The sequence below is a fragment of the Crinia signifera genome, chromosome 12 (genome assembly GCF_055691185.1).
Source record: "Crinia signifera chromosome 12, ASM5569118v1, whole genome shotgun sequence".
In the NCBI taxonomy this organism is placed as follows: Eukaryota; Metazoa; Chordata; class Amphibia; order Anura; family Myobatrachidae; genus Crinia; species Crinia signifera.
In genome coordinates, this window is record NC_139228.1 from 54133583 (window position 1) to 54205671 (window position 72089).

Sequence of the window (72089 nt, forward strand, 5' to 3'; positions counted from 1 at the left end):
ATATGTTCCCGCACGTGTCACGGTCTCCTGGCCCCATGAAGAGAAAATCGTCCAGGTAGTGCGCGACTCCTCTACAGCCTGTGTCGGTTTGGATGCACCAATGTAGGAAGGAACTGAATCTCTCAAAATAGGAGCAGGAGACCGAGCACCCCATGGGCAGGCACTTGTCTACGTATATCCCCCCGTCTAGCCGGAATCCCATGACCTAAATGACTGGGGGTGCAATGGGAGAAGGCGGAAAGCTGACTCTATGTCTAGCTTAGCCATAAGGGCACCCCTGCCGCAATCCCGGACCATGACGAGAACCTCATCGAATAATTGATATCGCACACTGCAATAGCATTCGGGGATGGCGTCGTTGATGGACGCCCCGTGGGGGTAAGACAAATGCTGAATTAGCCTGTATTTGCCGGGTGTTTTCTTGGGGACCACCCCCAAAGGGGAGAAACACATCCCCGGCAATGGCTCGGTCTGAAAAGGCCCCGCCATGCGGCCCAACTCTATTTCAGCTCTCACTTTAAGTCTTACCACCTCGGGGAAATCCCTCGCCGACTTGAGGTTCTTGTGGGACACTACTAACACTGACTCAGGGATAGGGAGGTGGAAACCGTGGGTAAAACCTAGGCCCAGGAACGATGCGTCGGCCCTGCTAGGATAATTGGCCAGGCGGCGCAACAGTTCCGGTACCACTATCGGGGAGGGGGCCTTATTTACTGCTAGTTCCAGCGTCTGCCTGGTGCCCGGGGGCTCGACAAGATTTGCCCGGGTGCCCTGCCCCACAATGACGGCATTCATGGCGGAAGCGGCATTTTGCGCCCCGCTCACATTTGCCGTCGTTGAAAGCAAAGCACTTCCCTTTGCCGCCAGGTTTAGCCCCGGGTTTAGCCCCTGGAAAGGACTTCTTTGAGGAGGACTCCGTGGAGGGCTGCCCCTTGCCTATCACCTCCAACCATATCTCAACATGTTTACACCCCATGGGCATGACTCTGGACCCGTCGTGATTAAGCCGAAACTTCTCGTCATATTCACGCCAGGCGTTAGCCTTGTAGGACATGAATGTCTCGTTAATTAAGAATAAGTAACGGATGACATTCATGTGCTCCTCGGGCCTGGTGCTGAGGTAACACGAGGCGAACACCAGGAACCCCTTCAGCCAATTGTGAAAACTCTTAAAGGCGAGCTCACCATTGCCTGAGGCCTTTTTGGCTTTGTCCAGGTCCTTCTTCATGTCCGTGGTGAGGTCAACGAACTTGCCCCTTTTTATCCTGTCCTTGACCCCCCTGCGTAGACCTCGCGACACGGCTGTGTTAGCGCAGTGCACCATGTCCCCGGAGGGAGGAGCCTCCGTTGCGGCGGTCTCCCTCCTGGGGCGCTTGGTGCCCTTGACCCTCTTTGCTACCGCGCGTGCTACTAATTTAGCCAGCTTACGCGGGCGCTTGGGGGAACCAGACCCATCACTACTGGCAGATGAGTGATAAGATGAAGAATCACACATAGAAAAACCAGTATGCTCACCACCCATGGATGTTTCGCCCTGTTCTACAGCGGCTGATGTTGAAGGTCCTGTGTCGACAGCCGCCGCTGACAGGCCCAATGCCTGGTGATCACTTGAAACAGAGCCGGCTGATTCCCTGCCTGTAGAGGCCGTTGGTGTGGGTGGTCGAGGTGGTGGGGCTGCTTGTCGGATAGACACGTTGACTGCATTGCGGGATGGCCCTCTAGGCACAGCGTCAGGACCAGCCCCTGCGTCATGCTCTGGAGACAAAGGTACAATATTACTGGCTGAGCCGTAACGGTAAACCTGCGCCTGGTCGTATCCCCCAAACTGCCCGCCCGAAACGCTACTAGCGGATGAAACATGGGGCTGGGTGGGTGCCACGTACTGTTGCTGCGTTTGGGGGTACCCTGCGCCCTGATGAGCTTGCTGATGGCCGGTCGGCCAGTGTGGAGTTGGATGTGGGGGGTACCCCTGCCAGGAGGGGCCTGAAACCCCGCTTCCCAAACCCCCTGTGCCCGGGAAATACGGGAAACCCGGGGAGGGGCCCCAGGTTGGCTGTTGCGCAAACTGCGGCGGGGCGGGCTGGTAGCCTTGGCTCACGCCCGCCATTGGGGTAGCTCCGGACCACACCTGGGAAAATTGTCCCGGGGTAGTGTGGTGTTGGAAATGACTAAACCCGTGGGGCCCTGAAGCGGGTGCCCCCTGCTGCATCTGATGGGGGCCCTGATAACCCGCGCCATAACCCGCCCCGGGGCCCATGCCGGGATACCAAGGCCGTTGCTGTGGGTATGTTGGTGCCGTGGGAGGGGCAGGGGCTGCGGCCTGTGCCCGCTCTGCGCCCCCTGGCTGCACCTGAATTACCATGGCCGCCATAGGGAAAACCCCCGGGGCTGTCCCCCTTCTGCCAGTGGCGGGGATCCCCCCACCCCTGGGAAATGAAATGACCTGACCAGCCCTGAGAGGAATAGGGCTGCTGGCTGGTCCGCCAGTGATGCGCTGGATGGGACTGCCCACAGGAGTGGATGCCCTCAGATTGCCTGGGAGGGAACCTGTGGGGGAGCCTGGCGTCTGGGTGGCGACTAGGCCCAGACCAGGTAAGCGGTGGCTGTATGGGCTGCCTAACGCTGGGGATGATGCTCCAGAGCCTCCGGCGGCGGGGGGGGTCCCCCACGCAGCCGCTGGGGTGGCGTCTGACGCCCTGCGTGTGCCACTGCTGCCCGCTCCATCGGCCGCGTGACTCGCGGCCTGGAGCAGGGACTCTGCGCCCGCGGTGTTGCTGCGACCGCCGGGTGACCCAGGCGCATATGGCGCGTCAGCACCCGGCGGCAGCTTGTAATCGCGTGCTGGTGACCTTGCGCTGGGTGCTACGGACACAGGCCCCGCCGAGTAGCGGGGACCTGCCGGCGTCCTCCCCCCGCCCCGCGACGCTGCGGAGGATAGCGGGCGGGCGGCGTCCGCAAGCCAGCGAGGTGGGGGCGCTGAGGGCGTGGGCGGCCAGACATGATTGCAAGATAATGAAAGGTACTTAGCTTCGCTTCAGGACTGTCTCCAGATGAATCCAGACTCAAAGAGGCTCACTTCCTGGCTGCAATCCCAGATATACCCCTCTCTAAGCTGACGCCCCCTTGCACCCTGATTGGTGGTTCCACCTGCTACTCTCTGTTATTACCCACGGCTATGCACTGCTGTTGTTGTTACACTACTTATGGACAACAAATTCCCAGTATCTTAAATTCCCTCTGACCTATGCGGCCCTCGCTCTATCTTATTTTCATGTATTGTGTGTTGGAAAATCTGTTCTGTGTATTCATTTATCATCAGCACCATGTACCCAAGGACGTTCTGGTTATCTGTATATTACATGTGCTTTACATTTACCACTTTAAAGGAGACTGTCATAATGTAAGGCATTAGCCGGTGCATCTCACCTTTATTTTACAGCGAGTCTATGAAACACTGCCATCTGCTTGCAGAGAGTGAAACTACATCTCTTTCTCACACATGCGCAAACACAGAAGTTAGCAGACTAGCTTTCAAAGTTTATGCTTTGCGTGGGCTTCCAGTGTGTGTGTGTGTGTGTGTGTGTGTGTGTGTGTGTGTGTGTGTGTGTGTGTGTGTGTGTGTGTGTGTGTGTGTGTGTGTGTGTGTGTGTGTGTGTGTGTGTGTGTGTATATATATATATAGAGAGAGAGAGAGAGACTAAAAGAGGGCTGCATGAGATTATTTTAGAGCCTTTGAATTTTGTGATTGGTTAATGAAAGGTATTGTTGCTAGGCAGATTACAGATTACAGATTACGCATGAGCCTTTGAGTTTGTGTTCTGAGGCATAGACAATAAGGTAGTTAAGGGGTGGTAGCTTTTGTCAGGGTATATGTTTGGAATTTAAATAATTGTACTTCATCTTGGGTCCTGGAAGGCCACACTTATCCTTGGGCATTTCTTTGGAAGTGTCCTCACCATGCCATAGAAGGAGCGGTGAGACTATCACAGCGCGGTTTATGCCTTTAGCTAGATAGGGCATTCGGTACTTGTTTCCTAGCACGGCCACAAATCTTGGCCATCGGGGGTAATTATAGTGGCCTGCGACGCGACCGCCGCGATGCCCCCGATTTTTCCATTGAAATGCATTGAAAACAGTGAAAAATCGGGTCGGTCGCGTCGTGTGCGCCTAAAAATGCTTAAATGGTCCACCCGCGATGGCCGCGATTTCCCCATAGGGAACAATGTTAAATGCCTCAATTTACCCGCAATTACCCCGATTTCCCATAGGAAACAATGTTAAATGGGTCAATTTACCCAAATCATCATAGGGAAGAATGGTAAATGGGCCAGAAAGCCCAAAAACCCCCCCTGACCAGTGAAATGTCCCCCCAAAAGTAGTTCACGCCACCCCGCGATGAACGTGAACCCGAAGCGTGGCGAGCGCAGCGAGTCCGCGAGGGGCGGCGGTACGCGTCCTCCGACCTTTTCATACCCCCACTATCCACTAGGGCGTGGAGTGAGAATAGAATAGTGTGGCGAGCGCAGCGAGCCACCGAGCCCGAAGCGTGGCGAGGGGACGCGGATACCTTCACAGGTAAACGCGTCCCTTCGCGGGCTTCACAGGTATCCGCGTCCCCTCGCGGGGCTCGCTGCGCTCGCCACACTATTCTATTCTCACTCCACGCCCTAGTGGATAGTAGGGGTATGAAAAGGTCGGAGGACGCGTACCGCCGCCCCTCGCGGGCTCGCTGCGCTCGCCACGCTTCGGGTTCACGTTGATCATGTGGTGGCGTAAACTACTTTTGGGGGGACATTTCAATGTTCAGGGGTGTTTTTGGCCCATTTACCATTGTTCCTATGATAATTTGGGTAAATTGAGCCATTTCACATTGTTTCCTATGGGAAATCGTGGTCATCGCGGGTAAATTGAGGCATTTAACATTGTTCTCTATGGGGAAATCGCGGGCATCGCGTCTGGCCCATCGCACCCGATTCTTTTGCGCATGCGATGCCCGCGATGGCCCCGATTTTACCCCCGATGACTGCGATTATGATCGTTGTGGCCGTGCTAGGAAACAAGTACCAGGCATTCATTGTCATCATGTTATACGTTGAAGTGTTTTAGTCACCACCATTGTTAACACCTGTTCGCTTGAGCTGGTTGTTTATGACAAATAGGGTCATGCCAATTAATAAATATTCTATGACCTTTTAATTTATGCAGTTGTTGTCCATGTGTTTATTTTTAGTGTTAAATTAGTGTCCGTATGATTTATATCTAGAGGTAATACACCATTAAGGTAGTGTTAAGAGTCAATCATAATAATTTAACAAGAGCCATACTGTATGTATGTATGTATATATATATATATATATATATATATATATATATATATATATATATATATATATATATATGTGTGTGTGTGTGTGTGTGTGGCAAGGGCAGCATCTTTACACATGAAAGTAATGTGGAGGGTCCGGTCCAGGTTTTAGAGGAGCAGCAGCAGGAAATCAGTTGTGATTTGGGTTGGGCTGATTAGCAGCACCTGTGTTCTCCTGATATAAGTGTTTCTTGGGCATAGTGCTCTTTGCTCTTGATGGTAGAATAGCTGCCCAGGTGACTGGCCGGAGTGTGGGCTATGTTAGGGATTACTGGAGCTTTCTGAAGAGTTTGTACTATGCTGTGACACCTGGATGCTGCAATGCTGTAACTATACCTGCCTATGATGGTTACCTGATATGCTGTTCACTGGCTACAAAATAAAGACAAGACTTCATCTTATCCAGTATATGAGATTCCTTGTCACAATATATATTATAGAAATATATATATATAGAGAGAGAGAGAGAGAGAGAGATGTGCTCATCCCTCTATGTTCTTATTCCGACAGAATCAAAGGACTTTCCTGTACAAATCCCCCATAAGTCCCTAAGGCATAGGCAGACCTAGGGGCCTGAGATTACTGTCTCTGTATGTATCTGTGATATAACGTGTCAGGGTGGAGAGGGGCCCGATAAGAACATACGTGTGTAAATGCAGACGTGTTGCTAGGAAAGGCGAGCATATTCTCTATGTATTATTACAGAAGCTGTGCACATGATCTCCCATCTAGCAGCACATTAATCTCAGCAGCAGCTGGAGCATTCCTGTATCACAAACACCTCTAAGATGTTCCAGCATTTATCAGCAATAAACAGCAGATACAGATTGGAGAAGACATAGCGTATTCCCCCAGAGGTGCTAAGCTGTACACAGGTAACTCAATAACCTTCGCTAACAGCGAGTCACCGTGTTCCCGGCCTTGTAGCCTGTCACATTCATTCTCTGCTCATCTCCCGATATGTTCCTTCTGCTGGGCTGGTTCCTTACAGGGAACACAGAGTCCTCGCCCAATTCTCTGCGCATTGTCTATCTACAGTACTGTGCATTTTATTGCAGCATTATCTACAGTATCTCTCTATTTATCTACCTATCTATTTATTATCTATCTATCTATCTATCTATCTATCTATCTATCTATCTATCTATCCATGTATCTATCTATCTATCTATCCAGTGTCGTACTGGGGCAGGAAGGGCCCACCGGGGGAATGTAGTGGTAGGGGCCCATGTTTAGGGGTGTGGCCAGCCCCGGGAGCAGCACTAGGTGATATACCAGATTAATAACTGTAATACACTGTAGAGAATACACAATAGTCATGTGCACTATTAGATAACATGTATAATTTAACTGCACTGGCTGTAACCTAATTCCTAGAGGATGAGTAGGGCCCCCAGGCAGTGGGGCCCACCGGAGATTTCCGCTGTGGGCCAGTCCAACCCTCTATCTATCTATTTATTATCTATCTATCATCTATCTATCTATCTATCTCTCATCTGTCGGTCCATCTGTCTATCTATCTCTCCCAGAATGGACGGGAAGCTCCCAAAAATCGGGTCTCCCAGAAAGGTGGACAACCCTCCCAGTAGCTGGCGCCCCCTTGATTCTCCCCAGCAACAGCATTAATTTCCTGTTATATGCAGCTTTTGGGGGGAGGAGGGGCTAAATATGCAAATTGCATCATTTAGCCCCGCCCCTCTTCGAAGACCAACAAATTGCAGGGTTTGCCGTACTGGTGGCATGGCTTGATGACATCTACATCAAGCCCCCCCCAAAGTGCTGCTCCCGGAGAGAAGACTTTAAATTTAGGCAACCCTGATCTAGCTATATATTTATCGTCTATCTATCTATCTATCTATCTATCTATCTATCTATCTATCTATCTGTCTATCATCTGTCTATCTATCTTATGTCTCCCTCATCTATGTCATATCTATCTATCTGTCTATCATCTGTCAGTCAGTCTGTCCGTCCATCTGTCTATCTATCTATCTAATGTAATAATCTAATACAGCTTTCTTTTCTTTTTCTGTCCCTAGACACACAGCAGTGGAAGACATTCTGTAACACCTATTTGTGTTCAGCTGTCATCACTATTAGCATGTGAGTTCTGATGTCATCAATAATAACTCAATAAGATTTGATGTCATCACTAGCAATCGGTGTGTCCTGATGTAATCAAACATAAATCTGCAAGTTCTGATGCCACCGCTAATAATCACTGAGTTCTGATGTCATCACCAATAATCAGAGACTTCTGATGTCATCTTTATTAACTACTCAGTTCTGATGTCATCACCAATAATTAGAGACTTCTGATGTCATCAATAATAATAACTGATGTTTGATGTCATCATCAATAATCTGAGACTTCTGATGGCATCATAATTAATCACAGAGTTTTGATGTAAGTTCTGACTTCATTGATATAAAATGGTGACTTCTGATGTAATCACAATTGACCAGTGAGTTATGATGTAATTATTGATCATCTGTGACTTCTGATGTCATCAATATTAACCAGTGACTTTGGTTATCATTGCCATTAATATGTGAGAGCTGATGTAGGGCATAGTAGACTCCCAGAAATAACAGAAATATCCCTCTCTCCCTCATTAGTCTAGCAATCTCCCTCATGTCACCTAGCCCACATTACTCTGTTACATTTTTGGGGAAAAAAGGAACGAGAGACAGATACAGTTACATTGAATCATCAGCACCATTTCCCAGCACTTTACCAAGTATAGTATCTCTTACTAACTGCTCTGGGGCTCATCTACATTTGTATATAATGTGGAGTACACACCAGGACGACCCACTCACGATGACACGGGGGGCACGACCCGCTCACGATGTGTACCGTGAGCAGGTCCGATCTGATGGCGACCCGCACCCGGGAGTATGGTCGTCCTTCAGATCCTACCTGCAGCAGGTGGGATCTGAGGAACGACTGACCGACCCGCGGGACCACGCATCGGATCGTTATCGGTCCACACTGGGACAGAAAAGGGCCCGATCACCACACAATCTACATCCATTCGGTCGGAATTGGATCTAGATTGATGGGATCGGGCCCTAGTTGTCCTGGTGTGTACCCAGCATGAGTCAATTTAAAAGATTCCTCTCAGATGTAGCAGTACACACCTAAGCTTCTAGGTGCTACATTTACAATCTCTTTTCACAATCTCTCCATATATGGAACTAGACACGCCCTTTGGGTGGAGCATGACAAGCATCCTCAATTTATAATCTAATTCTACTACCAACTATAATCTCCCTGAAACTAGTTTTCAAAAGTAGGCAAGTATGATGTAGGGCCAGATGCACTAAGCTTCAAAAGTGATAAAATGGAGAGTGATAAACAGCCAATCAGCTCCTACCTGCTACTGTATGTCACAGACTGTGTTTGAAAAATGTCAGGCAGGAGCTGATTGGTTGGTTGTTTATCACTCTACATTGTATCACTTTTGAAGCTTAGTGTATCTGGCCCGTAATCACTACTGGAAAGTCATTGGTGGCTATTGGTTACTAGAAACATAGAAACATAGAATTTGAAGGCAGATAAGAACCATTTGGCCCATCTAGTCTGCCCCTTTTTTATCCTTTAGGTAATCTCAACCCTTTTTAATCCTTATTTCTTGGTAAGGATATTCATATGCCTATCCTAAGCATGTTTAAATTGTTCTACTGTCTTAGCCTCTACCACCTCTGATGGGAGGCTATTCCACTTATCCACTACCCTGTCTGTGAAGTAATTCTTTCTAACATTTCCCCTGAACCTACCTCCCTCCAGTTTCAGTGCATGTCCTCGTGTTCTATTACTTCTTTTCCTTTGAAGAAAATTTCCCTCCTGAACTATGTTTAAACCCTTGATATATTTGAAGATTTCTATCATGTCCCCCCTTTCCCTTCTCTGCTCCAAACTATACATGTTAAGATATTTTAGTCTTTCCTGGTACGTTTTGTGATGTAGGCCATGCACCATTTTAGTTGCCCTTCTTTGTACACTCTCCAATGTATTTATAGCCTTCTGAAGATATGGTCAACAGTACTGGACACAATATTCCAGATGAAGCCGTTCCAATGACCTATAAAGTGGCATTATTACTTTTTGTCTGCTACTGATTCCTCTCCCTATGCAACCAAGCATCTGACTAGCCTTCCTCATTGCTTTGCTACATTGCTTTCCTGCCTTTAAGTCGGGTGCTGGACGGCTCCACGACAGTCGGGATTCCGACAGTCATTACTCCGATGTCGGAATCCCAACTGCTCCCTCGTGGGGGTCCACGACCCCCATAGAGGGAGAATAAAATAGGTGGCGAGCGCAGCGAGCCCGCAAGGGGCCTCATTGCGTTCCCCCCGCTGTGCAGTCAGGATTCCGAGATCTGAGTAATGACTGTCGGAATCCCGACTGTCGGTTAATTATACCACACCCCTTTAAATCACTTGAAATAGTGACTCCTAGATCTCTTACCTCCTCAGTAGTTTCCATTATAGTACCCTTGATACTATATTGAGCTTTTGGGTTTTTGAGTCCCAAGTGCATAATTTTGCTTTTTTAGCATTAAAATATAGTTGCAATGCTCTTGACCAATTCTCAAGTTTACTTAGATCATCAGTCATTGATTTACCCCTCCTGGTGTGTCTACTCTGTTGCATATCTTTGTATCATCTTCAAAAAGGCATACTTTCCCTTCAATACCATTTGCAATGTCACTAACACAGATATTAAAGATTACTGGTCCAAATACAGATCCCTGGGGTACTCCACTGGTAACATGTCCCTCCATAGAATGCACTCCATTTACTACAACTGTCTGTTTCCTATCCTGCAACCAGGTTCTTATCCATTTAATTGTTTTATAATCCAATCCCACACTTTCAAGTTTATTTAGCAGCCTGCGATGTGGGGCAGTATCAAATGCCTTACTAAAGTCTAGATATGCCACATCTACATCTATTAAACAGCAGGGAGGCATTATTCATTATCCTATTTATTAATATTAGTGTTTAGACTGCTGGAAGTTTGCGTGTTACCTACTGCAGGTATATATATATGTATGCATAGAGCCCCTGTTCAGCTGCAAAATGAAACACATTCAACTGTTAATCTTCGAAATGTACATACTCAAAGAAAAAAGATAATTTCTAAACCAATTTGAGAACCATTTCTATAATTATCTGCACACTAATTTGGGTGCCCTTTTCCCAGCTGAAATAAATATTTTTTTAATAAAATCTCATCCGTTGAATCTCTTAACTGGTGATGTCAACACGATCACGGACCCCCTGCCACTCTTCGGTGGGTCTGCGGGGTGGGTGAAGAGCCTCCTGAGAGTTGGGATAAGTGAGTGAGAAAGTGCCAGTCACCAGCTGTTTGCTGCCCTTGGGTTTAACAGTCAGACAGGGAACATGCGTCATGAAAGCAAGGCTTTGCGCCTGTGTATTGGCAGAGTGTGGTACAAGGTTGCAAGTTAGTGTCAAATCACATATAACTGCTCTGTGGATATACCTTCTTCATCAAGTGCACAGAGCAGAGTGGGGCTGCACTGTATCCAAAGGCAGCCAAAAGGTCTTGCTGGCAAAGTACTAACTGAAGGCAAAAATATAGCAACAAAAAGTTAGTTAATGGTTAATATCGGTGGTGATGGAGATCGCCCAGTGTGTACCCAGCATTACACTGTAGGAGGGCTGGTTTGGACTGCGGGAGGGCTCAGGTAGAAGGGTGAAACATTGTGTTAAAGGGGTGTGGCCTCATGGCATGGCCCCATCCTTGACATTTTGGAGCCATTGCCAGCAGCCCCTGGTTCCCCTCTACGCGCATGCACATGGCATCTTTTCAGTGATCATAGGCTCTCCCAACAGCCCCCACCCGCGGGACACTGCAGACATCGAGTCTGTCCTTCTACTTGTACACTGTACTCAGGACAGTTGGGAGGTATGCTGGAACCAAGGGTGCTGGATTAGCGGTGGTCTACCTTTAAAATATTAATTCAGATTATGGGCGAGATGTACTAAGGCCAAAGCTCATAATTACATATGTTTTCATACTGTAGCTTGGCCACATTTTCATATATACAGCCTCGCGGGTAAATGTAATGAGTTACTGTACCCACAAGTTCTAAAACCTTTTTGCCATCAATATGGCACCTCAATATACAAGTCCCGTCACAGGTGCACCTCTACATATATGTCGCACTACACCTTAGGTGCCAGATATAATATGAACTAACTCCCACGAGAACACAGAATTGAATGTCAAAAAAGTCCTGGCTGTGGGTCTCCAACCCGCGCTAGGCAAATTGTGGCCAAGTCACGGCTAATTGAATCTGCCAGAATGAAGCTCTGTATGTGTATGTGTTACCCAGTGACCAGTCTGCAAGCAGCGCCTAGGCAGGCTACATTTAGTGATTGAATCCCCAAAACAATTCATCTCATTCGGTGGTTACTGTAAGTGGAGGTGGCGGAGACAGTGACGCCTGTACATCACCCTGGAATCCGCCATCACTGAGATAATGAGAAAGATGTAGATTTTATATCCCTGCAATTTATTCTCCATTGCAGAGCTAGCTGTAGGGAAGAAGTACATTTCTTTGTGTCCTAATAAATAAGTTGAAGTAATTTGTTTCAGGCTGAAGTACAAGGGGGGTTCTAGCTTCTAGCACCTCTACGCAGCAAGAAATTGGGGTGCTATTCTCAGGGCTGCCGAGAGGTATACCGGGCACCGGTAAAAAAATATATATGGAGGTGTGGCCTAATCATGGGAGGCGTGGTCACATCCCATGATTAGGCCACACCTCCCAAATGTTTAGAGGGGGTGAAAAAACACTGTAGTTGTTTTTGTCGGGGGGTGTTTTTGTCGGGGGTGTTATTATCGTCGCCCCCCCTCCCCCCTCAGCAGCACACACCTACAGCATGTGTTGTGTTAACATCAGGCTCAGCATGAGCTCTCACGTTGTCAGAGGTGTGTGCTGCTGCCAGGAGGGATGGAGGGCGAAGGGGGGGGCGGGGAGTCGGACCAGGGCCCACCTCCAGCAAGCCAGAGCCCAGGTAATTAGTACCTGCTCCCCCTCTCTCAGCGGCCCTGGCTATATTACATGACTGCCATACCACACAGCCATAGGCGAATCTAGAATTATGGTAATGGGTGGTCCCAGATCTAGATATAATAGCAGGGGGACCTTTGCGCGGCATAGCCGCGCGACTAAAAGGGGGCATGGCCTCATGGGAAGGAGGCGTGGCATCACAAAAGGGGTGTGGTATTACACTTTAGACCAGGGCTGGGCAACACCGGCCCTCCAGATGTTAATGAACTACACATCCCAGGATGCTTTGCATTAGTTTTGCTATGTGGCCATGCTGAAACTGATGCAAGGCATGCTAGGATGTGTAGTTCATCAACATCTGGAGGGCCGGTGTTGCCCAGCCCTGCTTTAGACCATACACAGTAATGCCCATTACACAATTTAGCAAACTCCATAATACCCATTACACATAAAGCCACACGCCGTAATGCCAATTACACATAAGGCCACACACCATAATGCCCATTACACATTGTGCCACACATCATGATGCCCATTACATACTATATAACAAAACGTAATGCCCATTACATATTTGCCACATAAGTACAGCTTACCTACGTGCTCATTGCTAGGGGGTTCTTGCTTGATGGCACCATAGTACCCATTACACATGATGCCATACACCATAATACCCATTACACATGATGCCGCACATCATAGTACCCATTACACATGATGCCGTGCACCATAGTACCCATTACACATAATGCTGCACACATAATGTCCCTTACACATGATGCTGCACACATAATTAATAATAATTACCAGGACACATACAGCCTGTGGTGTTCTGGTATAATTATGCAGGGGGAGCAGCCTGTGGTGTCCTGGTATAATTATATCATGACACCACAGGCTGCTCCCCCCCTGCTCCCCCCCCCCCCCATCCCATACAAAAACATCCAATAAATGTCACCTCACCTGCCTGTCACAGGCACTGGCAGTGCCTTTCAAGTTTTGCCGGCTGGGTCCCTGCTGCAATGCTGCGGCTCCCGCCTCTCTCACCGCGTCTCGCTCAACCTCCGTCCTCCGAGTATAGAGATTATTTTTGTCCTCCTCCATCCTCCTCCCCTTCCCCCCGCCCCGAGACGCACGGATGGGTGGAGTCGGCGCCGGGCTTTGCCCTGCACATAGGAGGCTGATGGACATGTCCTCAGGCAGGACACCGGCGGCCATGTTCTTGTAGCCGCGGCGCCACTTACAGGATTACAGGACTGGAGGAGGAGGTAAGATTTGAGGCGGCCCCACCATTACTTGTTAGAGCGGCCCGGGGGGCACATGGCCCCCTGCCCCCCGGCCCAGCCCGCCCCTGCTGTAATGTGACAGTTAGGTGCCAATTGGGTGATACTTTATCACTCTCCACTTTAAACCTGTTTCATAACTTAGTACATCTGACTCCCCTCTTGTCTGCAAAAGATGGAATTCCAAGCGTAATCATCTAAATGTCAAGTATTGTAGATTGTAATATGCAAACACAACGAAAGTAAATGTGTGATCCCCCCTCATCTCTGAGACACACACACGCACACACCCCTCCCCAGGTCTGTGTTTCCATGACAACAAGATAATACTCTTCATAAAAGGCTGCTCATTGCTACCTTAGAGTATTTTGTTGCACATTTCTATATACACATTGATTTCAAAGGAACACAAAGCAAAATACAGTAATATAATAATAATGTATGTTCAAAGCAGTCAGAGAGCTAAAGAATCCTCGTAAATATTTCTATGCTAATTCCCTTCTCACATCTGAGGATAGTAATGTATGATCCTCACATGTGCGCCGCTATGGAAGAGACAATTCTAAAGCTGCATTGGCATTTTGTTACATAATTATAGTTTGTCTTTACAGATACAATGCAGGCCGCAGTATGAGGGGGAATGCAATCTACTCCCCTTGCCACTGGGGATCCTGCCTCTAGCCGCCTCAACCAGTTATCATAGCATCGGAGAGCATGAGGGCCGCAATGGCACAACCTAACGCCAACGTCCCCGCACCACCCACCTGTTATCATGCCACACCCCCTTCTGCACTGACCTGGTGGAGGGGGCAGCCAGAATGTCGGTAAGTCTGCCTTAAGGGGTGTACACACGCTTCGGTTTTGACAGGTTTTCGTTTCTATTCAATTTTGCTTATAGAAGCAAAATCGAATCGAAATCGAATGGTTTTTTAAGATGCTTTTGATCTGCGTTCGATTCGATGATCGCTCCCGTTTTCTCTATATCGAAAAGAAAAAATAGACTGTGCAGGCAAGGAAATATCGAATTCATTCCAGTAAATTGAATGCCTTGAAGGTAAATCGAATCGATATTGAATGCAAAAGTACAGATCTAATTCTAAATTGAATGGAAAGATCTAATGCCAAATTGAATGGGAAATCAAATCGAACATCGACTTTAAATCAAACTGAAGCACGTTTACACTACATACCATTAATTCACTCATTTTAACAAACAGTATCAGGGTGTGGCCCCAATGGCTCCTTTGGTGCTCCAACCAAATAGCTCTTAGTTGATGTGTTTGAAAAATGGCAATTAGGAACTGATTGGCTAATTTAAGATTAGTAACAAGTGATAATAAAAATATTTTGATTGTGTCAGCTTTTTGCATGTTGACTTATCTCAAATATGGTGGGATATGAAGCCTTTCCTTGCAGTCAGTGTGATGGCGTTGGGACAGGTACAGTACATGGTGGTAACGGAATGGTTGCACATGGCACATTTGCGACCACTGTGGCTACTTTATTTCCACACCCATCAGACACTCCATGGTCCCACGCGGCCCACTCACTGCACTTATTAAGTTCCTTCGGCGTATTCCGGATGATTATAAATTCATTTCCAGCGGTTTCCAGTGCGCCTTTCATTTTTTTGGAGGGTATTTATCATTTCCAATTGCAACCGCAAATTCCAAGGCAAACCTTAACTTTCAATCATGACCCATAACTGAGATATCTCAGCCGACGACATCAGCCGGAGTTTTTTTTTTTAATCATAAAGCGCAGCCTGTTCTATCTTGAAGTGCCAGCGCTCATATGTCCATCTGTCAGGATGTCGGAGAGATTTGATTCCTCCCTCTCTCGCAGAGTGAAAGATTTCATTACACCCCAGCCTTTGTGGTCAGCGGCTTTTCCATTTGCTTATTCAAATGATGTTTTCCTGGAAAGCGCAGGCAGCCCCGCACTGATTACTGTGCGTTTGTGCAAAGCTGGATGAAAATATGAATCGCTCAAATAAAAGTGTATAAAAATAGCAGCGAGAGCGCTAGAGACTGTGACAATATGTCGCACAGCTGATACATTTTACCACAGTGGTAGATAAGGGGGACAGGCACAGTTCAGTTAACATTAAGGATTGCTTTTACTAAGCCTTGGACAGTGATAAAGTGGAGGGAGATAAAGTATAGACGGAACAGCTCCCGTCGGAGCTGGTCCTGGTGATCAAATCGCCAACCACCATCCGCCAGAAGGGGGAGCGCATGCACGAGACGCTCGCACGCCCTGTTTCGAAGGAGCCCTCCGCCACCCTCTGCCGCAGATCCCATGATGCCCCCAACATGTGCCCCTGATCCCTGCCCGTCTCCCTGAAACGGAGATGGGCAGGGAAAGTGCTCCCCACCTCCATGTTGATGGGGACGTACGTGAGTGTGAGACACTCATGTGTCCCCATCAGATGGAGCGGCTCTCAGCCAGCGATCGCCAGCTAAGGGATTCTGGCGATTCCCAGCGCTGGCTGAGCGGTGCTCCATCTGTACCAACCAATCAGCGCCTAGCTTTTCAAACACAGACATAAACACTGCCTGGGCTTTCAATACTTTATAGATAAATGACCTTAGAACAATACATTTACAGTATGTGCTGAACTGTCTGCAGTTTGGTTCAGTGTATCTGGAATTAAAGCGCACCAGAAATACATGACAGGAGATATATCTTCCCTAATAAACCCAACATATGACTGTTATTTGCCACCATATACACAGTAAGGCGGCACTGTACACGCTCAGCAGTCAGCACCTGGCCATGATTCTGTCTCAGTACAGAGATCCTGCCTGCCAGTGCCGGGCTGAGGGCCTTTAATTGAGCTCATCATGTAATTGGGCTCTTGTCAGCAGCGGAGCTCTCCCCGGGGCCCACGGTGGTTTGTAAAGGGTCGGAAGTTGATCTGTTAAGTGCCAGTGTTAATTGGGTATAATCAGGCTGCAGGTGTGATGGGGCATTTGTGTGCCAACAATCCCCCCAGGGATACACAGCCGGTGTTATACACGGAACACTTTGCAGTTACATGTGACTTTAGGGCAATTACTGTAATCTGCGTCTGTACTTTAGCGTATAGAACATATAAGTGTGTTAATATTATAGATGTGGGTAGACCCCTGTGGTTTTGTTTTGGTTCTAAATCTTTATTGTGTTCCTGTGGGATACGGAACACTGGTCAGAATATTGATAGAGGGAATCCTGAATCACCCCAATCCCCCACAGTGTAACCCTAACCACCATTGCCTCAACCTAACCCCCCCATTCCGCAGCCTAACCTTAACTCCCCTTTTCAAATTCTTAACTGTAACCCTCCCCTCACCTGCAGCCTAACCCTAAGTCCCCTGCTAATGCCTAAACCTTACTGTCCCCCCCCCCCCCCCCCCCACCCCGGCCTAGAGCTATCCAGTCCTCATATTGGAGTATATGGATTGTGTATTTTTAATTGAAACCATTGGTGTGTATTAGATTCAAACTAACAGTGTTATAATGCCTGGGCACCGTTTATAGGGGTGTGGTATAACACACCGACAGTCGGGATTCCGACAGTCATTAGCCCGACGTTGGAATACCAACTGCGAGGACTCAAGACAGCGGGGGGAGCGCAACAAAGCCCCTTGCAGGCTCACTGCTCTCGCCACCAGGCACAGTGGCTCGCTACGCTTGCCCGATGAGGGAGAATAGCCGCTGCCCATCTGTCCGGCTTTTAGCAGTCAGAATTCCGATGTTGGTGTAATGACTGTCAGAATCCCCGGTCAGTCATCCGGCACCCGTTTATAGCTCCACCTAGTTGGGAGACATGCAGGAATAGCAGCAGGACTCAGGAGAGCTAGTGATCAGACCGAGGGGCCATGACAGAGGGGGCCCGGGGTACTGCATCATCTATCTGTCACCTGCAGGAACAGCAGCAGCCTCTGTAATACTACACACTGGGACAGAACTCAGGAGAGCTAGTGATGTCACTGTGATCAGACCGGGGGGGGGGGGGGGGCTGACAGAGGGGGGCCCGGTGTACTGTATCTGTCACCTTCAGTAACAGCAGCAGCCTCTGTACTACTACACACTGGGACAGGACTCAGGAGAGCTAGTGATGTCACTGTGATCAGACCGGGGGGGGGGGGGGCTGACAGAGGGGGGCCCGGTGTACTGTATCTCTGTCACCTGCAGTAACAGCAGCAGCCTCTGCAATACTACACACTGGGACAGAACTCAGGAGAGCTAGTGATGTCACTGTGATCAGACCAGGGGGGGGGGGGCTGACAGAGGGGGGCCCGGTGTACTGTATCTGTCACCTTCAGTAACAGCAGCAGCCTCTGTACTACTGCACACTGGGACAGGACTCAGGAGAGCTAGTGATGTCACTGTGATCAGACCGGGGGGGGGGGGGGGGCTGACAGAGGGGGGCCCGGTGTACTGTATCTCTGTTACCTGCAGTAACAGCAGCAGCCTCTGTACTACTACACACTGGGACAGGACTCAGGAGAGCTAGTGATGTCACTATGATCAGACCGGGGGGGGCCCTGACAGAGGGGGACCCTTAATATGGCTAAACCATTGCCTAATATTCTGCATTGCGCTAAGAGTAAAAACAAGGAGCGGCATTATTAGGCCGCTGTTATATGTCCATAAGTCCAGCGACCTTTTCAGTGATGTACTGTTGAACGTACACTAGGTCCCATTCTTCCCGCTGCGCTTCTCCCTTTCATCTCATCCAGAGACAGATGTTTCATCTTTTATTACGCACCCGCGTCCTGAACGCAGCGTTCCCTGTGAAATTCTAGATAATATTTATCTTTTCCTTTTTCTTCTCTCTCTTTGAGGATTTTTCTCCAGTGTGTCATAAACCGCTGGCACTTGTCTCCTGCATCTGACATCGCCCCCTCTCTTCCGCGCTGATATTTAACCCACGCACAGCCAGGAGGGAAAAAAAAATAGAAATACCTTCTGTTTAGAAAGCAGTTAGAAAATACTTCCTCAAATTAACGTCAAACCGCTGGGAAATGGATTTTATTGCGCAGAATTTATGTCTCGCCGACATTTCAAAGGAACATTGGTTTCTCGCTGTAAATTATGGTTTAAAATCCAAATTGATAAAGACAATGGCAGAGTAATGGAAAGTGTCGCTTCCATATAGAACGGAAAATATATATTAGGTATAAATTGTTAACTTTAATCCAATTTTAATTTGAATAATCTGTGTCAAATTAAATGTTCCTTAACAATGTCTGCCATAAGAAACATTAATGTATTGTATATGTATATTATATTGTATATGTATTATATATTTATCTCTGGAGAGGGATAAAGGGACAGAGAAAAAGTACCAACCAATCAGCTCCTAACGGCATTGTTACATGAGAAAAAATGACAGTTTGGGGCTAGTTGGCTGGTACTTTATCTCCATCTACCTTATCTCTCTCCAAGGCTTAGTACTGTAGATAAACCCCACTTTTTTATATTAGACTTGCATTTGGCATCCAAACCTTCCTACATATCAGGGACCTCACATTGTTTACTCATATCCATATCCACCCACACATCACAACGCTGCTCCTGTTCCATCCACCCCTGACCTCATTATTGGAGTGCAACAAAAGCTCCCGGCTAAGTATTAGTTGGGAATATATCCTGAAGGAACAACAGGTGGCGCTGCATTTTAAACTTGCACGTTATAGCCTCTCTCTGCAATAACACTGTACTGTCTTCCAGAGTTTTCTTGTTACTCCTCCATGTTATGAAATTTTGTGAGGAATGTGGTGGGACCACGATGATTAACTATGAATCACGTTATCGGAGAATGTAACTGGCATCATTGAGCGCATGTCATCATTGACATAGTGGATACACACCACATGATGAGCCCGATTTGTCGCTCCAATCTACCGGAATGGATGAGGTATATACTAGTATGTACCCAGCTAGAACAGTCCTGTGTTATATACAGAAGGTACTTGGCTGCGTATATACTGTGTGCTTTGCAGGCTGAGTGACTGCAGCTGTCTTTGTGCAGAGTTGCTCCTGCACCAGTAAGTTAGTGTAATGCTCATTCCGCGCTGCAGTTACTGTGCACAACCCATGTAAATAAGCTTTCTGTAGGCCGCTCTGAACATTGCCTGACACATTACAAAGATTGATGTCATTTTCCTGCCTCCACGCGGGACATTGTTCCAGATGTACTAACAGATCCTCACTACTCAATACAGCCTACTTACAGAGCGGCGGTAAACACTAAACGTCATATTCTCTTGATGTATGGATTGTATAATGTAAGTTACTGCTCTTATATTGCTGAGGATTTTGTGTCTCAGGTTTCCCGGGGCTGTTCCATGTGTTTCTTTATACACAAGGGTTAAAAAGTTCAACCGGTGTTGTTTTTTTATAATTTTTTCTTGTAGTTGATGTTGTTGATGTGCTTGGCCCTGTAAACAGGGGTGGACACCAGTAGAAACCCATGTTTTTACACAAATGCAGGTACCCGTTGCGCTCTACTGTGCGTCGTGTTGTGTCTGAAAGTGGAAACCCGCGCTGCCCATAATTTTTCCAGCGGATGCCGCAATTGTCATTATTAATGTCAATACTTGCTTCAGCCCATGCTAGGTGCAAGAGATCCGTCAGACGCAGGATTCCCTACCTCGTGCGCTGGACTTGATACACGTCCACAACCCTCCCACAAGTCATCAGGTCAATTACGTGTGACTGCATCATCAACGCCCAGTTCATGCCCCAAATCGCCCAATTTCACAGAAGACAGATCAGACTGAGCTGCCTCCGACACGGACATACGCAAAAATGCCTCAGTTCCCATCTGCGATAAACTTTGCGTCCACTATGAGAAATTTGTGCATCTCAGAATCAGCCCCTTAGGCAGAAGAAGCAGCTTTTCCTTGCAATGGCCCTGACTTCTGTGTAAGGGGGCAGCCAGATCGGCACAAAGGGGGCGTGGCCTCATTGTGGGTAGGCGGTCCCGGGTTTGAATGCATGATTGCTTCATCATGGCTCCGCCCCCACTATTCTATCCAGTCCACAAGCCTACACAAGCATGCTGTCATTATTCTGTGATAATTAATTACACGTCCCAAGTCTCTGATTTATCAATAAATTCATCAAAGCTTATTTACCAATTTACACTTTTATTAGCACAGTGATTCCCAAACTTTTTGGAAGCACGGGACCCTAGAGGTTCAGGATGTTTTTCCCTTCACCCCTAGGCCGAAAGCTTCTTATTATGAAATTCAGAAAAACACATTAGATTAAATACATTTTCTTTCTTTGTCACCCCCAGGTTCAGTATATGCAAGGGTCAGGATTCGCTTCTGTTTGACCACATAGTTAATGATGGGAAGCCACTAGCACTGGCTCTGTCTATTAATTAAGCAGAAATCATTTGAATCAGTCATGAATCACCAATGTTACTAAGTAGAGGCCTAACTCTGGGAGGCAATGGAGTCATCTGCCGCTGGGCTCCTGCTCCCAAGGGGGCACCTCTCCTCCCCTGCAAGTTTGAATCAGTTAATTGAAGTGTCCCACCCTGTATTAGTGCCCATGACCTGTCTTACTGGAGACAGACACCTTACTGAGCTATTTGGGAGGCACCAATATTTATCTTGCCTCCAGGCAACTGGGAAGAACTTACACCACTGTTACTAAAGGCACCCCTGCAAGCCCCATGAGTCATCTCAGGGTGCCAGGCACCTAGGGGGAGATTCTCTAAGCTAAAAATGCGGTAAAAACCCCGTTATCTGGGTTTTTACAGCATTTTGGGATGCTGTAAGCATCCCCCGCCGGGTTACCCCGGCGGGGGGCATTGCCAGAAAAATCTGGCGATGCCCCATAGAAGCCAATGGGCTTCTACCGCAACCCTCCGCCACCCCGCGCCGACCTGCACGGACCCCCGCCGCCCTGCATCGCCCCCCACCCCCTCTCACCTGTGTCCGGGCAGCACAGAGCTGTGCTGCCCGGACCTGTGACCTCCTCCTCCCTACACTGATCCTCTTCCGGGTGCAGGGAGGAGGAGAGCTCAGCGCAGCAGTAGCAGCGCCGGGTAAGGGAGGGAGGGGAGAGCCGCCGGGTCCCCATGGGACCCACTGACTCTATCGCAAAGGACAGCTCTTAACGCAAGAGCTGCCCTTTGCCATAATTATCGCATATATTACTGCATATGCAATAAGTACAGTATGCAGGCTGTGTGCGGCGGAGCTGGGGAGCGGATGTTAGAGCATCCCCCCCCCCTAGTTCGGGAACCACTGTATTAGTATCAATACAGTATACACCCGTCATCTTTATCTGTTTAATATACAGGCCCTCAGTCAGCAAATGCTGTGATGTTTAAGTCAGTATGAAATATTTACAGTATTCATTATCTTCACATATATGGAAATACATAACGTACATGGAACAATGCAATAACTGGGCTTAGTTCCCCTGTAAAAGGGCCGTTATTAAAAATGTATATTCAATTTGATCTCCTGCTTCTGTATATTCCAGGTATTACAAATGTGTCACTTGACACCAAACAATGAACGGAGATCCAGTATATTTACTGAGTTCCCAGCGTCGGTGCTGTGAGCCCAGGGAAGCCCCAGATCTGGTGACAATGGGAGAGATGATATTACTTGCAGCTGTGAAGGGGAGAGTCCTGGGCGGGATGCAGTCATTTGGTCTACAGCATGATGGTCGACAGCCACTAAGTTGACACCATTAGGTCGACATGTGAAAAGGTCGACATGGGTCTAGGTCAACATGGTTCTAGGTCGAAAGGTCATTAGTTCGACAGGTCATTAGTTCGACAGTGTCTAGGTCGACAGTCAAAAGGTCGACATGGCGGTTTTCACAGTTTATTGAGCCGACATGTGCCGACAGGCAGTATTTCATGCCCTACCACCCACTAGGGGGTGGTGGGAGAATAAAATAGTGAGCCGAATGCATGTGTCTATGTCGAATGTTTTGACATTCAGGTCAAAAAACTGTGAAAAACCCCTTGTCGACCTTTTGACTGTTGACCTAGACACTTGAACTAATGACCTTTCGAGCTAGAACCATGTCGACCTTTTCCCATGTCGACCTAGACCCACGTTGACCTTTTCCCATGTCGACGTAATGGTGTCGACCTAATGACTGTCGACCATCATGCTGTAGACCAAATGATCCCAACCCATCCTGGGCAGAAGAGTTGGGGTCCCTGCATTAATTATTATAAGTGGGTGTAGTATTTGTCAACAGTCAGATTGTCGATGCGGGCATTCTGTCGACTTTGGCACGTCAACAGTCAAAATGTCAACATAACATTTTCCACTATTTTAGCCCAACTCAAACTCAAATACATCTAAATATAGCATTAAAATTGTATATCGACATACACAATGAGCAATGCCGACGTATATTGACATTCTGGTTGTCAATATCCCAAACAAACTCTCTCTGCACCTGTTATATCTGCCCCCTGCACTGCAGCATGGTTTTGTTCAGTTACTTATTTTTGCTTTGCCCTCCGTAGTTGTGCATAACCCTGTTACTTGCTCGCAGACAGGCTGCCTCGTGTCTGACATGGGAGGGGTTAATAAATACAATAATAGACGGAATATATAAGATATCGTTCAGTAATCTGTTGTCAGCAGAATGGATTGCGCGACTAATTATTAGCAAATAATGTGCAATTAGCAGTTCAAATGAATTTTCACCACTGAAGAAACAAGTAATTAGCTTGCTATTTAGCAGCTATTAGGAGGCGTTAATTGGGTGCTACTGTAAGCAGATCAGCAGGGTTTCTGCAAACAACTGTAACGTTAGTGTAAGACGGCGCACAATGCAGTGTGACCCTGACAACATGCAGGCCTCGGAAACGCTCAGGATGAAATAAACATCCGGATTTCAGAAAGGTGTTAGCACATGTCCGCTCGTTAATTAGGGTTAATGACCAGCATGTAACAGCCCCTGGGTTGCTACGTTTCTGAGGAGTTCCCCAATTTCTGGGCAGGAGTCAGGACACTAATGGGAACAGAATACTGAAGTGGAAATGCGATAAAGTATGTAATACAATATATTCTCCAACTGTCACTTAGGAACAATGGGGCAGATGTATTAAGCCTTAACAAGAGATAAATGCAAGGGTGATAAGGAGAGATAAACGTCCAGCCAATCACCTGCTAACTGACTTTTTTCAAACACAGCCTGTAACATGGTAGTTAGCAGGTGATTTGCTGGACGTTTATCTCTCCTTATCACCCTTGCATTTATCTCTTGTTAAAGCTTAATACATCTGCCCCAATGACCGCAAGTGACACAATGTGGATACAGAGAGATCGGTCTAATTCAAAGGCGTAGCGAGGGCGGTGCCGGTGGAGCACCAGCTCCGGGCGCAGGGGACTATCATGGCGCCGGAGCTGTGCCGGCACCGCCAGCTCGCCCGCTCCCCTGCGCTCTCTATGCCGCGCCACGCCGCCATCTGCCCCGCTAGCTCCCGGCTCCCCGCTGTGTCCGGGAGACGCGGTGCTATTTAAAATTCACGTCTCCCGCTGGACCGCGCTAGCCAATAGGCGCTTGCGGTCCAGCAGCCAATCAACTGGGGGCTGCTGGACCGCGAGCGCCCATTGGCCAGCGCGGTCCAGCGGGAGATGTGACTTTTAAATAGCAGTGCATGTCTCCGTCCCAGCGCATAGGCGTGCGCACGGGGGTTGCCGGGGTTGCACCCCCCCCCCCCCCACACGATTGCAGCCAGGGCACTGGCTTTCAACCTTATCTCCGCTCCTGTCATCGAGCCCGGAGCTGGGGGGGAAGGGAGAGGGAGAGGACGGGGACTGACTAGCCGCAGCCCAGAGCCTCACCATGAAGGGGGGAGAGGACCCACTGCGTGCTGACGCCTTTGCTGGACAGAAATGCTCCGCACAGAGAGGAGGAGCCGCTGACATTGTGTGATGAAGGAGAGAAAGTAATGGTGAGCATCCCAGCATCTGTTTGTCTTTGCCCCCCCCCCCAACTCTTCCCTCTGTCTATGCTGCCCCTCCATCCATCTGTGCTCCCCCTCCCCTCGTCCATCTTTCTATCTATGTTGTTCTATCTGTCCATCTTTGCGCCCCCCCCCCCCCCGTCTGTCCTGCGCCGTATAATATGTAATGGGCATTACAGTGTGTCAAATAATGTGTAATGTGCATCATGTGTGTCAAATAATGTGTAATGGGCACCACAGTGTGTGGCATATGTAATGGGCATCACCATGTGTTGTATAATGGGCATCATGGTCTGAGGCGTAATGTGTGAGGCGCAACATCTAATGGGCATCACGGTGTGAGGCATAATGTGTAATGGGCATCAAGGTGTAAGGCGCAACGTGTAATTGGCATCACAGTGTGAGGCGCAGCGTGTAATACGCATTATGTGTGGCAAAATGTATAATGGGCATTATGACATGTGGTATACTATGTAATGTCTGTGTGACGTTTAATAGGCATTACGGTTTGTTATATAGTATGTAATGGGCATCAAGTGTGACCTTATGTGTAATTGGCAATACAGCATGTGGCTTTATGTGCAATGGGCATTACTGTGTGTGGTATAATGTTAGGCCGCGTCCCCTTTTTGCCACGCAAGAGCCCCGCCTACTACAAATCGAGGGGGGGGGGGGCGCGAAACATGCCCTTGCTCCGGGCACCGTGGCACCTAGCTACACCGCTGGTCTAATTGTACATAAAGTTCTTGTAAGGAAATGTAAAAAGTACATTATTGTGCAAATGGTTTCAGTGGCAAATGCAGGATTTTTAGAGGGGGATTTCCAAAAGTAGTCCAAAATCTACCATTCTGCAGCACATTGGAGTAAGTACGGGAGACTGTGGGAGTGGTAACAGGCAGCCCTGAAAATTGGTCTTTTTATACACTGGATACTGTATGGAATACAGAATTATTATTTAACAGTACAGATGGTCTATAGTATAGGCTGTTTCAAACATTTAAATAAGACAAGTGGTCAGGAAAAGGTTAAACTTATTGCAATAGTCTCTTAACTGGTCTACCCAAGAACAGACTCTCGCCACTGCAATCCATTCTAAATGCATTCCATTTGGGCTGCTCCCACCCTATGGAATTCCCTGCAAAGGGATCTGCAAAGGAGGTGAGCGGCCATCGTAACGGGCTCGTGGAGAGCCCGGAGCGATTATCCGCAGCAACCGCCTGCAGACGGAGGGCAGTATATACAGTATAGGAATCGCAGCGCAGAGAGCGGTGTCAATCATACGGTCCTCTGTGGTCAGCGTGCCGGAGGTGCAACCTATCCGTGACTCTAGGCACAAGCACCCGCAAGTACACACTTCGGAAAGCTTTATCCACTGACCACCAATGATAAAAGAGGTGTGTGAAGACTAAACAAGTTTAAATAAGCGCAAAAAAAAAGGACTAGCACAAGCGGGACTAATAGAAGCGGGGCGCGGCTAAGTTCATTTAATATCCTGGAAAAATGTAAAAGACGTTTTCCTTTTTTTTCTTTTTCTTTTCTTTTGAGGACATTGAACATGAATTTAATCGTTTGATTTTCTTGTCTTTTCATATATTGTTGATTTGATTATTTGACACTGCTTTGGATCTATCGCAGCTGACATGTAATAGAGCACATGCAGAATTACGTCATCAGCTGTGGTACATAAGCGCACAGAACCTAATTGTGCCACTGTATACATCGTATAAACTAGTAAAGACATTTTAACTTTAATGATCTATGTGCATAGTTTGATTTAATATTGGGGCACCTACCGTACACACTGAGCGCCTTTTTCTAGTTCACTCTTTCTGACAAAATCCATGTGCACTGCAGGGGGCAGATGTAAAATGTGCAGAGAGAATTCGATTTGGGTGAGTTATTTTGTTTCTGTGCAGGGAAAATGCTGGCTGCTTTATTTTTACACTGCAATATAGATCTCCCTTTGAAGTAAAACCCCTCCCAAATCTAATTCTCTCTGCACAAGTTACATCTGCCCCACCTGCAGTACACATAGTATTGTCTATCTAAGAATGATTTTGTCAGAAAGAGTGAACTAGAATAAGGCCCTGAGGCAGAGCGCAGCACTAGAATATATTTGAATCAACGGAAACAGTCAGCCGTAAAGTGCAGCAGCTAACCGCAACGATTCAGTGCGCAGATATTGTAAACCTTTTTTCTGTCCCTTAAATGCAAAAGGTCAACACTGACAAAAGGTAGACACAGGCAAAGATCAACATGACAAGGTTGACGTATGAAAATGCCGACATGAGTTTTTCACTTTTTTTGTCCCCACTTTTTTCATACTTTTTCATCCAAGTAGACTGGGAATGTTAAAACATGTCGACATTTTGTTAAAGTCAACGTTTGCATGTGAACAATTGGTGTCGACCTATTAATTGTCGCCTCAATACTGTACACCATTCACGTTAACGTCACTGTAGACACTGTGATTGTCGATATGTTAACATTGACTGTATTTTTGCATATAATTTGAAGCACGCAATAGGTACGCGGGCTTGCGCTTTGAATCCGCACTCGGTGACCTCCAATCATCCCTGCTTAGGGCTCGCTGTGAGCGAATCGGGAGACCATTGAAGAAGACCTTGACATGATAACTTGGGATTCAGGCTTTTATCGTGTGGCTGGAATTAATATTTGCACCGTTCCTGCCAAGTCTTCCTCTGTTCTCTTACTCAGCCCTTATTGTGAGTCCCCGAGGGTCAGATCTAAGACATTTCTCGCTCTGTGTTTATAGTCTTCGTGTTTCCTCTTCTCCGCTTGGTTCTAAGAATGATATTTATCCCGTACAGATGTTATCTCATTGCCATTCCTCACGGCCGCTCCACACGTTCCCATTATTCTCTGCTTATACTTATTTAGTGTCTCACAATTATTTTCTATTGTCATTTATTTACGTATTCGTATCCCGCGCTCTCTGTGCCGCTGTAACAGGGATAAATGGGCCCCGAATTTGTCGGGAAGCGTCCATCAGAAAAGTAAGTATAGGATTAGTTTTCTTTACAAACAGGGGATAAATCATTCGATGGTGAGGAACCATCGAATGATTTCTCCTCTGTGCGGACCCATGCGAGCAGATGTAAGCGTACACATCCGCTTGCATCCTAGCACAAGGATTCGGTCGGCGTGGTGCGTGCGTTCGGCAGCCTAGCGAGCTGGTCTAAATTACCCCATTAGTGTGAGTTATGTCAAGCCTACTGAAAGGAGCAGGTGGATGCGTTGCCTACGGGATCCAATCAGGTTCCAGCTATCATGTTACGGAATATACTTGACAATTGGTAGCTAGAATCTGATTGGTGGTGAAGGGAACACCTCTACTTGTCGACTTTAAAAGGTTTAATAAATCAGTTCCTTTATGTCTATGTGGGTGTGGATTATTAGATAGTCAGTAAGTCGAAACCGATAGGGTAAAAAAGTCGACAGGGCCAAAAGTTAACATTGAAACGGTCAACATGGTTGAAAGGTCAACACGAAAAAGGTAGACATATATAAAGGTCACCATGAGTTTTTTCACTTTTTTTGTAATTTTTTGGACTTTTTCATAGTTTACCTTTCACGTAACTGCGGCTCATGAGCACCGTCCCAAGTCATCTGTATATGCAGCTCAATCAGGGGATGTCACTAGCGATATTATGCTGCCAAATGCAGAATGGCCCCACTCCCCCAATCCATCCACCGCTACAGGCTGGCCCGACTCCCCCAATCCATCCACCGCTACAGGCTGGCCCCACTCCTCCAATCCATCTTCGGTACAGGCTGGCCCCACTCCTCCAATCCATCCACCGCTACAGGCTGGCCCCACTCCCCCAATCCATCCACTGCTACAGGCTGGCCCCACTCCCCCTATCCATCCACCGCTACAGGCTGGCCCCACTCCTCCAATCCATCCACCACTACAGGCTGGCCCCACTCCTCCAATCCATCTTCGGTACAGGCTGGCCCGACTCCTCCAATCCATCCACCAGTACAGGCTGGCTCCACCCCCCAATCCATCCACCGCTGCAGGCTGGCCCCACCCCCCAATCCATCCACCGCTGCAGTCCGGTCCCACTACCCCAATCCATCCACCGCTGCAGGCTGGCCCCACTCCTCCAATCCATCCACCGCTACAGGCTGGCTCCACCCCCCAATCCATCCACTGCTACAGGCTGGCCCCACTTTTCCAATCCATCCAACAGTACAGGCTGGCTCCACCCCCCAATCCATCCACCGCTGCAGGCTGGCCCCACACCCCAATCCATGCACCACTGCAGTCCGGCCCCACTACCCCAATCCACCCACCGCTGCAGGCTGGCCCCACTCCTCCAATCCATCCACCCCTACAGGCTGGCTCCACCCCCCAATCCATCCACCCCCCACACCCCCAATCCATCCACCACTGCAGCCTGGCCCCACTCCTCCAATCCATCCACCGCTACAGGCTGGCACCACCCCCCAATCCATCCACCGCTACAGGCTGGCCCCACTCCTCCAATCCATCTACCGCTACAGGCTGGCCGCACTCCCCCAATTCATCCACCGCTGCAGGCTGGCCCCACTCCCCCAATCCATCCACCGCTGCAGGCTGGCCCCACTCCTCCAATCCATACACCGCTACAGGCTGGCCCCACTCCTCCAATCAATCCGCCGCTGCAGGCTGGCCCCACTCTCCCAATCCATCCACCGCTGCAGGCTGGCCCCACTCCTCCAATCCATCCACCGCTGCAGGCTGGCCCCACTCCTCCAATCCATCCACCGCTGCAGGCTGGCCCCACTCCCCCAATCCATCCACCGCTGCAGGCTGGCCCCACTCCTCCAATCCATCCACCGCTACAGGCTGGCCCCACTCCTCCAATCCATACACCGCTACAGGCTGGCCCCACTCTTCCAATCAATCCGCCGCTGCAGGCTGGCCCCACTCCTCCAATCCATCCACTGCTGCCGTCTGGCCCCACTCCTCCAATCCATCAACCACTACAGGCTGGCACCACTCCCCCAATCCATCCACCGATGCAGTCTCTGCGTGTGTATGCATTTGTCAATGCCAGGTCCCGTCGCGTGCGAAGCCGCGGAGCACCTGGCATAAGAGGAAAGGTCTCACAATGCATCAATAGTTCTTTTAAAAACGACTTCCCCCAGTGCCGCTCCTTTGTTTGTGCATTATTTAGGAGTGTTATAAAAGGCGATACAATGTGTAGTAGTTATTCATACAAGTGAATGATTGTTAATCAACAGTTTGATTGGCTGTTTTACAGACCACGGCACGACATCTGAGCTGTTTATTGGGTGGCATAAAGTACGACTGTTTGTCATTGTTACATTATTATAGCTGCAGATTCATTCTGAGCCCCACGCTGATGCTCATTTGCCATTCAAATAATATATTTTATTTTGTAGACATTTATTGGGAATATGGCTGGAAATAGGTAATGATCAGTAAAACATAATTCCAGCAGTGTTCCCAGTACAGGATCTTTCCCAGGACTTCAGCCATAATAAAACATTTTACTTTGACATATTCCGGAAGGACGGCCTATGCAACTTTGTAGTCTTTTATCTGAGGACACTGGGGAGCCGGATTACTATTTGGCCATTTTCCAACCATTTTTAAATTGATCAAAATTGCTGGAAATTGCCAGAGAATAAAAAAGGGGGATTTCGTTGGTCCAACTCTCTAAGCCATGAATAAGGGATTTCCTTTTCTATTCCAGCAATTTCCAGCAATTTTTGGCAATTTGCAAAAATATGATTTCATCATCAGCACATGCGGGAACCATTGGAATAAATGGGAAATCTCTGGCAGGTGACAGGTGGATTCCGAATGATCCTGATTTGCTGATCAATAAAGACTTGGGAGTCTTTAAGTGCTGTCAGTCATTTGCTACTCTCGATGATTATTCTCAGTATTGAAAGCTATTATTACTTTTATATTTAACGTCCAAATCTCAATTCCAAAAACTTCAGAAGAGCTGGCCATACAATGCAGAGTTTAACGCCAATACTTTGCACACCATGCGCTCCTTGCAATAATTATATGTATCCATTAATTACGATTTAAATGTTTCACATCTCTTTGTCAAATCTCTCTCTCCCTCTCTCTCTCTATACATATATCAGGCATGTCCAAACTGTGGCTCTTCAGCTGTTGTGAAACTACACATCCCAGCATGCCTTGCCATAGATTTCACATTCCCTAATAGCAAAACTGTGGCATGGCATGATGGGACTTGTAGTTTCACAACAGCTGGAAGGCCATAGTTTGGTCATGCCTGCTGCTCTATATATATAATATGATAACTACTCCTCACCCCCTATGAGGTGCAGTACTGCCACTGACCACTATAGGCCATTCGATGGACAACAAGAAGAAGGGATAAAAATATCCACAAAAAGGCGCTGGTATATGAGTCTGCTTGGCTAATGGAGCAGCGGTCTGAAAAAAGGGGGAGTCAACCCCAATACAATGGTAAACAGAAAAAAGTGGTCGACTGCGCTAAACAAACATAAATTTAACTATACACAATGGATAGAGAGAGGTCAGGTGTATGGTGAAAAAAGGTTGTACAATTTATTAAAAAATTCTCACATATATATAAAGCAATAAAAATAAGGATAAAAAGTGACACTGATGATTAATAGTCACCCTTCGGTCGGTACAGATAGTCCGGTCCAATTATTGGATTTTGTGATTTGATTTTGTGATTTGTGATCCGTTAGGAAGATTGGATGAGTGGATCCACACCTTGCAATTTCTTGTGGTGGTGTAGCAAAGTGAGGGGCCAGTTCACTTTGTTTGTGGACAGCAGGATGAGTATTTTCTGCCAGATGGATTTGGAGGAAAAGGCACTCGTGGGAAGTGGTGGAACCTCTGCATTCAGATCCGGGCTTTATTAAGGGGGTGGCATACCTCCAGATGTTGTAGAGCCACGGATGGAAGTTCAGGGAACCAAGATGTTTCACCCACTACTGGTGCAATAGATGGTGATGATGGGCATAACAATTCTGCTGGGAGTAGAAAAAGCTGCCAAGAGCAGCGAAACGCGTAGGTGCAATACCAGTGACCTGAATTATCCCAGCAATTGGCACCCACGGTCTCTATTAAGCCGTTTGGATCCAGCACCTGCATTAGGAGAATTCTACTCCCAGCAGAATTGTTATGCCCATCATCACCATCTATTGCACCAGTAGTGGGTGAAACATCTTGGTTCCCTGAACTTCCATCCGTGGCTCTACAACATCTGGAGGTATGCCACCCCCTTAATAAAGCCCGGATCTGAATGCAGAGGTTCCACCACTTCCCACAAGTGCCTTTTCCTCCAAATCCATCTGGCAGAAAATACTCATCCTGCTGTCCACAAACAAAGTGAACTGGCCCCTCACTTTGCTACACCACCACAAGAAATTGCAAGGTGTGGATCCACTCATCCAATCTTCCTAACGTATGACAAATCACAAAATCCAATAATTGGACCGGACTATCTGTACCGACCGAAGGGTGACTATTAATCATCAGTGTCATTTTTTATCCTTATTTTTATTGCTTGATATATATGTGAGAATTTTTTAATAAATTGTACAACCTTTTTTCACCATACACCTGACCTCTCTCTATCCATTGTGTAGAGTTAAATTTATGTTTGTTTAGCGCAGTCGACCACTTTTTTCTGTTTACCATTCGATGGACAAATTGACTCCTTAGTGCGCTAAAAGATGTCATAACAGAAAGTGAAAGGAAGTTTTGCAGGGACACTGATCTGTTTCATACTTGCTGGATATGGAGAGAGGGAGCTGTGAAGACAGAGATTGGAGGTAGGAGCGGATAAGGACTGGGGGTGGGGTGGAGAGTTTGTCTCCGCTCAAAGTGAAAGTAAAAACTGTCACAGCTCAAATTGAAAGTACATTGCAGAAGTGGTCAGTTTGACAGGCTTTTAACTAGTGTAGTAATAATCCCATCATGCAACTGGGGTAACATGTAGTAGTGTCAGAGTGGCCATTACACATTGCAGTACTTTCTTATATAGTTCTGTTTCTGCTGTGTGTGATACATACATAGCACTAATACACTGCGCTATAAGCCTCAGATTGCTCCTTGGGAGACCCGTAACCGTACTCCACTGACACATGCCGACGTTGCTATTACTGACAGCCACTTGACCACATAAGGTTACTAAAATGTTTATATTACAGGATAAATGAGAGTCTGGGTCAAACCCTCGCTAAATATTAGCAAAGTTTCCGGCCTCTTAAAAACCCATTTTTCAAAAGTTTGAGGAACAGATGGAAAGAATTTATCCCACCCGCCTGTCCCTGTCCTGGCCAATCATGAGTGACGATACCGCACCAGGATGACATTTCCCCTCCCCTCTGTGAGGACATCATCCATCACAGTGAAGGCTAGTCAATACCCTGAGGTCTTGTCCGCAGTCGTGCTTCACTTGGACTGTGCTAGGCTGGAGACCCCAAGAGGAGACACTCTATATACAGTATACTGTAGCCCGTAATAATGTGTTATTTCGTATATGAAGCATTAAATGTATGCAACTGATCCTGTGATTCCCCTATGCTCAGCCCTCATTGCTCCCAACCGGCCATTATTATTATTAGCGTTTATTATATATGGCGTCACAAGGTTTCCGCAGTGCCTCCAGTATATAACCAATATTTAACCACCTGCAAACACTTGGTAGAACTTCTGAGTCCTCTTACAGAATGGGGCGAGGAATATACCCCTTGAACAAACGACCTAATTGTGCTATGGCATTTCTGGGATTCATTCAGATTTGGATGCATTGTGCTTAGTAGGCAGGGGTGCCGATGTGGCAGACAGCGACCACTGTCCTCAGTCAGCGCTGGCCTCTTACTGGTTGTTTATACTTATTCCAGGCATCCAGGGCTTAGTATATATGGGATTTGTGCCACCCAGGAACCAGGCGGCAGGAAAATGGTGACAGCTGTTGGGGAGGTATTTATAGACTACACTGGACAACAAATTTTTTTAAAAACTTTAGATCCTAAAAATGACATGTTTATTAAAATAATATAGGGTGCTGAAAACGAAAATGACAATGAAGTTGAAAGATTTGTTGCCGTTTTATAGTTATTCACATTTGTTGTTTTCCAAAACAAATAGCTTAATATGCATACACAACATCAACAGTAGTACAAATTATTGCTTTTAATGTTGCTTTCTGTGTCCAACATAGTCTGCTAGCATTGTAGTGTTCCATTTCCCCTGGTATCTCTTCTCCATCTCACAAATATCCTGGTGAAAACGTTTCCCGTGTTCATCACTAACGGCACCGCAGTTAGCTGCGAAAAAAATCGAAGTGAGAATGAAGAAGATGCATCTTCAAAGACATATTACACCCAAGTGTCTGATATGAGGAAATCATATTTTCAACCAGTTCAACGTAGTTTGCTGTCTTCTTATTTCCCAAAAAGTTCTGTGCTACCAGATGAAAGTAGTTCCAAGCAGTCTTCTCATCCAGAGCCGGCCTTATCCAATTTGATGCCCTAGGCAAGATTTTTGTTGGCCCCCTAGCAGATGATACCACCACCAAGTATTCAACTGACCCCCCTACCCCTACACTCGCTGATACCACCTTGCTGGGTTTTTCCAGCAAGGTGGAAATGGCGAGTGAGGCAGTGAAAACAGCGAGGCTTGCTTCTATATGCGGTGGGCTCGCTGCATTTTCGGCGAGCCTTGCCGTTCTGGGGAATCCTTGCCGCAACTCTGACAGGCAGAAGTTACAGCAGCGGTTGCAGTGCCAGGGCACCTGGCATAGGCAAATCTAGAAATATGGTAATGGATGGTCCCAAATCTAAAATACTCAAGCAGGTTAGACCCTTGTGCGGCGAAAAGGGGGCGTGGAATTACGGATTAGACCACACATCGTAATGCCCATTACACATTTTAGCAAACTCCGTAATACCCACTACACATAAAGCCACACGCTGTAATGCCAATTACACATAAGGCCACACACCATAATGCCCATTACGCATTGTGCCACACATCATGATGACCATTACATACTATATAACAACGTAATACCCATTACATATTTGACACATAAGTGCCGCTTACCTACATGCTCATTGCTAGGGGGTTCTTACTTGATGCCTGGGGCTTCATGCTCAATTGGCTCATGGTCCAGCGGGAGAATTGAAGATATCGATGGACCTGCTTAGACTATACATCCGGGCACCGAACAGATCTCTCTGCCCGGCTGTCATTTCTTAAAATTATTGCGGCGGTGGTCTATTGGGTGGTCCGGTGCACCGGCACCTCCGGATCAACCCGGCCCTTAGATTCGCCCCCAGGAAAACTGCCGCCCCTAGGCATAGGCTGCCGACCTAGGCATAGGCTGCCGACCTAGGCAATTGTCTAGTATGCCTATGCCTAGGGCCGGCTCTGTTCTAATCACCTGTTAAGAGATTTCGGATGAAATTTACTAATGTGAAATACACTTGACAGGTCATGATGCTATGGGCAACCAATCAGAAGCTACTTCTTAGTTGTTTACCACCCTCTAGAACAGGGCTGGGCAATTGCGGCCCTCCAGATGTTGAGGAACTACACGTCCCAGGATGCTTTGCATTAGTTTTGAAATGTGGCCATGCTGAAACTGATGCAAGGCATGCTGGGATGTGTACTTGCTCAACATCTGGAGGGCCGCAATTGCCCAGCCCTGCTCTAGAAGATAGTAGACATGATGTGATTGGTTGCCCATAGCAACATGACCTGTGAAATGTATTTCACATCTTAGTAAATTTCACCCTTCGTACTTGTGGTCCGACAAAGACGCCCTCCTTGATTTTCGCTTCACTGAGGCTTGGGAACTTTTGCCGGTACTCTTTACCTAGATGGGCGCCAGCGATGGAAATCGCGGGCGTCGGGGGTAAAAATCGCGGTCATCGCGGGCATCACGGGTAAATCGCGGGTACATAAAAATCTGCTACCCGCGATGACCGCGATTTTCCCATAGGGAACAATGTTAAAAAGGCTGATTGAGCACGATTTTCATGTAAAATGCCTCAATGCCCGCGATTTGGCCATAGGAATCAATGTTTAATGGTAAACGCGTCCCCTCGCGGGCTTCACAGGTGTCCGCGTCGCCACGGACACCTGTGAAGCCCGCGAGGGGACGCGTATAACTGTGAAGGTATACGCGTCCCCTCGCGGGGCTCGCTGCGCTCGCCACGCTTCGGGCTCGGTGGCTCGCTGCGCTCGCCACACTATTCTATTCTCACTCCACGCCCTAGTGGATAGTAGGGCATGAAAAGGTCGGAGGACGCGTACCGCCACCCCTCGCGGGCTCGCTGCGCTCGCCACGCTTCGGGTTGGCGTGGATCGTGGGGTGGCGTTAAAAATTTAGGGGGACATTTAAGGGTTAATTGTGCCTATTTGGGCTCTGTGGCCCATTTAACATTGATTCCTATGGCCAAATCGGGTCCATTGAGGCATTTAACAGTAAAATCGCGTCGGTCGGGCCATTTAACATTGATTCCTATGGGAAATCGGGTGCATCGCGTCGCGGGCATCGCGGGTACATTTATGGACGGCCGCGACCGACGCGATTTCCATGTTTAACATGGGTTTCAATGGGAAATCGCGGGCATCGCGTCGGTCGCGTCGCGGCCACACATAAATGTACCCGCGATCACCACGACGGGCGCCCTTCTAGGTAAAGAGTACCCTTTTGCCTAAGGTACTGAAATGCTTGCCCATCCCTATCCATTGACTTAGTTCATTGCTAAGGATCTTGAACTAATAAACTATTTTAAACATCATATTAGTGTTCAATGCATCAAAAATCAGTAAGAATTGGTTGTTTTATGTAGGATCCTTTTTGGCTGTTGCCTAGTGCTATGGGAGCAGCATCTGACCCTTTGAGCCCCTGGCCTCACCTCTGTATTGTGTAGAGACATGCGGTTTTAGTTCTTCAGAAATCCAAATCCACACAAAATTTTAGTGGCTCCCATCCGATATAAATCCAGCCCTGGATATTCTCTGGAGATCCGAGCCTCAGTCGGATGTTCCCGTTTTACAGAATTGGGGTTTTGGTTTGTAAAAATTACACAACGCAGCTGTTTTTATCGATATTAGATTTTTTTAATGTCTTTTTTAACCGGACAAAAAAATCGATCCCTAATCAAAATGTGAGTGCGACTTGGTCAAAACAAAAACACAATGATGAATTATAACCAGAACCAAAACACAGGAGGTCTGCACATATCTCAAGTGTTGTGTAGCCAGCGTTGGACCCAGGGCTTAAAGTGGTCCTGGAGAGGTGGTGGAACTCATTTCCCCTGACTCCACTCCCCCTTCTCCAGCCTCCACCCAATAGGAGGAACCCATGCCAGTGACAGGGTTTTCAGCACCCCTAGCAAACTACAAAATTTGTACCTTCCGTACTCTAGAAAGGGTCAGTGGCCTCACAACAGTACATCCAATTCAAATTTTGCCACACAGTAGCACAATCATATTCACATTACACAAAATGTAGGGACCCTGATTCATATAACACCATAAATGTTTTGACACGCAGCAGTGCCCCTTATTCAAGTTACACTACACATTACTATTCATTATACATGTATGCCACACAGTAATGTTGCTTACAAATGTTCCCCACAGCAGTAGTACCTCTTACACAAAATGGTTGTGGTTTTTTTGGGGGTACTCGGTCCTGCGCGCCTCCTTCGGCTGCCTGATGATTATCACTAAGGTCACCCTCAGACCTTAGGTTATGGAATTCGAGTAGAGTGGGTGTGATAATCGTACTGGGCGCCAAAGTTAAAATATAACAGGGTTTATTGGTACAAAATGTTAAAAAACATATAAAATACAATGCAGTGTATGAACACATAAAAAACACAAGTACGTGTGAATTTCTTCTTACCCCTAAGGGTATTTGGAGCCATCAAGGATGGAAAAAAGTGGCAGGATGCAGTCCGGAATGTGCACCCTGCTCTGGGCTCCAAATACCTTAGCACTGGGTTGGTCCTGATGGAGATTGTGGATACCAGTCACTGCCGACGCGTTTCGAGCATCAGGGTGCTCTTCTTCCTGGGCGATGGGGGTTCTATTGAAGATGGGATGGTGCAATTGGCAACCAATTAGGTTCTATCTATTATCTTGTCAAAGCTGCTAAGTGTATAATCTGATTGGTTGCTATGGACAAAATCCCATCTTCAATAGAACTCCCATCTTAGTAAATTTATATCTAATATCCTAACCCCTGCCCCACTCCCTGGGCTAACCCCAAACCCCCCTCCCCTCTGGATTCTGTCCCCGGTCTCCAGAGCCGGCCTTAGGCATAGGCCAGGGGTCTTCAACCCGTGGCCCGCGGGCCACGAGTGGCCCGCCGACTTGTTTTTTCTGGCCCGCCAGTCAAAAGATTCATGCTGTATGAAAAAAAAAAAATCCTTCCGCGCTGTCCTCTTAGCAGAGGGACGCGGCGGAGGATGCTGCTGGGTGACGTTGAATCTGGGGCGGGCGGGACTGTGTGCAGACATGTGCATTGTCTACTTCCTGATGCCGCGCACACGTCCCGCCCGCGCCCTTCCAGACAGCCGGAAGGAGACTGACTGACAACCGCCGCCAGCCGCGCACTGTACTGCATCGCACCTCAGCATCTGTCCCTTCTTAGCAGCAAAGACAGACGCCGACACCGCCAGCAGCAGCAGCCCTCTGCAAGGGACACTGAGGCAGGTGCCTCAGGAGAGGGTGAGCTGTCTGTTTTTAGAATTGTTTGTTGAAGGTGGGGGTGGGGGTGAGGGGAGCTGGCTAGGGTTAGGCGAGCTGGCTTAGAAGGCTGCATTTAGAAATGTTTTTTTTTTTTTGGGGGGGGGGGGGGGGGGTGTGAGGTGACCTGGCTGCATTTAGAAATGTTTTGGGGGTGCTGACTATGGGGGAGGGGGGCTGGCAGTGCAATGTGGCCCTGTGTATGGGGAGGGTGCTGACTATGGGGGAGGGGGGGCTGGCAGTGCAATGTGGCCCTGTGTATGGGAGGGTGCTGACTATGGGGGAGGGGGGCTGGCAGTGCAATGTGGTGCTGACTAAGGGAGGGCTGGCATGCTGTGCAATGCAGTGTTGACTATGGAGGGCAATACTAGGACATTTTGTGAGGGACACTACTGGTGGCATTTTATGAAGGACACTACTGGTGGCATTTTGTGAGAGGCACTGCTGGGGGCATCATATGCATAAGCAGGAGTATTGGGGGCCTTATAGTGCAAGGTGCAATGGGCATCATGGTGCGAGGCATGATGTGCAATGGGCATCACGGTGTGTGGCATATTGTGTAATGGGCATCACGGTGTGTGGCATAATGTGCAATGGGCATCATGGTGTAATGGGCCTTCATGTTTAGATGTCACTGTGCGGCCTTTAGACAGCCAACTTAAGCATGGAAGGACAACAACTATTCCTGCGGTAACCAATGTCTGGCCATGCAGGTCGCAAAAATGAGGTGTCAGGTAATTTTTTTTCCTGCTAGTTCACACTCTTATAATTAGACCACGCCCCTTATGATTAGGCCACACCCCAATTTCTTACATACCAAGTTATGTATGGGGGGGCTGCATTTTTATTCTGTTCGCACTGGGACCCTAATTGTTTAGAAATAACCCTGGTGCTGACTATATATTTTGGGCAGGGTTTATGTGTATGGGCAGCTGTGCCAACTATCTATGCGGGGGCTGTGCTGTCTATCTATTAAGAGCTGTGCTAAATACCACAGTAGAGCTTAGTGGCCCTCAGGCTTCGTTGAATTTTTTAATGTGGCCCACACTGTCTTAAAGGTTGAAGACCCCTGGCATAGGCCAACTAGGCAATTGCCTAGGGCATTTGGAATGCCTAGGGGCATCAGCAGCTTCTGCTGATTAAAATGATATGCAGCATGCCTATTTTGTGTGTGCGAGTGAGGCTGTTAGCGGCTGTGCGAGTTCTGTCTGCGGGTGGGTTGGTTGTGCAATAGTGTTCGGCATATGTGTAAGGGGCATTATGTGTGTCATGTATAAATGCATTAATAATGTGTGACATATGTGTAAGGGGCATAATGTGTGTCATGTGTATAAGGGCATTAATAATGTGTGACATATGTGTAAGGGGGATTATGTGTGTCATTATGTGTATGAAGGGCATTAATAAAGGTTGGCATAATTTGTAAGGGGCCTTATGGTTATAAGGACATTAATAAGGTGTGTCATGTGTAAGGGGCATTACTGTGTGGTATTATCAGGGGTGCCGAGATAAAGGGCCAAAGTCTGATGGAAGGGCCCAGTGGGGGCCCCGGGCCCCGTCCCCTTAAGTGACAGCAGCAGCTGCAGCTCTTCTCCTCTGCCCAGCACACACTGCTTTATGCTGGGTTGCAGTGTGGCCATTGAGGTGCTTAAAATACAATATTTTCTCAGGATTTTTTTCTAATGGTGTAATGTGAATAATATGAGGAGTAATGTAAATAAGGTAAAGTGGTACTACTGTGTGGTGTAACGTGAATAAGGGACACCATCGCATGATATAATGTGAATAAAGTTGCACTACTGTGTGGCATAATTTGAATTGGGGGTACTATTGTGTGGCCATGCCCCTTCCCAGCATGAACACACCCCTGTTTGGGCTCCGCACCGAATGTGTGCGCTGTTTCTATTTAAAATATTGCGGGTAGGAGCACCAAAATGATGACTGCTATGATGAGGGTTAATGATGCTGGGAAAGGGGAGCAGGGTCAGAGATGGAACTAGTGGCGGTGCTAGGGGGCAACAGTCAAAATCTTGCCTAGGGCGTAATTTAGGCTAGGGCCGGCTCTGCCGGTCTCCTGGCGGTATTCGCAATGCCAGTGTCGGTATTGGGAACTCCATCATCCCCACTGCCGGGCCCTGACTGCTTTCATGGTTTCTGTGTTTATTCAAATATAATTTTTTGTTTTATGATCATGGCTTCTGTAGTGCTTCTGTAGTGCACGCTGATTCCTATTGGAGAAAAGTCTTATATAGACTCAATTATTATTACTATTATGAGGATGGTGATTTATTATAATTAGTGTTATCATTATTATGATGACTATTAAGATTACTATTATGATGATGATGACTATTATATGTATGATGATTATGATTTAATTTAATTAGTGTTATTATTATTGTTATTATTATTATTATGCTAAAGATGATGATTAAGCCCCCCATACACGGTCCGTTTAACGGATCCGTTCTGTGCTGAAACAGCACACATCGTATCGGATTGCATCCCTTATGCATGCAGTGTGCATGCACTGCGATCCGATACGATGTTTACCTAGTACAAAAAGTATGTGCAGCACATACTTTTTGTACCGTACTATGCGATGCGCGGGAGCGCGCATCACATAGTACAAAACGGAGCCGGCGAAAACGGAGCGTGTATGGGCTCCCTTAGTATGATTACTATTATGAGGATGATGACTATTATAATTTTGATGATGATGATATTATTATTATTATGATTTTGATGATGATTATTTTAGCGAGTATGATGATGATGATGATTATTATGATTATTATTATGATGATTGTGAAGATGATGATTATTATTATTGTTATTATGCTAAAGATGATGATTAGTATGATTACTATTATGAGGTTGATGACTATTATAATTTTGATGATGATGATTTTATTATTATTATTATTATTATTGTGATGATGATTATTATTATTATGATTATTCTTATTATTATTCTTATTATGATTATTCTTATTATTATGATGCTGATGAGGATGATTATTATTATGATTATTATGATTGTTATGATGATGATTGTGAAGATGATTATTATTATTATTATTATTATTATGAGGATGATTATTATTATTATTATTATTATGAGGATTATTATTATTATTATTATTATTATTATGATTGTTATTATGATTATTATGAGGATGATTATTATTATTATTATTATGATTGTTATTATGATTATTATGATTATTATAATGATGATTGTGAAGATGATTATTATTATTATTATTATTATGAGGATGATTATTATGATGATGATTGTGAAGATGATTATTATTATTATTATTATTATTATTATGATTGTTATTATGATTAGTTTGACTATTATTATTATTTATTGTGGTGGTGGTGATGATGATGATGATAATTATTATTATTTGTATTATTATATAGATGTTTGCAGCACTGAGAACATGGCCCTGACAACCCTTAGGCCTCCCAGAGTCCCCAGGAAGTTCTGAGTTCCGGGTCGGTCCGCCACCACCTGTCACCAGATCTCCTCTGTCTCGCACATTACTCCCAGCGCAGCTTATTATAACATCTCAGCGCCAGCTGTGATTGGGTCGCCCGTCCTGGCACTGACAGGTTAAAGACTCCCCAGAGATATAAATGAAGGAAAATAAACCAGACAAAGATATTTATTTCCCAGGTCCCCAGAACTCTGCGTGGATTGTGCTTCTATCTCTCCCTCCGGATTCATTCCTTCATTATCCAGTCCCTTGTTCCCTTCTTGGCCATCCAGGCTGATTTCAGGGCCTGATAATAGGAAGATTGGTTCTGTGCAGAGCGGGTGCCCAGGGATCATGTTGTCAGGCCACAATATCCCTCGTAAGTCGCACATACATCATGTCATGACATATTAAATCCAGGTGACCCTGCACACAATGCAATGCCAGCCGCCAGGCCTGCGCCTTTATGGGGCTGTACACTCTGTTTATGGGGCCTCCTTTATGGCTGGAAGAATGGGAGTTTTATGCCACCTTATCTCTAGTCATACAGAAAGGGATAGATATATATTTATTTTTATGGATCTATTCAAGCTAAACTCATTTGTGATCCTGAAATCCCAGCAAAATACGGCAGGTGGGGGATAAGGAGACGTACAAACACTTTCTGCGGTTTGACACTGACATTAAAGCAACATTAAAATGTCTTTGATGCTGGAAACAGCAAGGTGCAAAATATCTCCTGCATCATGAAAGCAATGATTACTGTACGTATTACAGAGAGGCGCAGGCTAAGGCGCGCAGACAGGAGCCGCTGGGCGCATTACACGGGTATATCTGCATTACACTGTGTAATGTGCAGTGTTACCTACAGTATTACAGAGAGGCGCAGGCTAAGGCGTGCAGACAGGAACCGCTGGGCGTATTACACGGGTATAGAGTATCTGCATTACACTGTGTTATGTGCAGTGTTACCTACCTACAGTATTACAGAGAGGCGCTGGCTAAGGCGTGCAGACAGGAACCGCTGGGCGCATTACACAGGTATATCGGCATTACACTGTGTTATATGCAGTGTTACCTACCTACAGTATTACAGAGAGGCGCGGGCTAAGGCGCGCAGACAGGAACCGCTGGGCACATTACACGGGTATATCTGCATTACAGTGTGTTATATGCAGTGTTACCTACCTACAGTATTACAGAGAGGCGCTGGCTAAGGCGTGCAGACAGGAACCGCTGGGCGCATTACACGGGTATATCTGCATTACAGTGTGTTATATGCAGTGTTACCTACCTACAGTATTACAGAGAGGCGCGGACTAAGACGCGCAGACAGGAACCACTGGGCGCATTACACGGGTATATCTGCATTACAGTGTGTTATATGCAGTGTTACCTACCTACGGTATTACAGAGAGGCGCTGGCTAAGGTGCGCAGACAGGAACCGCTGGGCGCATTACACAGGTATATCTGCATTACAGTGTGTTATGTGCAGTGTTACCTACCTACAGTATTACAGAGAGGCGCGGGCTAAGGCGTGCAGACAGGAACCGCTGGGCGCATTACACGGGTATATCTGCATTACACTGTGTTATATGCAGTGTTACCTACCTACAGTATTACAGAGAGCCGCGGGCTAAGGCGCACAGACAGGAACCGCTGGGCTCATTACATAGGTATATCTGCATTACAGTGTGTTATATGCAGTGTTACCTACCTACAGTATTGCAGAGAGGCGCGGGCTAAGGCGCGCAGACAGGAACCGCTGGGCGCATTACACGGGTATATCTGCATTACAGTGTGTTATATGCAGTGTTACCTACCTACAGTATTACAGAGAGGCGCGGGCTAAGGCGTGCAGACAGGAACCGCTGGGCGCATTACACGGGTATATCTGCATTACAGTGTGTTATATGCAGTGTTACCTACCTACAGTATTGCAGAGAGGCGCGGGCTAAGGCGCGCAGACAGGAACCGCTGGGCGCATTACACGGGTATATCTGCATTACAGTGTGTTATGTGCAGTGTTACCTACCTACAGTATTACAGAGAGGCGCGGGCTAAGGCGTGCAGACAGGAACCGCTGGGCTCATTACATAGGTATATCTGCATTACAGTGTGTTATATGCAGTGTTACCTACCTACAGTATTGCAGAGAGGCGCGGGCTAAGGCGCGCAGACAGGAACCGCTGGGCGCATTACACGGGTATATCTGCATTACACTGTGTTATATGCAGTGTTACCTACCTACAGTTTTACAGAGAGGCGCGGGCTAAGGCGCGCAGACAGGAACCGCTGGGCGCATTATGAGTTATGAGTCAAGGTCGACATGCAGGAAGGTTGACCTAAGTCTAGGTCGACATTGGTTAGGTCAACATTAAAAATGTCGACATGGGGTTTTTCACATTTTTTTAGCCGACATGTGCCGACAGGCGGTATTTCATGCCCTACCATCCCCTATGGTGTGGTGGGAGAATAAAATAGTGTGCTGAGCATAGCGAGGCACCTTGCCCGAAGCATGGCGAGCACAGTGAGCCATGCGAGGGGACGCGGTGCTACATGTCAGTGTCCATGTGTGCTGTGTTGACCTTCAGGACAAAAGAAAAGTGAAAACCCCATGTCGACCTTTTGACCGTCGATCTAATGACCCTGCCGACCTAATGACCCTGTCGACCTAACCCATGTCGACCTAGACTCATGTCGACCTTCCTGCATGTCGACCTAGATTCATGTCAACTAAAATGCATGTTGACCTAATGGTGTTGACCTAATGACTGTCGACCAATATTGTAGTGACCTAATGATCCATACCCGTCTCACATTATATTATATATTATGTACTGTGTGCCCACCAGCCTGGCACACTACGTATATACAGTATCATATAAGGGTGATTTTCCTCATTGGCACAGGGCCCTGAACCTCGCAATGCCCCCTGCAGTCGGTAGCAGTGTATATCCAATTTAGACAATATTAATGTTGCTGTGTTGGTGACACTGGTGGCGGCGCAGCGACGCAGAAGTGAAGTGAGATTGGTGGAGAGGTTCATCCCTGGCTAAGAACAAGTTTTATGAAAAATGAAGCGGTCTGTGTTTTTTTCCCTCACAGACCGAAAAAAAAAAAAAGTGAAAAGAGATGAGAGTAATATGGTCTGGTCCAGGAAGAATGGGAACCTCTGACTTGCAGGTGTAGGCGAGAGGCGCTGGCAGATAATGCATCCGTCCGCGGAGCAGACAGAACATTCCTCCATGCACAGGCTGTCATTAGGCCGCTGCTTAATAGAACCATTACTGGGGCTTGCTGGAGCAGATAAGATTTGTGTGCAGTTTGCTCCAGCCAAGGGTAATGAGGATCTCCATTAACTCCTGCTCATTCCTTACACCTGACTGTGCCACTACAGAGGTTGCTGGGTTCCAGGAAGGGAGAAGCATTTACAGAACAAATGTCTGATTGTGTAGATTCTGGACATTCCTATATGTACATTGTATCTACGGTGTTAACCCTTCGCAGTACGGCGTCATTTACAGCTGAGTCTATCGCAGCGAGAGGCACATGCAGAACGGAAATACACAGCAGGATGTATAATATATCCAAGTTCGCCGAGGGGTGCCGAGAGGTAAACCGTCCGATTGCTAGCAGGTTCTATTAAAGCGGCAATAATTTACATGGAAAAATGCCTTAAAAATTATGGCTGCTTCGTACCTCCCAACATGACCCTCTCCAGGGGGGACACATTGCTCTGCTTCTGGACGTCCCTCTTAATATATAATTGCCATAATCTGTGGTGACACCTTTCTTATTCGTTGACCTGTTCAAGTTCGGGAGCAGAGCATGGTGTCCCCTCTGGAATGGGTCATGTTCTGAGGTATGGCAAGGCTTAGGGGCAGATTTATTAAGCTTGGAAAAGAGATAAACTGGAGATAAAGTGGAGAAAAGGTAAAAGGAGATAAAGCACCAGCCAATCAACTCCCAACTGTCTTTTTCAAACACAGCTGATTGGCTGGTGCTTTATCTCCTTTTACCTTTTCTCCGCTTTATCTCCAGTTTATCTCTTATCCAAGCTTAATAAATCTGCCCCTTAGTGCAGGTGTTCTCTCGATCCTTAGGATCCCAGAGTTCACGTTTTCCAGATCACCTGGCAGGTGCACTCATTACTTATTGACACATTGTAAAAGATGCACAGGTGCAGGGCCGGCGCCACCACTAGGCAAATCTAGGCATTTGCCTAGGGCGCCAGCCACTGGAGGGCGGCACTTCGCCCCTCGCCTCTCGCATGGAGGCTGCAGGGGTGTCCGTGCCGGGTACCTGCAGCACTGTGTGATCTGGCGGCGGGGTCCCTGCAGTGATGCGCGCTATCCGGCAGCCAGGCGGCGACGTGGGAAGCGCTGCTGGGTTTGAAAACATTCCGCATGCTGATTGGCTGAGATTCAGCCAATCAGCATGCGGCGAGTTTTCAAACCCATCAGCGCTTCCCACGCCGCCGCCTGGCTGCCGGACAGCGCGCATCACTGCAGGGACCCCGCCTCCAGATCACACAGCGCCGCAGGTACCCCCCCCCCCACCGTAGGCACCGGGACGCCCCACCCCCCCTCGCCTGGGGCGCTCCGGTGCCTTGCACCGGCCCTGCACAGGTGGAACTAATTATATCACTTGAGATTATGGGGGTCATTCTGGTTCACTTCTTCTGGCAAATTCCTTCTCAAATGGACAAAACCATGTGCACTGCAGGTGGGGTAGATGTTACTTGTGCAGAGAGAATTCGATTTGGGTGGGGTTTTAGTTCAAAGTGAGATCTATATTGCAGTGTAAAAATAAAGCAGTCAGTATTTTCCCTGCACAGAAACAATCGGGCAGATGTACTAACCCCCCCTTAGCGCTTCTCAAATAACGGGTCCCGCTTCTCCTGCATAACGAGGAGAAGCAGGCACCCGTTATTTGCTAATGTATTAACCCCCCCCCCCCCCCCAAGCTGATAAGGAGAGCCGTTATGCCCAGTGTTAACGGCTCTCCTTTTCAGCTCCCCCGGTGCCCCGCGCATGCTCAGTGCGCTTATCCCCCCTGTCGGGCTCTAATGGGCATGCGCGAGATCTCGCAAACACCGCGAGATCTCCTGCACAGCCCGAGCCAGAAGCAGGGCTAGCGTTGTCCCCACAGTGGGGGATAGGACAATGCTAGCCCTGAGCTGGCGAAGCGGCTGGGGTGAATTAACGCCTTGAAGGCTGTTAATACATCGCCCCGGCCGTTAATCCCTGGGGGGGATTGCAGGGACAGCCCCGCCGAGCGTAACTCGGCGGGCTGTCACTAGCGCACGTTAGGTGCGCTAGTAATAATACATTAGCATAAACGTAATCCCCCCCAGTTAACCAGCGTTAAGTGCATTTTTGCACTTAACGCTGCTTCATACATCTGCCCCAAAATAACTCACCCAAATCAAATTCTCTCTGCACATTTTACATCTGCCCCTCTGCAGTGCACATGGTTTTGTCCATCTAAGAAGGAATTTGCCAGAAAGAGTGAACCAGAATATCCCCCTGTGTGAGGAGACCTGCAAAACATGCACTGTGTAGGATCCTGAGGGCCGAGTTTGAGAACCAGTGGCTTAGTACATACACCCTTTTATATCCCTCCACCTTTTGCAAATTCTGATACCGGGATGCAGTTTAAATCCTGGCGGTCGGGATCCCGGCGTTCAGAATCCCGACGCTGGAATCCCGACCGCCGAAATCCAGACAGTTTCTCCCTCCGTGGGTGTCCACGACACCCCTGGAGGGAGAATAAATTAGCGTGCCAAGCGTAGCGAGGCACCGGGCCCGCTGCGTGGCGAGCACAGCGAGCCCGCAAGGGGGGGCGATCCACGTCCCCCCTTGTCGGGATTTCGGCGGTCGGGATTCCAGCGTCGGGATTTTGAACGCCGGGATCCCGACCGCCGGGATTTCATACTGAATCCCTGATACCTACAACTCATACTCTGACCTGTGTCTCATGTTATACCTCAGACACCCGCCGGCATTATAGCGGAGCAGGATTGTGACTGATCAGACACATAGATAAAGCTGCTGCTCTTCTTGTCAGTGTGCTCAGTTACAGACCCCCCCTTCCCAGCAGCCCCAGGGAGGTGCCTGCGTGACGCTGCCTATTAACGCGCTCACTGCGACACCTGACCTCCATATTAGCAGATGTAAAGGTGCCGCAGCCTCTAATGTCCCAGTCGCCCCTGGTAAACTGTGAATATTCCTTCCCAGGCCTACAGAGACCACGAGGTGCAGCCGCTGCCCTGCGAGAGGCATAAAAATAGATTAATTTATGAAGATGAATTACAGGGGAAATATCTGCAATTAGCTGTGAAACACGGACGCGGCCAACTGGGAATAGATAGTGCAATAAGCCCTATTAAACCGTATAGAGAAATGAGGCCTCAGCGGCTTGTGCCCCGATCCAGCATGGGATAGACTATATATATATATATATATATATATATATATATATATATATAAGTGTCTCTTCCCAGTGCACTCACAGTAAATCCTTGTAATTGTCGCTGGGGTGCTACGTGTAGATGCCAGAACGGCTTGTATAGAAGTCCAAGAACAAGGCACTCACCAGACTTTTTCAAATGCAAAAGTGCTTTTTATTCCTTAAAATGACTGCATAATTCCAACGTTTCGGACCTCCTCAGGGCCCTTAGTCATGGCACAGTCCATCAGTAGAGACCCATCTGCTACTTGGGTCTCTACTGATGGACTGTGCCATGACTAAGGGCCCTGAGGAGGTCCGAAACGTTGGAATTATGCAGTCATTTTAAGGAATAAAAAGCACTTTTGCATTTGAAAAAGTCTGGTGAGTGCCTTGTTCTTGGACTTCTATATATATATATATATATACTGTATATATAATTCCACTGCCGTCATTAGCACCTCCACACAGGTGGGGGCCGCTGGGCACCTTATCTGCACATCTCTGTAGCTTTCGTCCTTGACATTTCATTTTATTTCCTTCTCCTATAAAGTTTTAAGTGCTTTCATGCTGTGAAGGGTATAACCCGACGGGGCTGCGGTCATGATATATATCAGAGGAAGACGGCGCCTGGCCCTGTAGACCTTACACTTGCTGAATGTCTAACAGAACAATGGAAAAGAACATACGTGGATCACGGAACATTGTTACTTTAAAATAACTGAGTATGGGGGGGGGGGGGGGCAGATTACCCAGGTTTAAGGGAGTAAAGGGGACAGATTATACAGGTTTGGGGGAGTATGGGGGCAGATTACCTAGGTTTGGGGGAGTATAGGGGACAGATTATACAGGTTTGGGGGAGTATGGAGGCAGATTATCTAGGTTTGGGGGAGTATGGGGGCAGATTACCTAGGTTTGGGGGAGTATGGGGGCAGATTATACAGGTTTGGGGGAGTATAGGGGACAGATTATACAGGTTTGGGGGAGTATGGAACAGATTATTCAGGTTTGAGGGAGTGTGGGGCAGATGACATAGGTTTTTGGGAGTATAGGGGCAGAGTACCCAGGTTTGGGGGAGTATTGGGGACAGATTATACAGGTTTGGGGGAGTATGGAGGCAGATTATCTAGGTTTGGGGGGTATGGGGGCAGATTATACAGGTTTGGGGGAGTATAGGGGACAGATTATACAGGTTTGGGGGAGTATAGGGGACAGATTATACAGTTTTGGAGGAGTATGGGGGCAGATTACCTAGGTTTGGGGGAGTATGGAACAGATTACTCAGGTTTGAGGGAGTGTGGGGCAGATTACATAGGTTTTGGGGGAGTATGGAACAGATTACTCAGGTTTGGGGGAGTATGGGGACAGAGTTACCAATTACAAAATGTTGATTTAACACTGCACAGCTGCGGACCAAGGACCTAATTCAGCTTCAGTTGCAATTTTGCAAAATTTAGCAAACCCCAACTGCCGGCACTAGTCTGGGGGGGGGTTCAGTGGAGCATAGGACAATGCCCCGCTCATCAAATCCTTCCCTGCATGCAAGAAATGGGATACATACGCATTGACAGGTGGTCAGAATACCGGCACCGGTATTGTGAAGGAGGGGATATCGATGCCCCCCCCCCCACAACCCTCCCTTAGAACAGCCACACTCTATTCCCCCACCTGCAGCCTAACTTAACCCTCCCCACTAGTGCCCAACTCTAATGTACACACCCCACTGTAAGTGCCCTAATCTTCCCCTACTTGCAGCCTAACCCCAAGTCCCCCCAGGAGAGACTAAACCTAATCCCCTCTCCCCCCGGCCAGCCAGACCCTAACCCATCGCCAATACTCACCAATCGACATGCCAGCTGATGGTATTCTAGCATCGGCATCCTGATCCTTTCAGGGTTCCGGCACTGGTCTTCTGAAGGCAGTTGTGATGACGGAGCTGGTATACTGACCACCGGCATCCTGGGTGCCTGGATGCTGACTACATCTCCAAGAAATCCCTAAATGGTTCAGTTTCACCAAATATTTAATCAGGACCAACCAGGAATTTTATGAAACATTTCCTTATGATATGTAACTGCAGTCAAAACAAATGATGGTGGGATGGCCACCTCTGTCGTCCTTGGTTGGTCAGTGTTATTGGCCAAGGAGACCAATCGTTGTAGAGTATGGCCTCATCCTAGGTATCTGAAACTCAATCAGGTGACTGCTGGTCACATAGTATTGCATCATGTCATTGGCCCGCCATTAATAGCAAGACAACATGTAATCTATTTACGCTGTATTGCATTAGTCGTGGACTGATTAAACCTGGTCTATTAGTACAGTAAATGGTGAATTATGTACCATGATAGTGCATTTGAGGTCAGACTCCTAAGACAGCCATCTGGGCTGCATCGGATCCCAACCAGATTGTAGAACGGTTCACTTAATTTAAAGAGCAAATCCCAACTGGTGGGGTTATGTGCTGTTGTCAATGGCAACTGGAAGCGTGATCAATGAATGGACAATCTAATGAATAGGTGGGGGATTTCCACCAGTAGAGTTATTCCATAATACTGTCATTTTAGACCTCTTTTAGGTCTACAGAGAACTAGTAGGGCTAGCAACCCTCAGATTGTATCATTGTATAGAACATACTAGAATAATGATGTCTAGAATCTGGTCACTATGGGCAAATTCACTCTTTCTGTTTAAAATGTTTGGAACACATCCCTTGTAGACTCGGGAAAAAAAAAGTTGTCCAGTCTCATAGTACTCTGCCCATTCATCAACCTGACGAGCATTTCAGACGTTTTGAGAACTTTCTAGGGATTTTCCATATCACATTATAACTTAGAGCATGGATGTTATAATACTCTATCACTACCCAATTCATCTCTGCTGCGCGATCCGTCCCACAGTGAGTCAGCCATTTCTCAAGTTTCCGCCAAGTACCCCCTTCCCGTAAGAAGCCGGGGGGAAGCAGGGGAGCCAGGGTGTTCCAGACGAGAGGTGTCGACTGTGAGTGCGTTGCCTGAAGTGGGCGATTGCATGAACATCTGTCATAGTGAGAGAGATCTCAGACTGGCTGGGAGCGGGATACATGTGTTCTGACTTAGTCTGTGTCCAGGACAGCCTTTGATATAGTTCTGAATGATTGGTTTCTACTTAAGCTACAAGCTGTAAGAATCCATTCCAGGACATCGGAGCGGCGAGAGGTGAGCGAGGGTAGACATGAAACAGACGTCAAACAAAACCTTTTTTTGGGAAGAAAAATTGAGTTTCGTCAATTAAAAAAAGTACCTCAAAAGACAAGGTTTTGACATTACTTCTTTATAGGTGAATTTATTTTTTCTTCTTTTCCCCTACAGCTCATCCGCGGTGTGAATTGTCTTACGACGCGGTTACAGAGACTCAAAATAACTCTGCAGCGGTGAATACCAGACATCTGTATATTCATTGTGCTGTAAGAAAATGGTGATGACTGACATTCAGAGTGCCCCTATCCAAATCCAGACTGGGCACCTGCAGCAGAGGGGGCATCAGGAAGTCCCATCCAGAAAGGTGTCTGTCACAGATGTAACCGAGAAGATGGGCAGAGAGAATGCAGCCTCCCAATATGAAGTAGCGATGGGGAAATGTTTCAGTTTCTTATAGATTCCTTGCGCTTTACAATAGTAGACAGTAATAAAACAAACTGGGTAACAACAGACAGACTTGGAGGTAGGAGGGCCCTGCTGCAAGCTTACAATCTATAGGGACTATGGAAGTCGAGTTACACACACGCCATTTTAGGATAGTATGGCCGCCATTTTGGTTCGCAGAGTTGCGCAAATAAAGTTTCCATACCCGAGTATGCGTGGCAAAGTGGACCAGAAGAGTAGCCATACTATCACACATAAATTCATAAATACATACTGACCCTAAGTAAAATATAGTTAAAGGTTTAGAACGCCACACATAGCTTAGTTAGCCCTGCATACATCTATCTGTATCGTGTTTAGTACCGTTCCGTTCAGCTCATTATGCGAAGTATTCCGGTCATTGCGAATATTTCACAATGTACACTGCCCGATAGTTATGGACATAATCCATAACTCAGAGACAGTTTCTGTTGAAAGTAGTTAACAAAGGAAACTAGATGAAACCAGTTCTTATCCCTGCTGACGCCGAAACCACCAAACAAAGGACTCTTAAAGTTCACTCCCCTGCACCTGGTCAGACCAGGTACAGCGTCTAACCTCCAATCACAGTGGACCGGACATATGATCTCTGACCAATGAGAATGGCCTTTGACCTCCCCTTTCTGACCCTATAAGATAGGCGACCCAGAGCAGCCAAAGTCTCTTCGGCACATCTACCTTTCCCTGACCTGACCACCGGACTATAGTTCATCCCTGAACGATAGTGAGCTCTGACCGGACTACACTTCGCATATTTGATGAGAACGGTAACGGTTGCATTAACGGTATTTATACTTATTGTATAGTTGGCTGGTTGTGTCTTGTATCTGTATTCTTTCCCCTTAGCAGAGTCTGTTTAGCGTTCATTGTTAGTATATTGTATTACTTGTTATACCTGTTTATTCTTATTTCTGTAACCCCCTTTTGTCCATTAGGGACTCAAATACAACCTTTTTACGGAGCTCTTATCTCCATATTTCTATACAGTGGTCGTTGTCTGTTTATTCGCATAATAGCGATAAGGTATATTGCGGACACAGTCCGATAAGGTATATTCGCAGATTAGAGACAAAGTACTGCGAAGGAATCTCTGATTAAGGTATTGGTTCTTGGTATACATAATACAATAAAAGGTACGCTACGCTGCGCTACGCTTTGTTCACACGTAGCTAGGTATAAAGGGTACGTTGGTTGCGGACTTATTACGTAATCAACGCTTTTCACTTATTGTCACTCTGGTTATATTTTAATCACCATTAACAATTGAGGGCTCGTCCGTCCGCTCCACAGTCCAGAACTCAGTACCAGGCGTGCGACCCGACCTATACCAGCAAAAGGGTGGAAGTATTTATTTGTTTCCATTGCTGGATAGGCCGGGTCCGCGGCGGTGCGGGGTTCGGGAAGTGCTAGCGCTGAACCCGGAGTACAATAAGTGAAAGCCACGTGTTTTAAAACATATATTAAGTGTTTAGTAAACTGTACTTCTGCCTGCCACAAGTAGTTTAACGGGGTATAGTGTCTTGAGTTGCTTGTTCATTACAGTATATGTACCACGTGCGATAAGGTTCGCACACGTGGAATCTGTGTTTATTATAGTACATAGAGGATCCCCTCTGTGCAAAACTATAATTGTTTATTGTTAGTTACCGCAAAAACAGGGACTCCGCCACGTGGCGACAAGTCCTGGGCCTTTTGCAGTAACGTAAAGCGTCTATTGTGTATTACGCAAGGTGCGCGCGCACGTGCCCATATCGGGAAATTTTCGCATCTTTGTACGTGATTTACGGATTAAGTGCGGGATTTATTTCGCATCTTGATACGTAACTTTCGGACGGAGTTAAGGGATTTATTCCACATTTAAGCGCAATTACTGCGTATAGCGAAACCCGAGTGCAACCTTGCAAATACACTATAGAACACGTGGGTGGCCGATTCACCGGCGGCCTGTGAACAGCGCATGTACACACGTGACTGTTCATTGGTACTGCACATGCAGCACACATAGGAACTCAAAGGTGAACAGTATTGAACCACTAGCTTTATTTAAACAGTATAGCAATATACTGTGGATAAGGTGGTGATTAAATAAAGAGAAAATAAGTTTTTTTTCTTTTTGTTCATTTTCTCATAAGCAAGCAACTCAAGCATTATTTTAATAGATTCCTATAGCGTATTATAAGGGATTTATACCTGCATAAGTATCTAGTGAAAAGCTACCGGCCTGGGAAAACTTTCTGTACAGAAATATTTCAAATATATGCATAAGACCAAGGTGTAACCAGCGCCCAGTGTGAAAAATAACTGAGGCGAACGGGTGTGTGACGACACGACTCAAGCGCAGTGTAGTCCAGTGTAGGACAGTCCAGGTAGGACAGGGTTAGGGTTCACGTGACGACGTGCCCATAGGAACTGCCCCTTCAGTGGAATTGATTCCGCTAGGAGGGTACAAGAAGATATATCGGAACGCACTTGTTTCCGATTAGCTACTTTAGAAATCCGATTTTTGGGGGTATAGGAAAACAAGTTTGTTATACCCTGGAAAAATTGTGCCGCGCCAAGCAAGTTGGCTAGAAGTTCGCTGCTAGTTGAAAGACTTGGTGATTGAGTACGTTACCTCGCATTGTGGGCTCTTCGCTTGATTGCGTTGTAGTGTCGCTGTGTGGAGAAGTTAGTGGTTGGGGAGCTCTCAGATAAGTAATAACCCACCGATATCTATTAAGCTGTGAACGTTTATTCCTGTAATTATGGGTAATAACGGGTCACGCTGTGATAACGTGCATGTTAGGGAGGAAGCAAGCCGGCCAAAAGGATCGGCTGCTTTTATTATGTGCAGGAAGCACGGTGAACTCGCAGTTGTTTACCAAAATAAATGGAGAAAAATGACACAAGGCAGCAAGTTAGAATTTCCCAGTGTTGGTAGCTTCGATCCAGAAATCTTATCGGCAGTAAAAGATGAAATATGCCTACTCTCCAGTCGTAAGGAGAGAGTGAAGCATATAGAGATTCTTAAATTGTGGCAGAAGGAAGGACAGGAACAATGGGGAAGCAGAGGTCTGGCAATACCTGACACAATCAGCCAAAATATAAATGCAACCGCTGCCATAATAGAATCAGCTCCCCCACCCCCATATGTGCCGAAGGGGATAATGACTCATAAGAAAGGAATAAGTAATAATGTATCCGTTGCTAACCTGTACCCTGTCTTATCCCCTTACAAGGAAACCCGAGAGGAAAACGAGCAGCTGTTGGCACTGGCCGTCTCTCATGCAATTAATATGATTGAGGGAAAAGCTCAACCCGCTGTTGAGGCCCCAGCACAGGAGGAGGAGACGGCTGATGCCAACAGCATAGTATTGGACTCAGGTAATGATGCACCACACAGCACAGACACAAATGACTCCCAAGCAGGTCCCAGTAATGCGAATGTGGTACAAACATACCCTGTACGCACACTGGAGGTTCCCTATGGTAAGGCAGACAGAGAGGGTGTGATACCTACCAGAAAGATGACCATGCTAAACCCATGGACACGGTTAGAGCTGCGGTCCATCATTACAGATTTCCCTGACCCAAGGAAAGATCTAGCATCGTGCCGGAAATTTGTAAGGGATCTGGGAAACTCTGATGAGCCCACCAACAAGGATTGGAGAATCATGTTGAGGGCCTGTCTCCCCACTCACATTGACATCCCGAAATTCATTCAGGATAGTGGATTGAAAGTGGACAAGGAGATAAATGATGAGATCAACCAGGAGAATATACGCCTGATTAACTTACAGTTGGGAGTGTATTTTCCTGCAGCAGTGGAATATAGCAAGATATTCACTATCAAACAACAAGATGGTGAAGTAGCTAGCGAATATTTCAACCGGGGTTTGATGGCGGTATCAAAGTACACTGGTGTCTCCGAGCCTAAGGACGATCCCCACCTGAGGGAGCTGATTGTCTCTGTGCTGGTGGAAGGGCTTAACGAAAACCTGAGAGCCAGAGTCCAAACTTCTTTTCCAAATTGGCGTGGAATGACAGTGGATGCCCTACGGGAATCTGCTGTAGACCACGACCGTAACATCAAGAAACGCAGAGAACTGCAAACTGACAAACTGATGATGGTTAGCATCCAAGCCCTTACTAATGCCCCAAACAAAGCTGCATACCAACGAAACACCAGGGACACAGGTAGAAAGCCAGTTATCTGTTACAACTGCAATCAGGAGGGACACATTGCAGCTCATTGTAGGTTAGGAAACCACAGGAATTATCAGACACATAAGCGAGAATGGGAATCTCACAAAGGTGAGACACGGAGATACCCAGCCCCTAGACAATGGGAGGAGACAGACAGGTCACGCAACATGCCTCCTCCCCATCTGATGGCTGACACTGTGCTAAGAGCAACCCAGGTCAGACCATAGGAAACAGGTCACACCTGTATCCTACAGCCAGTTAGACTAACACAACACCTTGGAGAGGAACCTCAGGTGAAGGTTGATATAGCTGGAGTAAGGCAAACCTTTTTGGTTGATACAGGGGCGGCCAGATCTGTTCTCAACACTCCTCTTCACTTGGGTTTCACTAACCAATCAGTAGCGGCAATTGGGGTAACAGGAAAAATACAACATTACCCACTGACGAAACCAGCGGAGGTTACAATCGGGCCTCTGCATACCAAACACTCTTTTCTGTTGGCTGCAGCGGCCCCGACTAACCTCCTGGGTAGAGATTTACTATGTAAAATGGGATGTGTCATCTATTGTACTCCCGATGGGGTATTCCTAGATACTCCTAAAAATCTTACACAAGAAGTGCAAGATATGCTGGACAGTCCTCAGAGGCTAATGTTGTATTCCACTGTTGTAGAATCAAATCCATCTAGGGTAGCTGAAATTACAGCACAAATACCGAGTTCCCTTTGGACTAAAGATGGACAGGACGCTGGGCTAATGGCAAATGTAGCTCCAGTAGAAATCCGCTTAAAAGAAGGCAGGATAGCCCCAAAAATACCGCAATACCCTTTAAAACCTGAAGTTGAGCTAGGAATATTTCCAGTGATCCAACGATTGCTCCAACAGGAAATCCTAGTTAGAACTTCCAGCACGGCCAATAGTCCCATCTTTCCTGTGAAAAAGAGCGGGGGGAGGGGCTACAGACTAGTGCAGGATTTAAGAGGGGTAAACAAGGTAGTTGAGAGCCAATTCCCCGTAGTGCCAAACCCAGCTGTCATCCTAATGCAAATCCCACCTCATTGTACTCATTTCACAGTCATTGATTTGTGTTCAGCATTCTTCTCCGTCCCTTTGCATCCTGACAGCCAGTATCTGTTCGCTTTTACTTACAGAGGAGTACAGTATACCTGGACACGACTACCCCAAGGGTTCATAGACAGCCCCAGCATCTTCTCCCAGGCCTTGCATGATTGTTTACAATCCTTTCAACCCATGAGTGGTTCGATACTGATACAATATGTCGATGACTTGTTGTTGTGTTCTGGGTCACTGGAGTCATCAGTGGATGACACTAGACAGCTACTGATGCATCTCTCAGAAGACAGGACATAAAGTATCTAAGGATAAGCTGCAATTATGCCAGACCAGGGTTAAGTATCTGGGCCACTGCCTCACCCAAGGGCTGAGACACCTCACCGACGACAGAATCCAAGCGATTCAGAACATGGTACTGCCACAGACCCAGCATCAGATCCGTACGTTCCTAGGCATGTGTGGATACTGTCGCAATTGGATCCCAGGATTCTCTATTCTGGCATTACCACTGCAAGAGATGGTTTCCTCAACTAAGCCTGATCGGGTCTCTCATACTGAGGAATCTGAACTGGCTTTCGAGGAACTAAAGGTGAGCCTAACAAAGGCCCCAGCACTGGGAATGCCAGATTATGGAAAACCCTTTGAACTGTACGGAACTGAATCAGGTGGGTGTGCGGCAGGAGTGCTTGTACAAAAACATGGTGATGCCAACCGACCAATAGCGTACTACAGTGGCCAGCTGGACACAGTAGCACGCTCACTCCCAACTTGCTTACGAAGTGTGGCTGCAATAGCACAACTAGTAAGTAAGAGTGAGGACGTAGTGTTGGGACACGATTTAACTGTTCATGCTCCCCATGCTGTCTCTGCCCTCCTAAATTCTGCCCAAACACGTCATGTGTCCTCAGCACGGTTCACTAAGTGGGAACTGGCGCTGATGGCCCCAGTAAATATTACCATCAAAAGATACAACACACTAAACCCAGCCACATTCCTTCCTCATGTGCCTTCCAAGGCACAAAGGGTGGAGGGTGATGGGAATGTTGCTGAATATGGTAAAGCAGAGTTTAGTGAGAGTGAGGACAAACATGATTGCATGTCCTACCTGAATCAGACCTTCACAGCACGTCCTGACATAAGCGACAGCCCATTAAGTGAGGTAGACATAACCTTATTCACAGATGGTAGCTGTCATAGACAGACGGACACGGGAGAGCTGTGCACAGGTTACGCAGTAGTAGATGGAGAAGGTATTGTGGAAGCTGAACCCTTGGGACCACCTCACTCAGCACAAGTAGCGGAACTGGTGGCACTGACCAGAGCATGTGAACTGGCCCAAGGAAAATCAGTCAACATATATACCGACTCCAGATATGCTTTCGGAGTAGTCCATGATTTTGGAGCCCTATGGCGCCTCCGAAATTTCATGACGGCGGCTGGCACACCAGTGGCGCATGCGACATATATTAGGAGACTTCTGGGAGCTATTCAGCTTCCAGACAGAGTGGCTGTTATCAAGTGCAAAGCTCACACATCAGAGAAGGACCCGGTGTCACTTGGTAACAGCCGCGCTGATGAGGCAGCGAAAAGGGCCGCATGCCCTGTAAATATTTTCACCCATCCTACCAACCTTTGTACACTGAACATAGTATCCACATCCAAACTGATAGACATGCAGAATTTGTGTTCCCCACAGGAAAGAGCAGTATGGAAGTCGAAGGGATGTGGCCAAGAGTCTACCGGACTTTGGAGAGATGGACACGGGAAACCAGTGGCCCCCAGAGCATACCTTCCTAGTCTAGCCGAGGCGGCCCATGGGCTGACAAATCTTGGGAAGGAAGGTATGTGCAAGCTGGTAAAGGCCTACTGGTGTGCACCAGGGTTCGCTTCTCAAGCAGGTAGAGTGGCAATGTCATGCCTCACCTGTTTGAGGAAGAACGTTGGAAAAGCCATCCCAACAGAGCCATCCCACATCCCTCCTACAGAAGGCCCTTTCCAGGTAATACAAATCGACTTCATACAGTTACCACCCTGTAGAAATTTGAAATATGTATTAGTTTGTGTTGACATGTTTTCCAGTTGGGTGGAGGCTTTCCCCGCTGCCTCCAACACTGCTACCTTTACAGCAAAGAAAATATGTCAGGAGTTTGTCTGTAGGTATGGTATCCCAAAGGTCATTGAGAGTGACAGAGGCACTCACTTCACAGGAGAGGTCTTCCAAATCATGTGTAAACTCCTGGGGATTAATAGTAAACTTCATACTCCATATCGTCCCCAGGCGAGCGCCAAAGTTGAGAGAATGAATGGTACTATTAAGAACAAATTGGGTAAAGTGATGGCTGAAACAGGGTTGTTATGGCCAGAGGCACTGCCTATTGTGTTGTATAGCATTAGGACCACTCCCAGGACTCCGCTCAACTTGTCCCCCTTCGAGATATTGTTTGGTCGGCAGCCACACATCATGATAGACCCACAGGATGATCTCAAATGTAACAATGAGCTAACTGTACAGTATCTCCTAAAGCTAAACAAACAGCTAAGGGAGCAACAAAAGCAGCTGAAATTACTGAACCCTGATATGCCTACAGAGAATTGTCATAATCTTAAACCAGGAGACTTTGTTATGATCCGAAATTTTTTACGCTCAGGTTGTTTGATAGACCGTTGGGAAGGACCGTACCAAGTTTTGTTGACCAGCACTACATCAATTAAAGTCGCAGAGAGAGAGACTTGGATACATTCGTCCCACTGCAAGAAAGCCAGTAACCCAGAGTCCCAGTGTGCAGAGAGCGAGAGAGAAGAAGTGTCGCTAGAAGCATTGTTTCGGGAACACTGAGAAGCAGCCAAGGTCGAGCAACCTGAGCGAACAAAGGTCTAAGAGCAGAGCAAAATAAAAGTCCCCTGGTAGAGATGATGGAAGGACTCCAAGCAAAAGGTTCACAGCTATGCATATATGTCTTTGTTTTCTTTCTGTGTTCTTTTATTCACCCAAAGATACTCGGTGGCTGCCACATCCTAGAGCGATCGGAGCGGAGTTCTGACAGTGTAATAATGGACCCAGATATGGGTGAGGTAGAATCCCTAAACCAGCTTGACACTTTGCCCATGACAGGAGAAGGTAAAAGGTATGAGGGAAACGTAGTTCAAGGGCTATGTGATGAGTTATTGTCTGGTGAGTACTGTGTCTGTAGATATTGTCAACCTAAAATGGAAGAAGAATGCATCCAGCGATGTCAGTCGACAAGTAAGGCAACTACCGGCCGACATCCCTTGAGTGATTACCACTCACTAGTGGGTAAGGTTTTAAACCAAACAGAATGCTGGGTGTGTTCACAAGTGCTACATAAAAGGAGTAGTGTAGGCCTAGTCCCATACCCGCTTAATATTTCAGAGATAAGCGTATTAAATAAGGGGAGGCCATTGGATAAGAGATACCTGTATACCAGGTCCCCTAGTCTTAGATTACACCCATACCAAGTGGATAAATCCCTGGTATGTATGAACTTCTCGAGTTCCAGAGCGATTGGTACTTGGGAAGTGACATGGCATAACCAGACAATAACTTACTCCCAGCGTCCAGATGGAGAGCCTATTGATAAAGAATTGTTGTTAAAAATCCGAACCAGTGGGAGACACTATAAATATGTCTACACGGTGAAGAGAAGTAAAATGATGGCCGGCAGAGTATCAGCCGGCTACTGTAATGTAACCCTACAGCCAGAGATCTGTGAGGAACAAGTCAGGGAACAGGGGACGGGGATGTTCTTATGGATAATGTGTGACAAGATCATGAAATACTCTGTCCCCTATTTTCTCCCTGACGATGTTTATTATATTTGTGGTAGGAGGGCGTACAAATGGCTCTCCATGAACTACGTTGGTATTTGTTATCTAGGCAGAGTGTTACCTGAAGTGATGACCCTCACACATGATGAGATGATGAACATACACAGAGGTATTTCTCCTCCTTACACTCATACCCATTATGACCAAATCCATAAAAGGGATTTAACCATCAGGAAAGAACCCCTAGCTTCCGAAATGATACACGAGTCGTTCGGTATCCAACTCCTCATTGCTTTAGATATCACCCATACCGCCAGAGGAGTCATAAATTTTAAATATATACAAGCATTAGCCAGCTTGGTAGATAACATCACAGAGATTTATGATGACACCTTTAGATACACTGGGAAGGAGTTGCAAGCATATAAAAGAGAGCTAGTCCAACATCGAATGGTGTTGAACTATCTGACAGCTATGACAGGAGGATATTGTGTCACCCTCTCTACACAGTTTGGGGTGAAGTGTTGTACATATATCACCAACAATACTGAAGACCCAGAAGAAATCATCGATCATCGGATGGATGAGATTCTTCAGCTTAAATGGGAATTTAGAAGGGAACATAATATCAGCCTGGCAGAAATAGGTAACAAAGTTAGTGAATGGACCTCCTGGTTGAATCCAATGCACTGGTTCTCTGGTTTAGGAGAATGGGCGCAAGGGATCATAGCTAGCATAGGAAAACTCCTTCTCTGTATCGGTGGTGCCATCATAGTCTTTGTGCTATTGTTCAAATGTATAAAGGTGGTGACCCGGGGAAAGACAAAACGTACCGAAATCATGAGTGTAAGAACGAGAGATACAGAGGAAGACCAGGGTTTGGTATATGACCCTAAAATCGAAACCACCTCCCTTTAAGGAAACCATATTTGTGAACGTGTATATGTTGTAACCACCCCTGTTTTTATTTTTATCCCAAAATTGTACATTATCCTTCGTGACCCTGAGTAGGTTGTTCGATAAATGCGGCCCATCGTTTATCCATGATCCTGGATCGGCCGAGAGCAGATGGTTTACTCCCCTTATATGTTTAATTCATGTATCCCAATTTCTCTGTTAGGATTATGAATTTCTGTATTGTCGTGTGAAATGTTTTGTATTGTAACAGTTTTATAATTACTGTTAAAGGGTGGACTATGGAAGTCGAGTTACACACACGCCATTTTAGGATAGTATGGCCGCCATTTTGGTTCGCAGAGTTGCGCAAATAAAGTTTCCATACCCGAGTATGCGTGGCAAAGTGGACCAGAAGAGTAGCCATACTATCACACATAAATTCATAAATACATACTGACCCTAAGTAAAATATAGTTAAAGGTTTAGAACGCCACACATAGCTTAGTTAGCCCTGCATACATCTATCTGTATCGTGTTTAGTACCGTTCCGTTCAGCTCATTATGCGAAGTATTCCGGTCATTGCGAATATTTCACAATGTACACTGCCCGATAGTTATGGACATAATCCATAACTCAGAGACAGTTTCTGTTGAAAGTAGTTAACAAAGGAAACTAGATGAAACCAGTTCTTATCCCTGCTGACGCCGAAACCACCAAACAAAGGACTCTTAAAGTTCACTCCCCTGCACCTGGTCAGACCAGGTACAGCGTCTAACCTCCAATCACAGTGGACCGGACATATGATCTCTGACCAATGAGAATGGCCTTTGACCTCCCCTTTCTGACCCTATAAGATAGGCGACCCAGAGCAGCCAAAGTCTCTTCGGCACATCTACCTTTCCCTGACCTGACCACCGGACTATAGTTCATCCCTGAACGATAGTGAGCTCTGACCGGACTACACTTCGCATATTTGATGAGAACGGTAACGGTTGCATTAACGGTATTTATACTTATTGTATAGTTGGCTGGTTGTGTCTTGTATCTGTATTCTTTCCCCTTAGCAGAGTCTGTTTAGCGTTCATTGTTAGTATATTGTATTACTTGTTATACCTGTTTATTCTTATTTCTGTAACCCCCTTTTGTCCATTAGGGACTCAAATACAACCTTTTTACGGAGCTCTTATCTCCATATTTCTATACAGTGGTCGTTGTCTGTTTATTCGCATAATAGCGATAAGGTATATTGCGGACACAGTCCGATAAGGTATATTCGCAGATTAGAGACAAAGTACTGCGAAGGAATCTCTGATTAAGGTATTGGTTCTTGGTATACATAATACAATAAAAGGTACGCTACGCTGCGCTACGCTTTGTTCACACGTAGCTAGGTATAAAGGGTACGTTGGTTGCGGACTTATTACGTAATCAACGCTTTTCACTTATTGTCACTCTGGTTATATTTTAATCACCATTAACAGGACATAGGAGGGAAACACAAGGACAGGCACCAGTAATAGCATAGCAGTCCCACCAAGTTGCAAGTCCAGACAGGAAGCTATATAATACATGAGAGGGTTATGGGAGTGGAACATAAATATGATAGGCTTGCCTGAGGAGCTGAGTTTTCAGGGAACGCTTGAAAGTTTGGAGGCTAGTACAGAGTCTTAATAAGTCAGGCCGGGGAGCATGGAGAGGTGTGGGGTGGCGGGCTGGGCAATTTGCATATGGGAACGCCCAGCTTTTTATGGGTGTTCCCATGAGAAAGCTGGGCGTTTCCATACTAATTGCTTGGTGACGCGGGTGCGGGGGGCAGGCAGCTGATGTCAGTGGTTGTTAGCTGCCCAACCTGGAGAGGGCGCCTGCAGATCAGAGACACCATAGAGATGTCTCAGATCTGCGAGCACTGAAGAAATTACCGACCATCGAATGATTTCTCCCCCGCACCCAAGGCTGCAAATGGATGATTATGTGGGCGTTCGTGCAGGCGGGCGGCCCTTGGTGGACTGGCAAGGCTGCAAATTTTGCCAACCAGAATATGGTCCATTGAGTTTGAAGTGGCGAGCAGACATTCAGAGACTTGGCCCACAACCACTGGTGACAACTCTGGGGTTGATAGATAGATTTGAGTATCGTCCGCATACAAGTGATACTGAAATCCAAAACGGTGCGGACCCCTGAATGCTGTACCGGTGACCTACAGCGGGAGCGCACCGGGGGTCCCATTCAGGATGGTGTCTGTCACAGCTGCCACCGAGAAGATGGGCACAGCCTCTCCATATGCAGTAGGGATGGGGTAATGCTGGAACGGTGCGGACCATATGGAAAGCCTGTAATATCTCCTTTCCCACTGACAGCTGTCACAGACACCCAATCCTCATGCGGTATATCGGACCAAGGTTGGAGAACCTGGTTTACCCATTAACCCTGGTCTTTCTGGTTTCAACCCTGGTCACTACCTGCATGCGGATGGCTGACAATATCTAGGTCGACACCAAATGGTCAACATGCACAAGGTCGACATTGACAGAAGTTCAACATTTAAAAACTCGACACGTGCTTCGGTGTTGACATTGACAGCGAAATTTCATGGCGACCTTTTTGTAGGTTCACCTTTTCCTTTGTGGAACTTTTTCTTGTGGTGACATTTTGTCAGTGTTGATCCTGTACATATCGACCTATTACTGTCAACCTAATGACTTTCGACCTAGGCATTGTCTTTGAGTTATACCACACCCGTCGCTACCCCGGGTAGGGTTCCCGGGTCATTGTATCCATTATTTGGAGGATACAGTTTTCCACTGAGCCAGGTCCCGGGTTGTCACGGCAATAACCCAGGTTTTAGCGGCAGTGAAAAGGGGTGTCACCAATCCTTAGCGCAAGCTGTATTCCCTTTGGATAGCAAGGAATACTGGGACTTGTAGTCCTACAGCAGGGGGACAGCCTCGGGTTACCCAGCACCGCTGTAGAGGGATTTTTCAGCTTTTACCACATTGACGACTCGCAGGAATATCAGCTATAAATGTGATTTGTCACCTTGGCTCGGCAACTAAAGACATCCAGATGTTCCGTACAGTTGTGCATAATGCTCCGCAATCAGGATCCGAGCCTGGATAAAACCATCCAAATATCTGGCATTAAATAACACTCTGATCTTTTGTCTCTGCGCGATTGCGAACAACCTTCTATAGTGTTTTTGGTGTCAGCGTGTATTTAAGTGGAGCGAGGCGTGCAACAGCATAATTCTCAGCATTCGCGTCCCCTGAGAAATATATAGAAATCACAGCAATTATTTCCCTCTGATTGCCGGGGCTCCGACTCTTAATCACTGCCAGAAAACAACTGATAGCTGCAGCGCATTCCGCGTACTGGGAACTGATGTAACCTGCAGCGTTACCATCATGTAACTGTACGCAGCTGGGCACACACTGGGCGATAATTCGATAGGAACGATATTGATATAGTTGACAGTATTTTGCATATATCACCCAGTACGTAAGTCAATGCACATGGGCGCGGGTCGGAAATGACCCCCTCTGTCGTCTGTACGTGTAGTTCAATCTGACAATACCATTAGTGACTGTGTGGAGCGTGGGGGCGGGTGATGTCACTGACTGATATTGTGAACGATATTGGCCAGTGTCTACAGTAAATATAATTCTACCGTGGGGATTGTCTAGTGCAGTGGTCTCCAACCTTTTTTGGGTCGGGAGCTACTCGCGACAAAATAAACCACCCGAAGAGCTACTAAAGTAAAAAAAAATTAAAAATCTGCATAATATCCCAAAAAATGCCCTTTACACATAATGCCACAAACTGTAATGCCCCTGACACATTATGCCACACACTGCAATGCCCCAAAACATACCTCCCAACACTGGAGGCAGAGGAGAAGAGTCATTAGAAGGTTCAGCTACTACCGTGGAACTCCTGCGAGGCTACATCCCCCATTTTTTCCACACACACACACACACACACACACACGATGCCCATTATACATATGCCCAACAACGTGATACTCCGTTATACAAATGCCCCACACCGTGATGCACCATTATACATATCCCACAGTGATACTCCATGGCCATTAGGAGCTGATTGGCTGGTAACTATTCTCTTTATTGCTCTCCAAGGCTTAGTACATATCAAACACCCCCCCATGTTGACATTGCCAGAATGACAACATTGGGGATATCTACCCAATGGGATAATCCCACTCATAACTGTGACCCTACAGCACCTTGCTCCTGTCATTGAGAAGTAGCCAGTACTGCTGGTGGAGTCTTGGTTGGCAGCCGGCACACCTCCAGAGTCCTGTGTAAGCCATGTCCCCTCTAGTGACAGCAATGGCACCACTGTAAAACTGCACCCCCTGCATGCGAAAGCAAACCCCTGTTTAGGCGTGGCAGGGGTTCTCTTGGCCACATATGGGACCTTATTCTGATCGACACGCAACACTATGAAATTCACAGCGTTGCGTGTGGTTGTAAGGCCGCCTGCACAGCTGCCCACCCCCCCTCGCCCGCACAGCTGCAAATGGATGTTTTGCATAAACATCCATTCACAGCTTTGGGCGTGGGGGCCAAATAATTGCAGGGTAGCCGACCATCGATTGATTTGGAAGGTGCACGCAAACTAAGACATTCTCTGGTGTCCTAGGTTTGTGTGTTCTCTGTGTGGGAAGAAGGCGGGCAGCTGACATCCGTTGACGTCAGCTGCCTGCCCCCGGCACGGCATCTTTTGCCTGGGAATTTCAAGTGTTTGCATAGGAACGCCCATTAAATGCTGTCCATTCCCATGGGTACATCCCATCACCGCCACCCCATGCCGCCCGCCCGTGCTGCTAGGTGCGAACAGGACGAGGAGCTAGCAGATCGCCGTGCCCAATCACATGCAGCGTATCCACATAAATGCGCATGTGCAGATGCAAAACATTGCTCCGATGAAATGATCCGATGATCGATGAAACCAGAATAATGTCCTTGAGGTCACCAATGCCATTAACACCACTGTGCAAACCTAACTATAACCAGGGAAGCCATTGGCAGCAAATTTAGGGTTAAGGGCTGTAAGATGCCTTGTTTTTTTCTTTGCACTTATTCCTTATTATAAGGAGACAATGAGAGCGGATGACAGGTCCTCCCATAATCCAGTTACTATGGGATTCTAGCAAAGCAGAATAATTATTCCAAGGCTCCCTACTTACGCGCTCTCTATTTTTACAATCCTGATTTTATTTACTTGTCCTCTGTCACATGACTCGGTGACATTAATTTTATGTCATTTTTTATCCATTTTAGGAATTTATTTTTCCTGCAGGAGTTGGTGCCATCGTGCTGGTGCTCAGAGGGGACTGAGCCCAAGCTATAGTCTACAGAGGGAAAAGCAAGGTTCACCAGAAATAATTAGTTAATTGGTTTCCCCGCCATTAACCCTTTGACCCATCCTCTAGAATCCCTGTGTTCTTAGACTATTGGGGCTTTGCTAAAAGGCTCCTTGCCAGGTGGGCTCATACACAATGGAGTTCTCCCCACTCATCCATCACTGGGAAGTGCTACTTACTCCTATATTGAGGCAGTTGACCTTAAGGTCAAAGACGTCTTAACCTTGGGCCATATCACTTAGCTGAGCCTCCCAAGTGCTTGCTACAATCACAGCAATGGTATTATCCTGCGGTTCTCACACTTCCACCGACACTAGATAACTGACAGCTCCCCATCCGTCAGATGTACTGTAACAGCACTTTCATGGGATCAGGGACATCAATGCTGGTTATCTATTGGTTCCTGATCATCCACGTGTCAACGCCTGTGGGGATGCGCTATAGCCTTAACTTACCCTCCTGTTGCCTAACCTTCTTCCTTATCTAGCCTAACCCTAACTTGCCCTCTTTTTGCCTAACATTCTTCCTTTTGTAGCCTAACCCTAACTTACCCTCCTGTTGCCTAACCCTCTTCCTTATCTAGCCTAACCCTAACTTACCCTCTTGTTGCCTAACCTTCTTCCTTTTGTAGCCTAACCCTAACTTACCCTCCTGTTGCCTAACCCTTGTTTTCTGTAGCCTAACCTTAACTTACCCTCCTGTTACCTAACCCTCTTCCTTATCTAGCCTAACCCTAACTTACCCTCTTGTTGCCTAACCCTCTTCCTTTTGTAACCTAACTCTAACTTATCCCCCTGTTGCCTAACCCTCTACCTTCTGTACCCTAACCCTAACTTACCCTCGTTACCTAACCCTCTACCTTAGGTACCCTAACCCTAATTTACAGTCATGTTACCTAACCCTGTTCTTCTGTAACCTAACCCTAACTTACCCCCCTGTTGCCTAACCCTCTACCTTCTGTATCCTAACCCTAACTTACCCTCGTTACCTAACCCTCTACCTTAGGTACCCTAACCCTAATTTACAGTCATGTTACCTAACCCTGTTCTTCTGTAACCTAACCCTAACTTACCCCCCTGTTGCCTAACCCTCTACCTTCTGTACCCTAACCCTAACTTACCCCTCTGTTGCCTAACCCTCTACCTTCTGTACCCTAACCCTAACTTACTCTCCTGTTGCCCAACCCTCTACCTTAGGTACCCTAACCCTAATTTACAGTCATGTTACCTAACCCTGTTCTTCTGTAACCTAACCCTAACTTACCCTCCTGTTACCTAACCCTCTACCTTAGGTACCCTAACCCTAACTTACAGTCATGTTACCTAACCCTGTTCTTCTGTAACCTAACCCTAAATTACCCCCTTGTTGCCTAACCCTCTCCCTTCAGTCAGCATTTCACAGAACTGTCCTCATTGTGATGCTGACACTGTAAGTGCCTTCATCCTGTTTTCTGTACATTGATGTATAAGTGCCCATCACTCGTCAGCATTTCTGCTGTTTGAATCATCCTCAGCGGTAACACTGCAATCTGGAACATCTCAGCGGGGATTCGCTTAGATGGATCATTTTATGGCCTCTGACTTCTTTCTGTCGGTTCCGTTTTCAGAACACGTTCCAGGCCCCCCTGAGCTGTTCCGTGACTCAGGCAGAGTCCAGCCGCCACGTGACATGTGGGATTACTGTATCGCCACCTTCCACCTGGAGCTCTGCCTAGCCAAACAATTACCCAGATTATTATGATGCAGAGCAAACAGTGGAGAGGCCGATAGGCATCCTTGTGGAACCCAACTTGGAATTAAAAGCTTTTCCAATTACAAGTTTGCCAGGCAAACATTTCTGTATATGTTACACTAACACATTTTAAATTACTTTTAGTGATAGCAGGTAATGCGGGCGAGTTGCATTCATTTAGACACCGGCTTTGCTGGAAGGCTAGAAACTGACTTTATATTGCATTTGTACCTATATGAATATCGCTGCGCCTTTTCCTTCTATCAAGTGACCTTAAATAGTTTCAATCTCCCTCAGCCGCTCCTGTATATTACAGCAGGAACCCTGCCGCAGCAGATGCTGAGTAATGAAGCCGGAACACAACATTCAGAAATGACTTTGGTGTATTATTGCTCCCCTGACAGATGAGAAGTGAATTCCAATTCATTGCCCGAGTGCTCACTTCTTGTCAGGGGTACAAGGATTATATTACAGGCACTGGCAGCATGAGGCAATGACCCCGCTTCCTTCCACAACCTCACATTCCCCTGGTACGGAGCATCACTGGGATGAGCAGTCCAGGGCTGGTTGTCATTAGGGCCCCACGCAATTCTGCCCTGCGCTATTTTTAAGTACCAGCATATACGTAAATGCCTGGGGCTGCTTTTCAATTTAGAGGGACTACCCACGCCAATTTTTTTTTCTTTCTTTTGATGTCACATTTTATTTAAAAAATTTACACATATTTTTTTCTGTCATTTATACAGTCTGGATCGGTGACGGCTTTGCTGGCGATTCTAAACCCAACGCTTAGTAAATCCAGGGATTCTATACTTGCAATGTTAATTACATCAACCGGCTGCCCAGCACAGGGGAAGGATAACCTGCATGCTGGGTCCCTACTCACACTGGGCGAGATTCACCAAACTGAAAATGCTGTAAAAACCCAGTTTTCGGGGGTTTTACCGCATTTTTATATGCAGCAAAGCCCCACCGCCGGGGCTTCACTGCGGGGGGTTACGCCAGTTCTAGATAGAGTAACCCCATGGAAGCCTATGGGCTTCCCTTCGCATCCCCTGCCACCCCGCGCGCCCCCCGACGATTTGTGCCGCCCCCCCCTCACCTGTGTCCGGGCAGCCTCCTGCTGTGCTGCCCGGACCAGTGACCTCCTGCTGCCTGCACCTCTTCCGAGTGCAGGGAGGAGGAAACGGAGCCCTTAAAGCCAGTTAAGGGTGCAGGCAGGGAGGGGTGAACCTGCTGCACATCGCCGGCCATCGCCTTTGAGTTAATAATCGCATATGTTAGTGCATTATTAATTAATATTCTTAACAATACGAATGCCGGCGATGTGCAGCGGGGGTTATTAGTGAATCCCACCCTATGTGACCGCACATCACTATATAGTGAAGTGCTCGCAAAATAACAGTAGCCCCCCCCCCCCCCCCCCCACCAGTTTAGGGGCCGACATCTTATGGGTAGCAGCTGCTGAGTGTGATGTCACGCAGCCACCCCCCAACTGGTCTGGACACGTGTGTGCTGTCTAGACCGTGCCCCGGCCCCACAACGTCACCTTACCACCCCACAAATGTCGGGTAGACACCCCCGCTGACACTACCTGACCTGCGGCAGCATTTTTCGCAATGCAGTTTAAAAGGCCATGAGCAGATCTGCAAACATTGCCGAATAGCGAACCATCCTGAATTAGGCCATCAGTCCACGTGGACGAGAATGTATGAAAAGTCCAAAAAATGGAGGAAAAACCTGCATAAAACTCATGTCACCTGCATATTTGTTGATCATAGCGATGTTGACCTTTTGCTTGTGTCGGCCTTGTGCATGCCAACTTTTTATTATAGACTCTTCACCTAGACACTGCCAACCTATCACCCGGATCCTATGCCACATACTGTATGCGTGCTTGTAGCTGTGCGCGGCCTGCACACCGCCTGGCTCAGAGACTCGGCCTTGTTAGAGATTTCCTCCCAGGTAACACTTCAGCGCTTCCTCCACAAGACGCTTTAATCATCAGTTCTTAGAGCAGACAACGTCCCGCTGTCCTGTGCCACAGCTTCAAAATATTTTCCAGTCACCCGTGAAGCTCCATCACCGAGGAGAGGGTAGAACCACGCGGCTGGATGCCAACAAGCAAACCTTCCCCAGCTGTCCTCGTCTCCAAACCACGCGTCTAATCCCTGGGAGACATCGTGCGGCGAGCAGAGAGATTACCTGCGCACAGAACATTCTAACCTGAGCCAGGAAGGTTAGTTAGATGCAGCGAGCTGTAGTCATGTCTGTACACTTAGGCCATAAAATGACATTGTCTCAGCGTAATTGAGGTCTCAGTTATATTATATATCTATATGGCTACACAGTGTCCCCATCTATCTGTGCTGATCTGTAGCCGTGAGCAACTGACCTGATGCCTCTGCAAAAATACTGCCCAATTCCCAGCCCCCGCTGCGCCCATGCCCCTACGCTAGGATATATAAATGATGGGATTGTTCTGTCCTCTCCGAACCATAATGCCGCAGTCCTGGGAACAGCCGGGGTCAGTGACGCCAGCTGTGCACAATATTGTGTGTAAATCACCCGGTAAACGTTTACTGTATGAAGCGTGAGCAGATTATGCTGCAGGGGCTGGTTGTGACATTGGGCGGGATGTACTAAGCTAAAAATGTGGTAAAACTCCCGGTTTACATTTCCTAATGTATTAATGTCCATCCGCCGCATCACCGCATAGCAGGGTATCGCCACCTTTGGGCTTCTTTTCGTCGCCTCCGCCACAAACCCGCAGACCCCCCTCTTTCTGGTATATATATATATGTATGTATTCTATGTGCGTGCATTTCTGTGCAGGGTCGCCGAGAGGGGGGGAGCAAGTACAAATTACCCGGGCCTAGGCTTGCTTCCGGGGGCCCTGGTCCGACACCCTCCCCCCCTCCCGGGCAGCAGTAGCACACACGTACAGCATGCTGAGCCTTCTGTTAACACAGCACATGCTGTAGGTGTGTGCTGCTGCTGATGAGAAGGGGAC

The 72089-nt window shown here is 47.2% G+C and overlaps 1 protein-coding gene across 3 annotated transcripts; it reads left to right on the plus strand.

Annotated features, from left to right (window-relative positions):
* Positions 1–6086: 6086 nt before the first annotated feature.
* LOC146050707 (uncharacterized) lies at positions 6087–58949 on the plus strand. 3 transcript variants are annotated; one of them, XM_083167860.1, is made up of 4 exons: positions 6087–6240; positions 7405–7468; positions 14306–14518; positions 51709–58949. In XM_083167860.1, exon 4 carries the CDS (start codon positions 54765–54767, stop codon positions 56430–56432), a length of 1668 nt encoding a protein of 555 aa, XP_083023986.1. In that variant the 5' UTR covers positions 6087–6240; positions 7405–7468; positions 14306–14518; positions 51709–54764; the 3' UTR covers positions 56433–58949. The 3 variants fall into 3 exon arrangements, with proteins under 3 accessions (XP_083023986.1, XP_083023988.1, XP_083023987.1); XM_083167862.1 differs by lacking the exon at positions 14306–14518; XM_083167861.1 differs by lacking the exons at positions 6087–6240; positions 7405–7468 and adding an exon at positions 7503–7772.
* The last annotated feature ends 13140 nt before the right edge of the window (positions 58950–72089 follow it).

Bases quoted from the DNA above. Each gene is read 5' to 3' on its own strand.
- LOC146050707 (XM_083167860.1), top strand. From the start codon at position 54,765: ATGGGTAATAACGGGTCACGCTGTGATAACGTGCATGTTAGGGAGGAA.